Source organism: Triticum dicoccoides, chromosome 5A (genome assembly GCF_002162155.2).
Source record: "Triticum dicoccoides isolate Atlit2015 ecotype Zavitan chromosome 5A, WEW_v2.0, whole genome shotgun sequence".
Classification (NCBI taxonomy): Eukaryota; Viridiplantae; Streptophyta; class Magnoliopsida; order Poales; family Poaceae; genus Triticum; species Triticum dicoccoides.
This window is the reverse complement of record NC_041388.1, coordinates 148679131-148751219: the sequence shown is the minus strand read 5'-3', so window position 1 is coordinate 148751219 and position 72089 is coordinate 148679131. Positions and strand designations below refer to the sequence as shown.

General features: G+C 44.8%; 1 long non-coding RNA gene across 1 annotated transcript; it reads left to right on the top strand.

The window, feature by feature from the left end:
* The first annotated feature begins 44332 nt into the window (after positions 1–44332).
* LOC119300567 lies at positions 44333–44852 on the top strand. Its single transcript, XR_005146459.1, has 2 exons — positions 44333–44382; positions 44609–44852. It is a non-coding gene; the product is annotated as an uncharacterized LOC119300567 (long non-coding RNA).
* The last annotated feature ends 27237 nt before the right edge of the window (positions 44853–72089 follow it).

Here is a 72089-nt window from a genome sequence, read left to right as displayed (position 1 = left end):
TTTTCTTGCTCAAGTGTAACTTGGCTAAGAGAATCATTAGTGGAATCAAGAGAACTACTAGAAGCAACAATATTGGATTTAGCATGATCATTGTTACTGCTAGAGGAAGAATCTTTCTTGTTCTTGTTACTAGACTTGACTTGAGGCATGTAAGTGGATAAGAGTAAACGCTTGGCAATGTAAGAAGAGCTTTTCTTGCGGAGATCATCATTGATTGCTTTTAAGAACTCATGCTCTTGCTCAAGATTGAGCTTTTCAAAGCGTAATTTCTCATGAGCTCTTAAAAGTTCTCGATGATCTTCGAAGATAGTCTCATGAGCTAACTTAAGAGTGTTTAGTTCTTTAGTTAGAGCCTCAATCTTCTCCTTATCATTGTCATTCGTTTTATCTTGATTAGCATGTTTAATTGACGTTTCATCATAGTATTCATCACTAGAGTTGTCAACAAGCAAATAATCACCTAACAAGTCATCTTCATCACTATTGAAATCAACATACTCGGGGTGTGTTACCTTAGGACCTTTGGCCATGAAGCATCTTCCAATTCCTTCATTTGGTGAGTCAAATATGTCGTAGGAGTTGGTTGACACAAGTGCTAGACCGGCAACACCTTCATCTTGAGTATCTTCGGAGTCGGAGTGATAACTTCTCTCGGAGTGGCTGTCGGAGTCGGAGCCGGATACCCATTCACCAACATGAGCTTGATGTCTTCGTCTTGTGTAGCTCCTTGATGATTTTTCCTTCCATTCCGAATCCTTGCTTCTCCGTGAGTATCTTCGTTCATAACGATCATCTCTACTCCTCCTCTCTCTTGGTGGTGATTCTTTGCTTCTTCTTTTTGGAGAATCTTCTCTTCTCTTGTAGGGAGCCGTACACTCATTGGAATAGTATCCGGGTCTTCCACAACTGTAGCAGTTTCGCTCTCGACTAGAAGATCTTTTGTCATTGTAGGACCTTGACTTGAAGCTTCTATCTTTGCTTCTACTCTTGTAGAACTTGTTGAAGTTCTTCACCATTAAGCTCAATTCTTCATTGAAGTCTTGTTTCTCACTTGATGATGTAGGGGATTCACATGAGGCTTTATAGGCACCACTTGATTTGTTGTGAAGTTCCTCTTTATGCTTAAGTGACATCTCATGAGCAACAATTCTTCCAATCACCTCTGTTGGCTTGAGATCTTTGTAATTGGGCATCATTTGGATCAATGTGCACACGGTATCATATTTTCCATCCAAGGCTCTTAGAATCTTCTTGATGATGAATCTGTCGGTCATCTCTTCACTTCCTAAGCCGGCAATCTCATTTGTGATGAGAGCAAGCCTAGAGTACATTTCAGCGACACCTTCACCATCCTTCATCTTGAACTTGTCAAGTTGGCTTTGAAGCACATCCAACTTGGATTCCTTGACGGAGTTGGTACCTTCGTGCATATAAATCAAAGTGTCCCAAATTTCCTTCGCATTCTCAAGACGGCTGATTTTGTTGAATTCTTGGGGGCACAATCCGTTGAAGAGAATATCACAAGCTTGAGCATTGTATTGCAACATCTTCAACTCATCCGCGGTAGCTTCACGGTTTGGTTCTCTCCCATCAAAGAAGTCACCTTGCAAACCAACACACACAATAGCCCAAACGGCGGGGTTATGTCCAAGAATATGCATTTTCATTTTATGCTTCCAACTAGCAAAATTAGTACCATCAAAGTAAGGACCTCTACGGTGATAATTTCCCTCGCTAGACGCCATACTCTCCTAGGTTGTGAAACCAAGGCTATGACCACCAAAGCTATGGATCAAAGCAAATGGAGACCAAAGCTCTGATACCACTTGTAGAATCGAAAGTATGTCTAGAGGGGGTGATTAGACTACTTGACCAAATAAAAACTTAACCTTTTCCCAATTTTAGTTCTTGGCAGATTTTAGCTATTTTAAGACAAGTCAAGCAATCATCAGACAATTCAAGCAAGTATGCAAAGAGTATATTGGCAGCGGAAAGTAAAGCATGCAACTTGCAAGAATGTAAAGGGAAGGGTTTGGAGAATTCAAACGCAATTGGAGATACGGATGTTTTTCCCGTGGTTCGGATAGGTGGTGCTATCCTACATCCACGTTGATGGAGACTTCAACCCACAAAGGGTAACGGTTGCGAGAGTCCACACAGGGCTCCACCCACAAAGGGTAATGGTTGCGCGAGTCCACACTGGGATCCACCCACGAAGGGTCCACGAAGAAGCAACCACCCACAAAGGGTCCACGAAGAAGCAACCTTGTCTATCCCACCATGGCCATCGCCCACATAGGACTTGCCTCACTAGCGGTAGATCTTCACGAAGTAGGCGATCTCCTTGCCCTTACAAACTCCTTGGTTCAACTCCACAATCTTGTCGGAGGCTCCCAAGTGACACCTAGCCAATCTAGGAGACACCACTCTCCAAGAAGTAACAAATGGCGTGTAGGTAATGAACTCCTTGCTCTTGTGCTTCAAATGATAGTCTCCCCAACACTCAACTCTCTCTCATAGGATTTGGATTTGGTGGAAAGAAGATTTGAGTGGAAAGCAACTTGGGAAGGCTAGAGATCAAGATTCATATGGTAGGAATGGAATATCTTGGTCTCAACACATGAGTAGGTGGTTCTCTCTCAGAACATACGAGTTGGAATGGTGTATGTGTTCTGATGGATCTCTCCTCGAATGAAGAGGAGGTGGAGGGGTATATATAGCCTCCACACAAAATCGAACCGTTACATAGTTTTCCAATCTCGATGGGACCGAATCAACAAACTCGGTCGGACCGAAAATGTAAACCTAGTGACCGTTAGAGATTTTCGGTGGGACTGACATGCAACTCAGTAGGACCGATATGGTTAGGGTTTGGGCGTAATGTAATCTCGGTGAGACCGATTACACAAACTCGGTGAGACCGAATTTGGTAATTAGCTAACCAGAGAGTTGGTCAGGCAAACTCGGTGGGACCGATTTGCTCTTTTGGTGAGACCGAAAAGTTACAAAGGGGAAATACTGAATTTACATTGCAATCTCGGTGGGACCGATTCGCTCTTTCGGTGAGACCGAAAAGTTACGAAAGGGAAACAGAGAGTTTGCAGTCCCATATCGGTGAGACCGAGATCCCTATCGGTAGAACCGAATTTGCTAGGGTTTGGCAGTGGCTAATGACAAGTGAAACTCGGTGGCGCCGGATAGGAAGAATCGGTAGGACCGAGTTTGGTTTAGGGTTTAGGTCATATGTGGATATGGGAAAGTAGTTGAGGGTTTTTGGAGCATATCACTAAGCACATGAAGCAAGAGGCTCATTAAGCAACACCTCATCCCTCCTTGATAGTATTGGCTTTTCCTAAAGACTCAATGTGATCTTGGATCACTAAAATATAAAATGAAGAGTCTTGAGCTTTTGAGCTTGAGCCAATCCTTTTTCCTTAGCATTTTGAGGGTTCCACTTCACATCCATGCCATGCCAATCATTGAGCTTTCCTGAAATAATCATCTTGGAATAGCATTAGCTCAATGAGCTATATGTTGTTATGAATTACCAAAACCACCTAGGGATAGTTGCACTTTTACTAATGTTGATGATCATGTAACTTCAGATCAAGTTACTACCGAACCTCGTAGGTCAACCAGAGTGAGATCCGCATGAGAGTGGTACGGTAATCCTGTTCTAGAGGTCATGTTAATTGACCATGACGAACCTATGAACTATGAGGAAGCGATGATGAGCTCAGATTCCGCGAAATGGCTTGAGGCCATGAAATCTGAGATTGGATCCATGTATGAGAACAGAGTATGGACTTTGATTGACTTGCCCGATGATCGGTGAGTCATTAAGAATAAATGGATCTTCAAGAGGAAGACGAACACTGATGGTAGTGTTACTATCTACAAAGCTCGAATTGTCGCAAAGTGTTTTTGACAAGTTCAAGGTGTTGACTACGATGAGATTTTCTCACTTGTATCGATGCTTAAAAGTCTGTCTGAATCATGTTAGCAGTTGCCGCATTTTATAAAATCTGGCAAATGGATGTCAAAACTGTATTCCTTCATGGATTTCTTAAAAAGAAGAGTTGTATATGATGCAACCAGAAGGTTTTGTCGACCCTAAAGGTGCTAACAAAGTGAGCAAGCTCCAGCGATCCATCTATGGACTCGTGCACCTCTCGGAGTTGGAATATATGCTTTGATAAAGTGATCAAAGTATATGGTTTTATACAGACTTGCGGTGAAGCCTGTATTTACAAGAAAGTGAGTGGGAGCACTACAACATTTCTGATAAGTATATGTGAATGACATATTGTTAATCGGAAAGAATGTAGAATTTTATGGAAAGCATAAAGGGGTTTTTGAAAGGAGTTTTTCAAAGAAAGACCTCGATGAAGCTGCTTACATATTGAGCATCAAGATTTATAGAGATAGATCAAGATGCTTGATAAGTTATTTCAATGAGTACATACCTTGACAAGATTTTGAAGTAGTTCAAAATGGAATAGTTAAAGAAGGAGTTCTTGCCTGTGTTGCAAGGTGTGAAGTTGAGTAAAGACTCAAAACCCGACCACAGCAGAAAATAAAAAGAGAATGATAAGTCATTCCCTATGCCCCAGTCATAGGTTCTAGAAAGTATGCTATGCTATTTACCAGTCCTATTGTATACCTTAGCATATTTCTGGCAAGGGAGTACAATAGTGATCTAGGAGTAGATCACTGGACAACGGTCAAAATTATCCTTAGAGGACTAAGGAAATATTTCTCGGTTATGGAGGTGATAAAAGAGTTCATCGTAAATAGTTACGTTAATGCAAGCTTTTTACATCGATCTAGATGACTCTAAGTCTCAATCTGGATACATATTGAAAGTGGGAGCAATTAGCTAGAGTAGCTCCGTGTAGAGCATTGTAGGCATAGAAATTTGCGAAATACATACGGATCTGAATGTTGCAGACCTGCAGACTAAACTTCTCTCACAAGCAAAACATGATCACTCTTTGGGTGTTAATCACATAGCGATGTGAACTAGATTATAGACTCTAGTAAACCCTTTTGGGTATTAGTCACATGGAGATGTGAACTAGATTATTGACTCTAGTGCAAGTGGGAGACTGAAGGAAATATGCCCTAGAGGCAATAATAAAGTTATTATTTATTTCCTTATATCATGATAATTGTTTTATTATTCATGCTAGAATTGTATTAACCGGAAACATGATACATGTGTGAATACATAGACAAACAGAGTGTCACTAGTATGCCTCTACTTGACTAGCTCGTTGATCAAAGATGGTTATGTTTCCTAGCCATAGACAAAGAGTTGTCATTTGATTAATGGGATCACATCATTAGGAGAATGATGTGATTGACTTGACCCATTCCGTCCGCTTACCACTTGATCGTTTAGTTTGTTGCTATTGCTTTCTTCATGATGTATACATGTTCCTATGACTATGAGATTATGCAACTCCCGTTTACCGGAGGAACACTTTGTGTGCTACCAAACATCACAATGTAACTGGGTGATTATAAAGGTGCTCTATAGGTGTCTCCGAAGGTATTTGTTGGGCTGGCGTATTTCGAGATTAGGATTTGTCACTCCGATTGTCGGAGAGGTATCTCTGGGCCCACTCGGTAATCCACATCACTTAAGCCTTGCTAGCATTGCAACTAATGAGCTAGTTGCGGGATGATGTATTATGGAATGAATAAAGAGACTTTCCGGTAACGAGATTGAACTAGGTATTGGATACCGACGATCGAATCTCGGGCAAGTAACATACCGATGACAAAGAGAACAACGTATAGTGTTGTGCGGTTTGGCCGATAAAGATCTTCGTAGAATATGTAGGAACCAATATGAGCATCCAGGTTCCGCTATTGGTTATTGACCGGAAACGTGTCTCGGTCATGTCTACATAGTTCTCGAACCCGTAGGGTCCTTACGCTTAAAGTTCTGTGACGATCGGTTTTATGAGTTTATATGTTTTGATGTACCGAAGGTAGTTCGGAGTCCCGTATATGATCATGGACATGAATAGGAGTCTTGAAATGGTCGAGACATAAAGATTTATATATTGGAAGCCTATATTTGGATATCGGAAGTGTTCCGGGTGAAATCGGGATTTTACTGGAGTACCGGGGGTTACCGGAACCCCCCCCCCCCCGGGGGGGGGGGGTTAATGGGACATGATGGGCCTTAGTGGAAGAGAGGAGGGGCTGCCAGGGTAGGCTGTGCGCCCCCTCTCCATCTAGTCCGAATTGGACAAGGAGGGAGGCGGCGCCCCCCTTTCCTTCCACTCTCCCTCCTCCTTCCCCCTTCTCCTATTCCAACTAGGAAAGAAGGGAGTCCTACTCCCGGTGGGAGTAGGACTCCTCGTGGCGCGCCTCCTCCTGGTCGGCCGCCTCTCCCCCCTTGCTCCTTTATATACGGGGGCAGGGGGCACATCTAGACACACAAGTTGATCATTGAGATCTCTCCAGCCATGTGCAGTTCCCCCCTCCACCATAATCCACCTCGGTCATACTGTAGCGGTGTTTAGGCGAAGCCCTGCTGTGGTAGCTTCATCAACATCGTCACCACGCCATCGTGCTGACGAAGCTCTTCCCCAAGCTCTACTGGATCGTGAGTTCGCGGGACATCACCGAGCTGAACGTGTGCTGAATGCGGAGGTGCCGTATGTTCGGTGCTAAGGATCGGTCGATTGTGAAGACGTACGACTACATCAACCGCGTTGTTATAATGCTTCTGCTCAACGTTCTACAAGGGTACGTGGACGGCACTCTCACATCTCGTTGCTATGCATCACCGTGATCTTGCGTGTGCGTAGGAAAATTTTGAAATTACTACATTCCCCAACATCTTCTTCTCAACATATACATCCAAGTGATCTTCATGCTCTGCAGGGGCATTGATCAGCTGAGCCCATTCATCAACAGAAGATTGGTACCTGGTACCCTCAGACATCCAAACGATCTTCTCATCTAGATAGAAATGGGTAGTGGAGTAGAACTGCATGATCTACTCATCATTCCACATGGTGAGCTTCTCGGCCACAAAGGTATCAACTCCACATGCCCTGAAGCTGTCATCGACACCTGGATAGTGATCCTCATTCTCCTTGATGTACTCCCAGTCAACCCATCTCATGTCACACACAATGGGCTTCTTGTCAAGCAGGATTGTCTCATAAAAGTCTTGTTGTCCCTTGGTGTGAAACTTGTAGTCCACAGCAGTCCTCCTCCTGACAGCATATGGATCAGACTGTCTCCATAACCTCAGTCCTGCATCCTTCCTGATGTGCATGTCCTCAGCGACTGGATGACCATCATTATAATCAAGAATTTTGGGCTTCAATTTCTGCAAAACATGGGATTCATCATCCTCTTCTTCAGCATCTTCAGGCACTGGGGCCTTGTTTTTCTCCTCAGCGGGAATGTTTCTAGTGCTTCTCTTGGGTTTAGGCTTCTGAGCTGGAGCAGTAGCCTTGGGAGCAGGTTTGGGCTTAGATGGAGCAGCCCCTGATCTGATTGCATCTCCCATGAGCTTTTGTGCTTTGGGTGCTGGTGCAGCATCCTCTTCCTCTTCATCTGAGCCTCTCATTATTGATGATCTGCCAAGCACTCTGGCAGTGGTCTTCTTGACCCTTTCCTTCCTTTCTCCAACTGCCTCTTCAGATGGCTTGGAGGTTTCAGCAGTGGATGCTCTGGCCTTAGACATGGGAACTCTCTTTGCTGGTGCCTTCTTATGCATCCCTGGCTTAAGTGTAGCAGCTGAGCCATACTACTTTTTCAGCACCTTTTTCTTTGAAGTGGCCTCATCCTCAACAGACACATAATCTTCATCCCCTAAATCAGAAGTTTTCTTCTTCCTTGTCCTGGTACCTGCCTTTGGCAAGTTGCTTGGTGTGCTCCTTCTGCCATCATCATAAGAGCTAGAGGGACTAGTGCCCTCGCTCATCTGGACTTGTTCTTCAGATTTGTTCTAGCTGACACTTTGGTCAGACATCATGCAGGCAAACTGTCAGCAGACCCTGTGAATGGATTATAGATTAGGTAGAGAAGATGAGAATCACAAAGTACAGGAGTTTTGCAAAACAATTGAGTCAAAAAGTTTAGTTTTAGTTCTCTACAGAAGTGATCTCGGAGCTACTGAATTGACAAACTCGGTGATACCGAAGCAACACTTGGAACCTAAACTAGTGAACTCGGTAGGGACGAGTCACAGTTCAGTGGCACCGAGATTGCTAGGGTTTCACAGAGTCCTGAACTCGGTCATACCGATTTGCGCGTTTCGGTCAGACCGAAGAGCGCATGTGCAATGGCCAAGGCCGAATCGGTGAGACCGATTTCTACAGTTTGGTCGGTCTGAGATGAGTTCTGCGGAGAGCTAACCCTAAAATTTTCGAATCAATCTAGACCTAAGGAAGTTTTAGCTGGATGGATGAATCTCAATCGTGGCAAGAACCATGGCATTGACCTTGTGCTAGGAATCGTAGTGAAAAAGACAGCACAAGGGATCGAACACTTACCCTAATGCGGCGAGTGTTCGCTACGGCGGCAACGGCGGAGCAGATTGCCATTGACGGCGGCGGAGACCAGCGGCGGGAGGTCGCTGGCGGCGAGAAGACGATCCGGAGACCCGAAGTCGCAGAGTAGGTTATGCGCGGGCGAAGGGGTTTCGGAAAAATTTCCAAAATTTGGCCCGTTAGTATATATAACCTGACCATGTCGGTGTGACCGAGTGGGACAACTCGGTGGCACCGAGATGCAAAACTACAGGCAGTTACCGCAACTCGGTGTGACCGAACGGTTCTAATCGGTTGCACCGAGATTGAAAACGTAGATCAACTAAGTGATCTCGGTAGGACCAAAAAGGATGAGTCGGTCAGACCAAAATGCACAAAGAGGTTTTGGAAGTTTAAGTCTATGAGGAATCGAGAACTCCGAGTGCTCTTCACATAGAGTGGTTCGAATCTGACTTGATCAAAATTTGTGATGTAGCATGAATAGAGTTTGAGACGAGAAAAGCATAGATAGCTGGAGGGAGTTCTTAGGCATTCTTGTCCATCCATTTGGCAAAAGGGAAAAAACAAACAATCAAAGCAACAAATGGATGTCCTGGAATGAGAAAAATATGCATTCAACATGCTCACACAATTAAAATGGCAAATGAAATATGTGACGAAGCATGCACAATCACTCTAGCATCTATCAAGCAATTTTCGATGACTAGGTCATCTATATATGAGTATATTGACTTAGGAGTCAAATGAGAACATTTGATCATAGGTCATACTCATCGTTTAAGCACAAGTGGGGTTACCACTTTTACATAGAGCATTGTTGTACTCACACCATTAGAGTTGCTTTAACCCAATTGATTAGAGTAAAGCTCCCCCTAGATGTGATATTCCTCCCTAAGAGGGATCAACTAACCTTGGGTTTGTCGATGATGACTTCATATAGGTGTTGAAGATGTGGAAGCTCAATGTTGATGTAGATCATTCGGAGCAATCCTTTAGAGTGAGTTGCACTTTCAATACCTACATGGGTTAGTCCCACAAGGAACAAACAAGGATATCCATAGACATAGAGTGATGTGTACACAAGATGATGACCATGGAAGCATTAGGTTTCCTTGTCCCTTGTCTTACCAACAAGAGGGTTTGCGACTCCTTGAACTAGTGCAAGATATGGAAGTTGTTTGCACTTGTCCTCGCCAAAATGATATGAGTGAAGTATGTTGGCGGAGTCACCCTCAAGAACTCTCTAGTTCTTATTCTTAGGGATCCACACAATCTTGATGAAAATCCTTGGAGTTGTAGTCGTACTTGATGAAGTAGAACTTGATGTAGTCTTGGGAACCCACTTGACCAAGGCTTTGGGAGCTTCCTCGAATGCATCAATCTCCTCTTGAAGCTTGTCCTTGCCTTTTTGCTTGTGGTCTTGTGGTGGAAGATCATCTTGAGATTGTGTTCCTTTGGAAGAAGTAGGATCATACTTCTCTTGTTGAGGAACAAACTTCATCTTGGGTATTGATCTTCCTCCCACTCAACTCCATTGGCATTGAACTTTCGTTCAAACCAACACCCTGATTCTTCCGGTGTCTTCCTTGCTTGCGTACAATTTCCTCAAATTTCTTACTTCCCGCAAGGCTCTTGTAAACACCTTTCTCTATAATTCCCTTCAATAAGCTATTTTCTTGATCAAGTGTAACTTGGCTAAGAGAATCATTAGTGGAATCAAGAGAGCTACTAGAAGCAACAACATTGGATTTAGCATGATTGTTGTTACTACTAGATGAAGAATCTTTCTTGTTCTTGTTGCTAGATTTAACTTGTGGTATGTAAGTAGACAAGAGTAAAAGCTTGGCAATGTAAGAAGATCTTTTCTTGCGAAGATCATCATTGATTGCCTTTAAAAACTCATGTTCTCGCTCAAGGTTGAGCTTTTCAAAGCGGAGCTTATCATGAGTCTTTAAAAGTTCTCGATGATCTTCCAAGGTGGTTTCATGAGCTAACTTAAGAGTGTTTAGTTCTTTAGTTAGGCGCTCAATATCCTTCTTATCATCGTCATTCGCTTTATCTTGATTATCACAATTAATAGCAAGCTCATCATAGTTTTCATAACTAGAGTTGTCAACAAGTAAATCATCATCTCCTAGCAAATCATCTTCATCACTATTGTAATAAACATACTCGGGGTATATGTTACCTTTGGACCTTTAGCCATGAAGCATCTCCCAATTCCTTCATTTGGTGAGTCAAATATGTCGAAGGAGTTGGTTGTCACAAGTGCTAGTCCGGCACCACCTTGATCTTGAGTATATTCGGAGACGGAGTGATAACTTCTTTCGGAGTGATTGTTGGAGTCGGAACCGGATACCCATTCACCAACATGAGCTTGATGTCTTCTTTTTGTGTAGCTCCTTGATGACTTATCCTTCCTTTCCGAGTCCTTGCTTCTCCGAGAGGGCCTTCGTTCATAACGATCATCTCTACTCCTTCTCTCTCTTGATGGTGATTCTTCTCTTCTACTCCTTCTTTTGGGAGAATCTTCTCTTCTTTTGTAGGGGGCCATACATTCATTGGAGTAGTGTCCGGGTCTTCCACAATTGTAGCAATTACACTCACGACTAGAAGATCTTTTGTCATTGTAGGACCTTGACTTGGAACTTCTTTCCTTGCTTCTACTCTTGTAGAACTTGTTGAAGTTCTTCACCATTAGACTCAATTCTTCATTGAAGGTTTGATTCTCACTTGATGATGTGGGAGCATCACACGAGGCTTTGTAAGCACCACTTGACTTGTTGTGAAGCTCTTCCTTATCCTTGAGTGACATCTCATGAGCAACAATTCTTTCAATAACTTTCGTTGGCTTGAGATCTTTGTAATTGGGCTTCATTTGGATCAATGTGCACACGGTATCATATTTTCCATCCAAGGCTCTTAGGATCTTCTTGATGATGAATCTATCGGTCATCTCTTCACTTCCTAAGCCGGCAATCTCATTTGTGATGAGAGCAAGCCTAGAGTACATTTCAGCAACGTCTTCACCATCCTTCATTTTGAACTTGTCAAGATGACTTTGAAGCACGTCCAATTTGGATTCCATCACAGATTCGGTACCTTCATGCATATCAATCAAAGTATCCCAAATTTCCTTTGCATTCTCAAGACGGCCGATTTTGTTGAATTCTTCAGGGCATAATCCGTTGAAGAGAATATCACAAGCTTGAGCATTGTATTTTAGCATCTTCAACTCTTCCACGGTAGCTTCATAGCTTGGTTCTCTCCCATCGAAGAATTCACTTTGCAAGCCAATACACACAATAGCCCAAACGGCGGGGTTATGTCCAAGAATATGCATTTTCATCTTATGCTTCCAACTAGCAAAATTTGTACCATCAAAGTAAGGACCTCTACGGTGGTAATTTACCTTTCTAGACTCCATACTCTCCTAGGGTGTGAAACCAAGGCTATGACCATCAAAAGCTATGGAAATCAAAGCACATGGAAACCTGGCTCTGATACCACTTGTAGGATCGAAAGTATGTCTAGAGGGGGTGATTAGACTACTTGACCAAATAAAAATCTAGCCTTTTCCCAATTTTAGTTCTAGGCAGATTTTAGCAACTTAGCACAAGTCAAGCAATCAACCTACACATGCAATTCTAAGAGTATAGCAGCAGAAAGTAAAACAATTACATATGAAGGTAAAGGGAGGAGTTTGGAGTGTATAAACGCAATTAGAGACACGGAGATTTTTGGCGTGGTTCCGATAGGTGGTGCTATCGTACATCCACGTTGATGGAGACTTCAACCCACGAAGGGTAAAGATTGCGCGAGTCCACGGAGGGCTCCACCCATGAAGGGTCCACGAAGAAGCAACCTTGTCTATCCCACCATAGTCGTCGCCCACGAAGGACTTGCCTCACTTGGGTAGATCTTCACAAAGTAGGCGATCTCCTTGCCATTACAAACTCCTTGGTTCAACTCCACAATCTTGACGGAGGCTCCCAAGTGACACCTAACCAATCGAGGCGACACCACTCTCCAAGAGGTAACAAATGGTGTGTTGATGATGAACTCCTTGCTCTTGTGCTTCAAATGATAGTCTCCCCAACACTCAACTCTCTCTCAAAGGATTTGGATTTGGTAGAAAGAAGATTTGAGTGGAAAGCAACTTGGGGAAGGCTAGAGATCAAGATTTATGTGGTTGGAGTGGAATATCTTGACCTCAACACAAGTTAGGTGGTTCTCTCTCAGAGAATGTATGTTGGAAGTGTAGGCATGTTCTGATGGCTCTCTCCATGAATGAAGAGTGGGTGGAGGGGTATAAATAGCCTCCACACAGAATCTAATCGTTACACACAAATCACCAAACTCGGTGGGAACGAATCATGAAACTCGATCAGACCGATTTAGTTCAAAATGTGAACGTTAGGATTTTTGGTGGGACCGACATGTCAACTCGGTGGGACCGATTTTGTTAGGGTTAGGGCAGAACGTAATCTCGGTGAGACCGATTACACAAACTCGGTGAGACCAATTTTGATAATGGACTAACAGAGAGTCGGTCAGGCAAACTCGATGGGACCGATTCGCTCACAGTTGGACCGAAACGTTACGAAAGGGAAATAGAGAGTTTGCATTGTAATCTCAGTGGGACCAATCGCTCATCTCGGTTTGACCAAAATGTTACGAAGGGAAACAGAGATATTACAATCCCATTTCGGTGAGACCGAAAAGACTAGGGTTTCTGGTAGTGGCTATGTCAACTGAACTCAGTGGCGCCGGATAGAAAATTTCAGTGGGGCCGAGTTTGACTTTTGGTTTGGGACATATGTGGATGTGAGAAAGTAGTTGAGGGCTTTTGGAGCATATCACTAAGCATTTTGAGCAAGCAAGCCATTAGGCAACACCTCATCCCCTCGTAATAGTATTGGCTTTTCCTATGGACTCAATGTGATCTTGGATCACTTAAAATGAAAAGATGTAGAGTCCTGAGCTTTGAGCTTGAGACAATTATCCGTCCTTCGAATTTTGAGGGATCCACTTTTCTCATCCATGCCATGCCAATCATTGAGCTTTCCTAAAATGTTTATATTTAAGTAGCATTAGCTCAATGAGTTATATGTTGTTAGGAATTACCAAAACCACCCAGGGATAGTTGCACTTTCAATAGTTGGTATTCCCGGATCTCCAAGTTTTTTAGGCACTCCATCTTTGAAAGTGTAATTAGCAAGCATAGTGGAGATTTCAGCTTCCGGTATTTTTATCTTATTTGTGATGATGTCTTTCATATACTTTGCATAAGGAGGCATTTTCAAGATATCAGTCAAGCGAGTACGCAAAAAGACTGGCCTCAGCATTTCAGCAAAGCATTCAAATTCTTCATCATCATTCTTTTTAGTTGAATTGGGTGGAAAAGGCATTGGTTTTTGAACCCACGGTTCTCTTTCTTTACCGTGTTTTCTAGCAACAAAGTCTCTTTTGCCATACATTTTATTTTTAGCTTCTGGGTTATCAAGATCAACAGGTGGTTCTATCTTAGCATCATTATCTGGCTCTTTATCATTGGTTGGTTGAGAGTCTTCATGAACCTCATCATTATCTTTTTCATTATCATTAGGTGAGTGTTCATTACCAGATTGAGTTTCAGCATCTGATATAGAAACTTCATTTCCATTATCAGGAGGTTTTTCTATTTCAGGTTCACTAGAAGTGTGCAAAGTCCTATCATTTTTCTTTTTCCTTTTCTTTCTAGAAGGACTAGGTGCACTAGTGTTGTTTCTTTGTGAATATTGTTCAATTCTTTTAGGGTGCCCCTCAGGATAAAGTGGTTCCTGAATCATTTTACCTCCTCCTGCAACTCTAACAGCAAAGTCATTCATATTATGATTCAATTCATCAAGCAATTCTCTTTGATATTTAGCAACTTGTTCTAATTGAGTTTGAACCATAGAAGCATGGTTTCTAACACCTCTAACATCATTTGATATTCTAAATAACAAGTCACTCAAGCGAGCAATCAGAATTATATTTCAATTGTTTCATAACATTTGCATTGAAGTGATCTTGTTTTCTAATGTAGTTTTCAAACTCATAAAGGCATTGACTAGGATGCATATTGCGAGGATTATCATTATCATTAAACTTCATAAGAGAATATACCTCTACCACCTTAGGTAGTGGTGGTGTATTAAGCCCATGTATTTCTTCAATAGGAGATAAATTTTTAACATCCTCAGCTTTAATACATTTTTCCTTCATGGATTTCTTTGCCTTGTGCATATCTTCAGGACTAACATATAATATACCCCCCCTCTTCTTCGGAGTGGGTTTAGGCGGTGGTTCAGGAATGGTCCACTCATCATAATTTTTCAATATGTTATTCAATAATTCTTCATCTTGAGCAATAGTTCGTTCCCTAAAACACAACCAACACAATTATTTAGGAAGTCCCAAGAAGCATCGGTTAGTCCATTATAGAAGATATCAAGTATTTCATTTTTCTTAAGAGGATGATCAGGCAAAGCATTAAGTAACTGGCAAAGCCTCCCCCAAGCTTGTGGGAGACTCTCTTCTTTAGTTTGCACAAAGCTAAATATTTCCTGTAAGGCAGCTTGTTTCATAGGAGCAGGAAAATATTTTTCAGAGAAATAATAAGTCATATCCTGGGGACTAGGCACACAACCAGGAGCAAGATTATCGTACCAAGCTTTAGCATCACCCTTTAATGAGAAAGGAAATAATTTGAGAATAAAGTAATAGCGAGTTTTCTCATCATGAGTAAAAAGGGTGGCTATATCATTCAACTTAGTAAGATGTGCCACAATAGTTTCAGTTTCATAACCAAGGAAAGGATCGGATTCAACCAAAGTAATTAACTCTCGGTCGACAAAGAATTCATAATCCTATCATCAATACAGATAGGTGAAGTAGCAAACTTAGGATCACATTTCATTCTAGCATTCAGAGATTTTTTTTTTATACTTGTGTAATAATTTCTCTAGATCATCTCTATCATTACAAGCAATAATATCTCTAGTTGCTTCTTCACTCATAACATAACCTTCCGGTACCTTAGGCAATTCATATCTAGCAAGGCTAGTTCTAGCAGGTGTTTCAGGAGTTTCAGTTTCAAGCTCTTCATCAGATTCAACAACATCATGTTGTATAACTCTAGCAATTTGTTTATCAAGAAATTCACCAAGTGGCACATCATCATTATCAAGCAAGGTACTAGCATCATCATAAGAATCATTCATAGTAGAAGTAGCATCATCAATAACTTGCAACATATCAGAATTGATAGCATGTGGTGGTGTTGCAAGTTTACTCATAACAGAAGGTGAATCTAATGCAGAACTGGATGGCGGTTCCTTACCTCCCCTCGCCTTAGAGGGATAAATCTTAGTCTTTGGATCCTTCAGATTCTTCATAGTGATAACATGATAATAATCCCAAGTGACTCAACAAATATAGCTATGCTCCCCGACAACGGTGCCGGAAAAAGGTCTTGATAACCCACAAGTATAGGGGATCACAACAGTTTTCGATGGTAGAGTATTCAACCCAAATTTATATATTTGACACAACGGGAGCCAAAGAATATTTGAAGGTATTAGCAGCTGAGTTGTCAATTCAACCACACCTAGAGATTAATTTCTGCAGCAATATGATCAGTAGCAAAGTACTTTGATAGTTTTGATAGTAGTGACAGTAGCAATGGTAACAGTAACAGTGATAGCAGTAATTTTGTAGCAAGCGTAACAGTGATGATAGCAGTAGTAACTTAGCAAAAACAATATAAGATAAATTCGTAGGCATTGGATCGGTGACTTGTTGGATGATATTCATCATGTGATAGTTATAACCTAGGGCGATACGGCACTAGCTCCAATTCATCGATATAATGTAGGCATGTATTCCGTAAATAGTCATACGTGCTTTATAAAAGAACTTGAATGACATCTTGTGTCCTACCCTCCCGTGGCAGCGGGGTCCATATTGGAAACTCGGGGATATTAAGGCTTCCTTTTAATAGAGAACCGGAACAAAGCATTAACACATAGTGAATACATGAACTCCTCAAACTACGGTCATCACCGGGAGTGGGCCCGGTTGTTGTCACTCTGGGGTTGCCCGATCATAACCATAGTAGGTGACTATAACTTGCAAAATCAGATCTAAAACATGGATATAATGATGAATTCATAAACGGTTTAGATCTGAAATCATGGCACCCGGGCCCAAAGTGACAAGCATTAAGCACGGTAAAATCATAGCAACATCAATCTAAGAACATAGTGGATACTAGGGATCGGGCCCTAACAAAACTAACTCGATTACATGATGAATATCATCCAACTCCTCACCGACCAGCGAGCCTACGAAGGAATTACTCACTCTCGGTGTGGAGCATCATGGAATTGGCGATGGAGAAGGGTTGGTGATGACGAAGAACAAAGATCCCCCTCTCCGGAGCCCCAAACGGACTCCAGATTTGCCCTCACAAGGAAGAACAGGGCTTGGCGGCGGCTTGATACGTCCATTTTGCATCATGCTTTTATATTGATATTTATTGCATTATGGACTGTTATTTCACTTTATGTCACAATACTTATGGCTATTCTCTCTTATTTTACAAGGTTTACATAAGGAGGGAGAATGCCGGCAGCTGGAATTCTGGGCTGGAAAAGGCGCAAATATTAGAGACCTATTATGTGCAACTCCAAAAGTCCTGAAACTCCACGGAACGTCTTAAAATAAATAAAGAAAAATCCTCGCCAAAGATGAAGGCCAGGGGCCCACACCCTGCTCATGAGGGTGCCCCCCCCAGGGCGCGCCCCCTACCTCGTGGACCCCCTGGTGGCTCTCTGACGTCCATCTTCTCCTATATGAAGTATTTTGATGAGAAAAAATAAGAGGAACTTTTCGGGACGAGACTCCGCCGCCGCGAGGCAGAACCTTGGCGGATCCAATCTAGAGCTCCGGCAAAGCTGTTCTGCCGGGGAAACTTCCCTCCCGGAGGGGGAAATCATCACAATCTTCATCACCAACGCTCCTCTCATCGAGAGAGGGCAATCTCCATCAACATCTTCACCAGCACCATCTCATCTCCAAACCCTAGTTCATCTCTTGTATCCAATTCTTGTCTCAAGGTCCGGGATTGGTGCTAGTAGGTTGCTAGTAGTGTTGATTACTCCTTGTAGTTGATGCTAGTTGGTTTATTTGGTGGAAGATCATATGTTCAGATCCTATATGCATATTATTACCCCTCTGATTATGAACATGAATATGCTTTGTGAGTAATTACGTTTGTTCCTGAGGACAAGGGAGAAGTCTTGCTATTAGTAGTCATGTGAATTTGGTATTCGTTCGATATTTTGATAAGATGTATGTTGTCTAGCCTCTAGTGGTGTTATGTGAACGTCGACTACATAACACTTCACCATTATTTGGGCCTAGAGGAAGGCATTGGGAAGTAATAAGTAGATGATGGGTTGCTAGAGTGACAGAAGCTTAAACCCTAGTTTATGCGTTGCTTCGTAAGGGGCTGATTTGGATCCACATGTTTCATGCTATGGTTAGGTTTACCTTAATACTTTTGTTGTAGTTGCGGATGCTTGCAATAGAGGTTAATCATAAGTGGGATGCTTGTTCAAGTAAGAACAGCACCCAAGCACCGGTCCACCCACATATCAAATTATCAAAGTATCAACGCGAATCATATGAACGTGATGAAAACTAGCTTGACGATATTCCCATGTGTCCTCGAGAGCGCTTTTCCGATTATAAGAGTTTGTTTCGGCTTATCCTTTGCTACAAAAAGGATTGGGCCACCTTGCTGCACTTTATCTACTTTTGTTACTTGTTGCTCGTTACAATTTATCTTATCACAAAACTATCTGTGACCACTTATTTCAGTACTTGCAGAGAATACCTTGCTGAAAACCTCTTATCATTTCCTTCTGCTCCTCGTTGGGTTTGACACTCTTACTTATCGAAAGGACTATGATAGATCCCCTATACTTGTGGGTCATCAAGACTCTTTTCTGGCGCCGTTGCCGGGGAGTGTAGCGCCTTTGGTAGGTGGAATTTGGTAAGGAAAAATTTATATAGTGTGCTGAAATTTACTGTCACTTGTTACTATGGAAAGTAATTCACTGAGGGGCTTGTTTGGGGTATCTTCACCCTATCCAGTAGAGCAAAGAGTTGCTCCTCAACCTACTGAACCTATTGAAAATGAAATTCCTTTTGAATTTCCTTCGGCTATGATGGAAAAACTGCTAGCTAACCCTTTTACAGGAGATGGAACAAAGCATCCTGATGAGCACTTAATATATGTGGATGAAGTTTGTGGATTATTTAAGCTTGTAGGTATACCCGATGATGTTGCTAAGAAGAAGGTCTTCCCTTTATTTTTGAAGGGAGATGCATTGATATGGTATAGGCTATGTGATGATATGAGATCATGGGACTATAAAAGATTGAAGTTGGAATTTCATCAAAAGTATTACCCTATGCATCTTGTTCACCGTGATCGCAATTATATATATAATTTATGGCCTCGCGAAGGAGAAAGCATCGCTCAAGCTTGGGGGAGGCTTAAATCAATGTTATATTCATGCCCCAATCATGAGCTCTCGAGAGAAATAATTATGCAAAATTTATATGCTCGGCTTTCTGAAAACAATCGCACCATGCTCGATACTTCTTGTGCTGGCTCTTTTATGATGAAGACTATTGAATTCAGATGGAATTTATTGGATAGAATTAAACGCAACTCTGAAGATTGGGACCTCGACGAAGGTAAGGAGTTAGGTATGACACCTAAGTTTGATTGTGTTAAATCTTTTATGGACACCGATATTTTCCGTAAGTTTAGCACTAAATATGAACTTGACTCTGAGATAGTAGCTTCTTTCTATGAATCTTTTGCTACTTATGTTGATCTCCCTAAGGAGAAGTGGTTTAAATATCATCCTCCCATAGAAGTAAAAGTAGCTGCACCTATTAAAGTTGAAGAAAAGACTGTCACTTATAATGATCCTATTGTTCCTACTTCTTATGTTGAGAAACCACCTTTCCCTTTTAGAGTAAAGGATCATGCTAAATCTTCAACTGTTGTTTGTAAAAGCAATATTAGAACTTATACACCTCCTGAGCAAGTTAAAGTAGAACCTAATATTGCAATTGTTAAAGATCTCTTGTCTGATAATATTGATGGGCATGTTATTCAGTTCGAAGGTGAAACTGCTAGAATTGCTAAACCTTGTGCTAAAGATAAACATAGACTTGTGGTAGGCGTGCCTGTTATTTCTATTAAAATAGGAGATCATTGTTATCATGGCTTATGTGATATGGGTGCTAGTGCTAGTGTTATACCTCATGACTTATACAAAGAAATTATGCATGATATTGCACCTATTGAGTTAGAAGATATTGATATCACAATTAAACTTGCTAATAGAGATACTATTTCACCAATTGGAATTGTTAGAGATGTTGAAGTCTTGTGTGGGAAAACTAAATATCCTGCTGATTTTCTTGTTCTTACTTCTCCACAAGATAGCTTTTGTCCCATTATATTTGGTAGACCCTTCTTGAACACTGTTAATGCTAGGATAGACTACGAAAAGAATGTTGTTACTATTGGCTTGGATGATATGGTTCATGAGTTTAATTTCTCTAAATTCAGTAAACAACATCGTGAGGAAGAATTACCTAGTAAGGATGAAATTATTGGTCTTGATTCTATTGTTGCACCTCCTAGTGATCCTTTAGAACACTATTTGCTAGACCATGAAAATAATATGTTCATGAATGAAAGAAGGGAAATAGATGAAGTATTCTTTAAACAGGAACCTATTCTGCAACACAATTTGCCTGTTGAAATTTTAGGAGATCCTCCTCCACCCAAGGGTGATCCCGTGTTTGAACTTAAACCTTTGCCTGATAATCTTAAATATGCTTATCTTGATGAAAAGAAGATATATCCTATTATTATTAGTGCTAACCTTTCAGAGCATGAAGAAGAAAGATTATTGAAAGCTCTGAAGAAGCATCGTGCTGCTATTGGATATACTCTTGATGATCTTAAGTGCATTAGTACCACTCTATGTCAACATAAAATAAATTTGGAAGCAGACGCCAAACCAGTTCGTGATCCACAACGCCGTCTGAATCCTAAAGTGAAAGAAGTGGTAAGAAAAGAAATACTTAAGCTTCTGGAGGCAGGTATAATCTATCCCGTTGCTGATAGTGAGTGGGTAAGTCCTGTCCATTGTGTCCCTAAGAAGGGAGGTATTACTATTGTTCCTAATGATAAAGATGAATTGATTCCACAAAGAATTATCACAGGTTATAGGATGGTAATTGATTTCCGCGAATTAAATAAAGCTACTAAGAAAGATCATTACCCCTTACTTTTTATTGATCAAATGCTAGAAAGATTATGCAAGCATACACATTATTGCTTTCTAGATGGTTATTCTGGTTTCTCTCAAATACCTATGTCAGCTAGAGATCAATCAAAGACTACTTTTACATGCCCTTTTGGTACTTTTGCTTATAGACGTATGCCTTTTGGTTTATGTAATGCACATGCTACCTTCCAAAGATGCATGATGGCTATATTCTCTTATTTTTGTGAAAAGATTTGTGAGGTTTTCATGGACGACTTTTCCGTCTATGGTTCCTCCTTTGATGATTGTTTGAGCAATCTTGATCGAGTTTTGCAGAGATATGAAGAAACTAATCTTGTCTTGAATTGAGAAAAGTGCCACTTTATGGTTAATGAAGGTATTGTCTTGGGGCACAAAGTTTCTGAAAGAGGTATTGAAGTTGATAAAGCCAAGGTCGATGCTATTGAATAGATGCCATGTCCCAAGGACATCAAAGGTATAAGAAGTTTCCTTGATCATGCTGGATTTTATAGGAGGTTCATTAAGGACTTCTCAAAAATTTCTCGGCCTCTGACTAATTTATTGCAAAAAGATATACCATTTGTCTTTGATGATGATTGTGTAGAAGCATTTGAAATACTTAAGAAAGCATTAGTCTCTGCACCTGTTGTTCAGCCACCTGATTGGAATTTACCCTTTGAAATTATGTGTGATGCTAGTGATTATGCTGTAGGTGCTATTCTAGGGCAAAGAGTTGATAAGAAATTAAATGTTATTCATTATGCTAGTAAGACTCTAGACAATGCTCAAAGAAATTATGCTACTACTGAAAAAGAGCTTTTAGCAGTTGTATTTGCTTGTGATAAGTTCAGATCTTATATTGTTGATTCTAAAGTAACTATTCAAACTGATGATGATGCTATTAAATACCTTATGGAAAAGAAAGATGCTAAACCTAGACTTATTAGATGGGTTCTCTTGCTACAAGAATTTGATTTGCATATTGTTGATAGAAAGGGAGCTGAGAACCCCGTTGCAGACAACTTGTCTAGGTTAGAATATATTCTTGATGACCCACTACCTATTAATGATAACTTTCCTGATGAACAATTAAATGTTATAAGTACTTCTCGTAGTACTCCATGGTATGCTGATTATGCTAATTATATTGTTGCCAAGTTTATACCACCTAGCTTCACATACCAGCAAAAGAAAAAGTTCTTCTATGATTTGAGACATTACTTTTGGGATGACCCACATCTTTATAAAGAAGGAGTAGATGGTGTTATTAGACGTTGTGTACCTCAGCATGAACAGGAACAAATCCTACGCAAGTGTCATTCCGAGTCTTATGGAGGACACCACGCTGGAGATAGAACTGCACATAAGGTACTGCAATCTGGTTTTTATTGGCCTACTCTCTTCAAGGATACCCGTAAGTTTGTCTTGTCTTGTGATGAATGTCAAAGAATTGGTAATATTAGTAGACGTCAAGAAATGCCTATGAATTATTCTCTTGTTATTGAACCGTTTGATGTTTGGGGCTTTGATTATATGGGACCTTTTCCTGCCTCTAATGGATACACACATATTCTAGTCGTTGTTGATTACGTTACTAAGTGGGTAGAAGCTATTCCAACTAGTAGTGCTGATCATAACACTTCTATTAAAATGCTTAAAGAAGTTATTTTTCCGAGGTTTTGAGTCCCTAGATATTTAATGACTGATGGTGGTTCAAACTTTATTCATGGTGCCTTCTGTAAAATGCTTGCTAAATATGATGTTAATCATAGAATTGCATCTCCTTATCACCCACAGTCTAGTGGTCAAGTAGAGTTGAGCACTAGAGAGCTCAAATTAATTTTGCAAAAGATTGTTAATAGGTCTACAAAGAATTGTTCTAAGAAACTTGATGATGCATTATGGGCTTATAGAACTGCATATAAAAATCCTATGGGTATGTCTCCGTATAAAATTGTTTATGGAAAAGCATGTCACTTACCTCTCGAACTAGAACATAAGGCGTATTGGGCTATTAAAGAGCTCAACTATGATTTTAAACTTGCCGGTGAGAAGAGGTTATTTGATATTAGCTCACTTGATGAATGGAGAATCCAGGCTTATGAAAATGCCAAGTTGTTTAAAGAAAAAGTTAAAAGATGGCATGACAAAAGGATACAAAAGCGTGAGTTTAATGTAGGTGATTATGTATGCTATACAACTCCCGTTTAAGATTTTTTGCAGGGAAACTTCTCTCTAAATGGGAAGGCCCCTATGTTATCGAGGAGGTCTATCATTCCGGTGCCATAAAAATCAACAATTTCGAGGGCACAAATCCGAAGGTGGTAAACGGTCAAAGAATTAAACATTATATCTCAGGTAATCCCATAAATATTGAAACCAATATTATTGAAACCGTAACCCCGGAGGAATACATAAGGGACACTTTCCGGAACGTTCCAGACTCCGAAAAGGAATAGGTATGTGGTACGGTAAGTAAACCGACTCCAAAACAATTTTTAAGGCAATATTTCTCCGTTTTGGAATATTTAGAAAAATAGAAAAATAAGTAGCAGTCCGGGAAGGACACGAGGGCCCCACGAGGGTGGTGGCCATGCCCTACCCCCCTGGGCGCGCCCCCCTACCTCGTGAGCACCTCGTGTGCCTTCTGGACTCCGTTTTCTTGCACGATACGTATTTTGGTCGGTAAAAATTCATTATATATTCTCCCGAAGGTTTTGACTCCTGTATCACGCAAATATCCTCTATTTTCGTTTCGAGCTGTCCCATTGCAGATTAAATCAACATGTCTTCCCAGGATTCGGAAGGAGAAAGCTATGTGGATGCTTACTTAGCAAATCCCAAGGTCTATGGAGATGTGGAACACGATGGATGGACCACGGAGGAAGAAGAGGACTATGAACCCAAGGGAAAGGAGGAGACAAGCTCAGATGAAGATGAAGCACCATTACCTCAACCTAGGGACATGCACGTGGAGTTCAAAAAGTCAAGCCTCCCTAATAGGGTAAAGAAACCCAAGTTCGAGTTTATCCCTTTTCGTCTCTTGCAGGAAAATAAGTAGGACCTATGCAAAAAGATATTAACCCTGGAGTGGGAGATTGATGATCTGAGGGATCAAAATGCCGTCCTCAAGCGCAAATTAAGGGAGAAGCCTAAGCCATCAACTAAGCCAACATCACCACCACCTTCTTCACCAACCAAGGAGATATAATCACATGGGTATGGGCACTCCCCTTGGCAACTGCCAAGCTTGGGGGAGGTGCCCCAGTATCGTATCACAATCACAACTCCTGTCTTTCAAGGGCAAGTGACATTCTTTCGCATTGAGATTTTGTGCATCCAGCCATAAAAGCGCATGACAACCTCTGCTTCCCTCTGCGAAGGGCCTATCCTTTATCATTATCTTCTACCTTATGCAAGAGTCATGGTGATCTTCACCTTTTCTTTTTCATTTTATCCTTTGGCAAGCTCAGCATGTTGGAAAGAACATGATATATATATCTAATTGGATGTAGGGGAGCATGAACCATTATTGTTGACATTACCCTTGAGGTAAAAGGTTGTGGGGCAAAACTATAAGCCCCTATCTTTCTCTGTGTCCGATTAAAACTCCGTAACCACAAGTATTGCGTGAGTGTTAGCAATTATGGAGGACTAAATGATAGTTGAGTATGTGGACTTGCTTTTTAGCTCTGGCATAGACTCTTTCCGATGTTATGATAAATTGCAATTGCTTCAATGACTGAGATTATAGTTTGTCGGAGCCCAATAAGGTTTATGATTTATACTTTTGCATTGTGAATAGATCATCACTTGAACATAAGTAATAATATGACAAAATCTATATATGTTGCTGTTATGAAGAATAATCATGATGCCTTCATGTCCGTATTTTATTTTTATCGACGCCTCTACCTCTAAACATGAGGAAATATTTATTGTTATCGGCTTTTCGCTTGAGGACAAGCGAGCTCTAAGCTTGGGGGAGTTGATACGTCCATTTTGCATCATGCTTTTATATCGATATTTATTGCATTATGGATTGTTATTTCACTTTATGTCACAATACTTATGGCTATTCTCTCTTATTTTACAAGGTTTACATAAGGAGGGAGAATGTCGGCAGCTGGAATTCTAGGCTGGAAAAGGAGCAAATATTAGAGACCTATTCTGCGCAACTCCAAAAGTCCTGAAACTCCACGGAACGTCTTAAAATAAATAAAGAAAAATCCTCGCCAAAGATGAAGGCCAGGGGGGCCACACCCTGCTCACGAGGGTGGGGGCGCCCGCCCCTAGGGCACGCCCCCCTACCTCGTGGGCCCCCTGGTGGCTCTCCGACGTCCATCTTATCCTATATGAAGTCTTTCGATGAGAAAAAAATAAGAGGAACTTTTCGGGACGAGACTCCGCCGCCACGAGGCGGAACCTTGGCGGATCCAATCTAGAGCTCCGGCAAAGCTGTTCTGCTGGGGAAACTTCCCTCCCGGAGGAGGAAATCATCAAATCCTCATCACCAACGCTCCTCTCATCGGGAGAGGGCAATCTCCATCAACATCTTCACCAGCACCATCTCATCTCCAAACCCTAGTTCATCTCTTGTATCCAATTCTTGTCTCAAGGTCCGGGATTGGTGCTAGTAGGTTGCTAGTAGTGTTGATTACTCCTTGTAGTTGATGCTAGTTGGTTTATTTGGTGGAAGATCATATGTTCAGATCCTATATGCATATTATTACCCCTCTGATTATGAACATGAATATGCTTTGTGAGTAATTACGTTTGTTCCTGAGGACAAGGGAGAAGTCTTGCTATTAGTAGTCATGTGAATTTGGTATTCGTTTGATATTTTGATAAGATGTATGTTGTCTAGCCTCTAGTGGTGTTATGTGAACGTCGACTACATAACACTTCACCATTATTTGGGCCTAGAGGAAGGCATTGGGAAGTAATAAGTAGATGATGGGTTGCTAGAGTGACAGAAGCTTAAACCCTAGTTTATGCGTTGCTTCGTAAGGGGCTGATTTGGATCCACATGTTTTAATGCTATGGTTAGGTTTACCTTAATACTTTTGTTGTAGTTGTGGATGCTTGCAATAGAGGTTAATCATAAGTGGGATGCTTGTTCAAGTAAGAACAGCACCCAAGCACCGGTCCACCCACATATAAAATTATCAATGTATCGAACGCGAATCATATGAACGTGATGAAAACTAGCTTGACGATATTCCCATGTGTCCTCGGGAGCGCTTTTCCTATTATAAGAGTTTGTTCCGGGTTATCCTTTGCTACAAAAAGGATTGGGCCACCTTGCTGCACTTTATCTACTTTTGTTACTTGTTGCTCGTTACAATTTATCTTATCACAAAACTATCTATTACCACTTATTTCAGTACTTGCAGAGAATACCTTGCTGAAAACCGCTTATCATTTCCTTCTGCTCCTCGTTGGGTTCGACACTCTTACTTATCGAAAGGATTACGATAGATCCCCTATACTTGTGGGTCATCAGGGCTCCGTCTCATGGATCGTGATAATTCTTTTTCCCTGATTTTTTCTGAAATAATGTGATTTTATAGTATCAGGGAGGTCATCAGCGGAGCCACAGGTGGGTACAACCCACCTAGGCGCGCCAGGAGAGGGGGCGCGCCCTGGTGGGTTGTGCCCACCCACGGGCCCCTCTCTTGCTCCAGAAATTCTTATTATTGGTATAAAAAATCCTCGCAAAGTTTCGTTCCATTCCAAGAACTTTTATTTCTGCACAAAAACAACACCATGGTAGTTCTGCTGAAAACAGCGTCAGTCCAGGGTTAGTTTCATTCAAATCATGCAAATTAGAGTCCAAAACAAGAGGAAAAGCGTGAGAAAAAGTAGATACGTTGGACACGTATCACGCCGTAGGTCACCCGCAGCCGACGGACGGTTGTGAGTGCCCTGGAAGTTGGCGACGAAACCCTCACGCATCTCGCCCCAGGAGGAGATCGATCCTACAGGCAGGTTCAGGAGCCACGAGCGCGCGCTGTCCTTGAGGGCCATGGGAAACCAGTTTGCCATAACCTTCTCAATGCTCAGCTCGTAGAGCCGTAGGAACTCAGCAGGGTCGGGGGTGCCGTCGTAGCGTGGCGGCAGGTCGGGCTTGAACTTCCCCGGCCAGACGATGCTGCGTAGCTCCGGCGTGAAGGTGCGGCAACTTGTTGTGGTCACGGGGGCCCGTCGTGGAGGTGGATCTTGATCTTGGTGCTCGTGCGCCACCGTCACAGGCGGTGCACGGTCTTGACGCGGTGGTGCTGGAAGCGCACGCGCCTATCCTTGCGGTCGCTGGACCACCTGGCAACTTTCTTCTTCATGCGCCGGCACCCTACGCGACGGGTCGCGCCGCAGGACTTCGCGCCTTGGCTTGACGATGGCGTCTTGACGGGGAGGTGGAGGAGGTGCCCCATGGGCCACGTCACCCGCAGTAGGCGACGTGCAAGGTAGCGAGAGATACGGTGCAGGAGAGCTCCCGACGGCGCTGACAAGCTCGGCGATGCAGTCCAGCCAGTCTTCGTAGAGTTCGTCGATGGGGCGGTAGCGTAGGAGCTCGCGCGCCATGAGCAGTGCAGGTTGTGCATCCGCCGAGCTGCGACGAGCATGGGACGATGAACCGGCCGGAGTCAGCGACGGGGTGGCGGTGCGTCCATCACGCCGCACGGACGGGTGCAGCGACGAAGCTTGCTGCTCATGCCCTGCCGGGCCGGTGGCGGCGTTGGTATCAGGCGATGAAGAACGATGAGGAGGCCCGCCTACGGGCTTCGTCTGGGCGACGCGAGCGGCGAGGGTGACCCGACGCTCAGCACGGGATCGACAGGCGTCGGCCATGGAAGCGGTGGAGCGGTGGCGGGTCGATTGGTGGAAGAGAGGCTCCGACGCACGCCAAATGTCGGATTTCGGGTTACGCAGACCCTTGAAAGGTTCGAACTCTGGGGTGCGTGCGAAGAACTCGTCCTCCCCATTCTGCCGGCTCGCTAATCTCACGGCTTAGCTCGATGAACCGAATGGACAAGAGATACGGAAGTTACCCAGGCTCGGGCCACCTTGCGGTGTAAAACTTTACTCCTGCTTTGTGGTGGATTGGCCTCGAGGGGCTGAGGATGAACTAGTACGATGGAGAACAGCCTCAGCAGGAGAGGTGTTCTTGAGCTCGATGAGCTGGTGGGTGTGTGGATGATCCGAATGATCCCTCTTCCTCTATGGTGGTGGATAGGTCCTATTTATAGTGGCCTTGGTCCTCTTCCCAAATAAAAGCGGGAAGGGATCCCACAACGGCTAAATTTAAAGGGAGACAACTAGTACATGCTATCCTGACAAAAATAGTCTTGGCCTGCAAAACCCTCTAGTTGTGACGCTGTGGTGGGCTCGGCGATGACCTCCGTCCTGCCGTCCTGGCGGTCTTGCTCTTGTTGCACCGGAATGGAAACCTATGCTTGATTCCTCGGGACTCCGCGCCTGCGCGTGCCTCCTTAGCACCAAAGAGGAAACTGGTAGACGGCACCCACTGGCGCCCGCCTAGCCTTGGTCATCATGGCTCACGTCATCTGAAACTTGCGAGGTGCACCTTGCATAGATATCTCCGCTCCTCGGGACCAGCCTGAGGAGGCTGCCCCACATGAAGGTCTTGGTGTCGTCCACCTTGCGAGGCATGGCCCCTCGCGAGGGTCTTGAGCTGTCGATGTTGAAGCTGGGTCGTACTAGGTCGTCGACGGAGCCACGCCATGGGCCGCAGGCAGGCAAGTCTGGCTACCCCCGTTCCTAGAACGCCGACAACCACTATAGGAAAGACAACATATATCTCATCAAAATATCGAACGAATACCAAATTCACACGATTACTTATAAAAAGACTTCTCACATGTCGTCAGGAACAAACGTAACTACTCACAAAGCATATTCATGTTCATAATCAGAGGAGTATTAATTATCATTAAGGATCTGAATATGATCTTCCACTAAATAAACCAACTAGCATCAACTACAGGGAGTAATCAACACTAGTAGCAACCCACAGGTACCAATCTGAGGTTTTGAGACAAATATCGGATACAAGAGATGAACTAGGGTTTGAGAGGGGATGGTGCTGGTGAATATGTTGATGGAGATTGACCCCCTCTCGATGAGAGGATCGTTGGTGATGACGATCGCTTCGATCTCCCCCTCACGGAGGGAAGTTCCCATGGTAGAACAGCTCCGCCGGAGCCCTAGATTGGTTCTGCCCAGGTTCTGCCTTGAGAAGGCGGCGCTTCGTCCCGAAAGCTTCCTTCTGATTATTTTCAGGTCAAGGCACACCATATAGCAGAAGATGGGCGTCGGGGGCCTGCCAGGTGGCCCACAAGACCAGAGGGCAACACAGGGGGTAGGGACCCCTCTGTTGCTTTCTTTGCCCAATATTTTTATATATTCCAAAAATATTCTCCGTGAAGTTTCTGGACTTTTGGAGTTGTGCAGAATAGGTCTCTAATATTTGCTCCTTTTCCAGTCCAGAATTCCAGTTGCCAGCATTCTCCCTCTTCATGTAAACCTTATAAAATAAGAGAGAAAGGGCGTAAGTATTGTTATATAATGTGTAATAACAACCCATAATGCAATAAATATCAATATAAAAGCATGATGCAAAATGTACGTATCAACTCCCCCAAGGTTATACCTCGTGTGTCCTCAAGCGAAAGCCGATATCGAAAAATACGTCCACATGTTTAGAGATAGAGGTGTCGATGAAATAAAATACGGACATGACAGCATCATGATCATCTTTAGAACAGCAACACATATTGTCATATAATTTCTTATGCTAAAGTAACAATTCATTCACAAGGTAAAGTATGAATCAGAAACTTTATTGAAAACCAACAAACTATGATCTCAGTCACTGAAGCAATTGCAATTTATCATAACATTGGAAAGAGTCAAAATAAGAGCTTTTTAGCAAGTCCACATACTCAACTATCATTTAGTCTTTCAAAATTGCTACCACTCACGCGATACTTATGGGTTCGAAGCTTCAGTCGGACACAGAGAAAGATAGGGGCTTATAGTTTCGCCTCCCAACCTTTTACCTCAAGGGTAATGTCAACAATAATACTTTATGAAAACCTACATCCGAGTGGATATATCTGGATCTCTCCAACATGTAGTGCTCGCCAAAGGAAAAGGCGTAAAAAGGAAAGGTGAAGATCATCATGACTCTTGTATAAGGGTAAAAGATAAAAGTAAAAGATAGACCCTTCGCAGAGGGAAGCAGAGGTTGTCATGCGCTTTTATGGTTGGATGCACACAATCTTAGTGCAAAAGAACGTCACTTTATATTGCCGCTTGTGATGAAGAACTTTATTATGCAGTCTGTCGCTTTTATTTCTTCCATATCACAAGTTCGCATAAAGCTTATTTTCCTCACACTAATAGATCATACATATTTAGAGAGCAATTTTTATTGCTTGCACCAATTACAACTTACTTGAAGGATCTTACTCAATCCGTAGGTAGGTATGGTGGACTCTCATGGCAGAACTGGTTTAAGGGATGTTTGGAAGCACAAGTAGTATCTCTACTTGCTGCGAAGGATTTGGCTAGCATGAGAGGGAAAGGCAAGCTCAACATGTTGGAGGATCCATGACAATATAACTTCTATTTGGATATAAGAAAACATAACCCATTATGTTGTCTTCCTTCTCCAACATCAACCTTTTATCATGTCATATTTTAATGAGTGCTCACAATTACAAAAGATGTCCAAGATAGTATATTTATATGTGAAGCCTCTCTTTCTTTATTACTTCCTATTAATTGCAAATTACCAAAACTATGTTTGTCAACTCTCAACAAATTTTATTCATCATACTCTGTATATGTGAAGTCATTACTCTCCATAAGGTCAATTTTTATTCCTTCTTTTAATTTAATTCCCTCAAGTTCATAGCAAGAACTCAAAGCCCTCAACTCAAAACTACTCTTTATTATTTATAACTCACAGACTCGATTACATAGATAGAGATAAAAACAAAACTCAAAGATAGATCATACTAAAAACTTTATTCTACTAGATCAAGATATAACCAAAAGGATCGAACTAAGAAAAACAATAAAGATAAAGGTGTGATGGTGATATGATACCGGGGTACCTCCCCCAAGCTTGGCAGCTGCCAAGGGGAGTGCCCATACCCATGTATTTATGTCTCTTTCTTCGGAGGTGGTAATGATGGAGTTGTTGATGTGGTAGCCCTCTTCCTCCGAATCTTGGGACGACATATTGCTTTAAATCTGCTGTAGAAACAACTCAAAACGAAAACAGGGGATTTTTGCCATGGTACGGTGGTAAAAACCTTTGGGAGATTATATAATGATTTTTTACCGACTGAAAGAAGTATTGTGCAAGAAAAGGAGACCGGAGTGCACATGAGGCGGCCACAAGGCAGGGGGTGCGCCTAGGGGGTAGGGCGCGCCCTCCACCCTTATGGCTTCCTCGTGTCTCTTTTGGACTACTTTTAATTTTCCTAACTTTTTAAATATTCCAAAACAGAGAAAAATTGCCATTAGAACAGTTTTGGAGTCGGTTTACTTACTGTACCACATACCTATTCATTTTCGGAGTCTGAAACATTCTGGAAAGTATCCCTTATGTACTCCTTCGATGTTATGGTATTAATTATATTGGTCTCAACCTTCATGGGAGTTCCTGAGATATAATGTTTGATTCTTTGTACGTTTACCACCTTCGGATTTGTTCCTTCGATGTTGTTGATTTTGATGGCACCGGAACGAAAGACCTCCTCGATAATGTAAGGACTTTCCCATTTAGAGAGAAGTGTTCCTACAAAAAATCTTAAACGAGAGTTGTATAGCAAAACATGATCACCTACATTAAACTCACGCTTTTGTATCCTCTTGTCATGCCATCTTTTAACTTTTTCTTTAAACAACTTCGCATTCTCATAGGCTTGGGTTCTCCATTCATCAAGCGAGCTAATGTCAAATAACCTCTTTTCACCGACAAGTTTGAAATCATAGTTGAGCTCTTTAATAGCCCAATAAGCTTTATGTTCTAATCGAGAGGTAATTGACAAGCTTTTTGATAAACCATTTTATACGGAGACATGCCCATAGGATTCTTATAAGCAGTTCTATAAGCCCATAATGCATCATCAAGTTTCTTAGACCAATTCTTTCTAGATCTATTAACAGTCTTTTGCAAAATCAATTTAATCTCTCTATTGCTCAATTCTACTTGACCATTAGACTGAGGATGATATGGAGATGCAATTCTATGGTTAACATCATACTTAGCAAGCATTTTATGGAAAGCACCATGAATAAAATGTGAACCACCAACAGTCATTAAATATCTAGGGACTCCAAACCTCGGAAAAATAACTTCTTTAAGCATCTTAATAGAAGTGTTATGATCAGCACTACTAGTTGTAATAGCTTCTACCCACTTAGTAACGTAATCAATAGCAACTAAAATATGTGTACACCCATTAGAGGAAGGAAAAGGTCACATATAATCAAAGCCCCAAACATCAAATGGTTCAATAACGAGTGAATAATTCATAGGCATTTCCTGACATATACTAATATTACCAATTCTCTGGCATTCATAACAAGATAAGACAAACTTATGAGCATCCTTGAAGAGAGTAGGCCAATAAAAAAACTAGATTGCAATACCTTGTGTGCAGTTCTATCTCCAATGTGGTGTCACTTGCGTAGGATCTATCCCTGTTCATGCTTAGGTACACAACATCTAATAACACCATCAACTCCTTCTTTATAAAGGTGTGGGTCATCCCAAAAGTAATGTCTTAAATCATAGAAAAACTTTTTCTTTTGCTCGTATGTGAAACTAGGTGGTATAAATTTAGCAACAATGTAATTAGCATAATCAGCATACCATGGAGTATTACAAGAAGCATTTACGACAGCTAATTGTTCATCGGGAAAGCTATCATCAATAGGCAATGGGTCATCAAGAAAATTTTCTAACCTAGACAAGTTGTCTGCAACGGGGTTCTCAGCTCCCTTTCTATCAATAACATGCAAATCAAATTCTTGTAACAAGAGAACCCATCTAATAAGTCTAGGTTTAGCATCTTTCTTTTCCATAAGATATTTAATAGCAGCATGATCAGTGTGAACAGTTACTTTGGAATCAACAATATGAGATCTGAACTTATCACAAGCAAATACCACTGCTAAAAATTCTTTTTCAGTAGTAGCATAATTTCTCTGGGCATTGTCTAGAGTTTTACTAGCATAATGAATAACATTCAATTTCTTATCAACTCTTTGTCCTAGAACAGCACCAACAACATAATCACTAGCATCACACATAATTTCAAAGGGTAAATTCCAATCATGTGGCTGAACAATGGGTGCAGAAATCAAGGCTTTCTTACATACTTCAAATGCTTCTACACAATCATCATCAAAAATAAAAGGAACATCTTTTTGCAAGAGATTAGTGAGAGGCCTAGAAATTTTAGAGAAGTCTTTAATAAACCTCCTATAGAAACCAGCATGACCAAGGAACTTCTTATACCTTTGATATCCTTATTAGGACACGACATCTTTTCAATAGCATCTACTTTAGCTTTATCAACTTCAATACCTCTTTCAGAAATTTTATGCCCCAAGACAATACCTTCATTAACCATAAAGTGGCACCTCTCCCAATTCAAAACAAGATTAGTTTCTTCACACCTCTACAAAACTTGATCAAGGTTGCCGAAGCAATCATCAAAGGAAGTTCCGTAAACGGAGAAATCATCCATGAAAACCTCAACAATCTTTTCAGAAAAGTCACAAAATATAGCATTCATACATCTTTGAAAGGTAGAAGGTGCATTGCATAAAACAAAAGGCATACGTCTATAAGCAAGAGTACTGAAAGGGCAAGTAAAAGTGGTCGTTTCTTGGTCCTCTTTTGACACATGTATTTGAGAGAAACCAGAACAACCATCTAGAAAGCAAAAATGTGTATGTTTGGATAATCTTTCTAGCATTTGATCAATATAAGGTAGAGTGTAATGATCTTTTCTAGTAGCTTTGTTCAATTTGCGAAAATCAATTTCCATTCTATAACATGTAACAATTCTTTGTGGAATCAATTCATTCTTATCATTAGGAACAACAGTAATACCTCCCTTCTTAGGGATACAATGAACGGGACTTACCCATCTACTATCAGCAATAGGATAAATTATACCTGCCTCCAGAAGCTTTAGTATTTCGTTTCTTACCACTTCTTTCATCTTAGGATTTAACCATCGTTGGTGATCAACAACTGGTGTAGCATCCTATTGCAAATTAATTTTGTGCTGACATAGAGTGGGCCTAATGCCCTTAAGAACATCAAGAGTATATCCAATAGCGGCATGGTGCTTCTTCAAAGTTTTCAATAATTTCTTTTCTTCATGCTTTGAAAGGTTAGCACTAATAATAACAGGATGTATCTTCTTTTCATCAAGATAAGCATATTTAAAAGTATCAGTTAATTGTTTAAGCTCAAACATGGGATCACCCTTGGGTGGAGGAGGATCACTAAGGATTTCAACGGGCAAATTGTGTTTCAACACAGGCCCTTGATTAAAGAATATTTCATCTATTTCCCTTCTTTCATTCATAAACATATCATTTTCATGATCTAGCAAATATTGTTCTAAAGGATCAGTAGGAGGCATGACAATAGAAGCAAGACCAATAATTTCATCCTTACTAGGCTTCTTTATCATGGGGTTGTCTACGAAATTTAGAGAAATTAAAATCATGAGACGTATCCACTAAGCCGATAGTAACAATATCTTTCTCGCAGTCTATCTTAGCATTAACAGTATTCAAGAAAGGTCTGCCAAATATAATGGGACAAAAATCATCTTGTGGGGAAGCAAGAACAATAAAATCAGTAGGGTACTTTATTTTCCCACACAAGACATCAACATCTCTAACAATCCCAATTGGTGATATAGTATCTCTATTGGCAAGCTTAATCGTAACATCAGTATCTTCTATCTCAGCAGGTGCAATATCATTCATAATTTATTTATATAAAGTAAAAGGAATTGCACTCACACTAGCACCCACATCACATAAACCATGATAACAATGATCTCCTATTTTCACTGAAACAACAGGCATGCCAATAACTGGTCTATGTTTATCTTTAATATTAGGTTTAGCAATGCTAGCAGTTTCATCACAAAAATAAATAACATGCCCATCAATATTATCAACCAAGAGATATTTAACCATAGAAATACTAGGTTCAACTTTAATTTTCTCAGGGGGTGCAGGTGTTCTAGTATAACTCTTACGAACCACAGTTGAAGCTTGAGCATGTTCCTTTATTCTAACAGGAAAAGGTGGTTTCTCAATATAAGCAGTAGGAACAATAGGATCGACGTTATAAGTAATAGTTTCTTCTTCAACTTTAATAGGTTCTACTACTTTCACTTCAATGGGAGGATTATATTTAAACCACTTCTCCTTAGGGAGATCAACATGAGTAGCAAATGATTCACAAAAAGAAGCTACTATCTCAGAGTCAAGTCCATATTTAGTGCTAAAATCTCGAAAAACATCGGTATCCATAAAGATTTAACACAATCAAACTTAAGGTTTATACCTGACTCCTTAACTTCATCGAGTTCCCAATCTTTAGAGTTGCATTTAATTCTTTCCAATAAATCCCAGTTTAACTCAATATCCTTCTTCATAAAAGAACTAGTACAAGAAGTATCGAGCATGGATCGATCATTATGAGAAAGGCGAGCATAAAAGTTTTGAATAATAATTTCTCTTGAGAGCTCATGATTGGGGCATGAATATAACATTGACTTAAGCCCCCCCCTAGCTTGAGCGATACTTTCTCCTTCACGAGTCCAAAAATTATATATATAATTCCGATCACGATGAACCAGATGCATAGGATAAAACTTCTGATGAAATTCCAATTTCAATAGGTTGTAGTTCCATGATCCAATAACATCACATAGCCTGTACCATGTCAACGCCTTTTCCTTCAAAGATAAAGGGAAGACCTTCTTCTTGACAACATACGCGGGTATACCTGCAAGCTTAAATAATCCACAAACTTCATCCACATAGATTAGGTGCATATTGGGATGTAATGTTCCATCTCCTGCATAAGGATTAGCTAGCAGATTCTCTATCATGCCCGAAGCAATTTCATAATAAATATTTTCAGTAGGTGCAGTAGGTTGAGGAGCAACTCTTTGCTCTTCCGGTCGAGGTGAAGATACCCCGAACAAGCCCCTAAAAGGATTATTTTTCATAGTAACAAGTGACAGTAAATTTCAGCACACTATATAAATGTTTCCTTACTAAATTCCACTTACCAAAGATGCTTCACTCCCCGGCAATGGATCCAGAAAAGAGTCTTGATGACCCACAAGTATAGGGGATCTATCATAGTCCTTTCGATAAGTAAGAGTGTCAAACCCAACAAGGAGCAGAAGGAAATGACAAGCGGTTTTCAGCAAGGTATTCTCTGCAAGCACTGAAATTATCGGTAACAGATAGTTGTGTGATAAGATAATTCGTAACGAGTAACAAGTAATAAGTAAGAAAAGTAACTAAGGTTCAGCAAGGTGGCCCAATCCTTTTTGTAGCAAAGGACAAGCCTGGACGAACTCTTATATAAAGAAAAGCACTCCCGAGGACACATGGGAATTACTGTCAAGCTAGTTTTCATCATGCTCATATGATTCGCGTTCGTTACTTTGAAAATTTGATATGTGGGTGGACTGGTGCTTGGGTGCTGCCCTTCCTTGGACAAGCCTCCCACTTATGATTAACCCCTCTCGCAAGCATCCGCAACTACGAAAGAAGAATTAAGATAAATCTAACCATAGCATGAAACATATGGATCCAAACCAGCCCTTTACGAAGCAACACATAAACTAGGGTTTAAGTTTCTGTCACTCTAGCAACCCATCATCTACTTATTACTTCCCAATGCCTTCCCCTAGGCCCAAATCATGGTGAAGTGTCATGCGGTCGACGTTCACATAACACCACTCCAGGAAAGACAACATACATCTCATCAAAATATCGAACGAATACCAAATTCACATGATTACTTATAACAAGACTTCTCCAATGTCCTCAGGAACAAATGTAACTACTCACAAAGCATATTCATGTTCATAATCAGAGGAGTATTAATTATCATTAAGGATCTGAACATATGATCTTCCACCAAATAAACCAACTAGCATCAACTACAAGGAGTAATCAACACTACTAGCAACCCACAGGTACCATCCAAGGTTTTGAGACAAAGATCGGATATAAGAGATGAACTAGGGTTTGAGAGGGGATGGTGCTAGTGAATATGTTGATGGAGATTGACCCCCTCTCGATGAGAGGATCATTGGTGATGACGATGGCTTCGATTTCCCCTTCCCAGAGGGAAGTTCCCATGGTAGAACAGCTCTGTCGGAGCCCTAGATTGGTGCTGCCCAGGTTCTGCCTTGAGACGGCGGCGCTTCGTCCTGAAAGCTTCTTTCTGGTTTTTTTCAAGTAAAAGCACACCATATAGCAGAAGATGGGCGTCGGGGGCCTGCCAGGTGGCCCACAAGACCGGAGGGCAACCCCAGGGGGGTAGGGGCCGCCCTCCAACCTTGTGGATGGCAGGTGGCCCCCTCTGTTGCTTTCTTCGCCCAATATTTTTCATATATTCCAAAAATATTCTCCGTGAAGTTTCAGGACTTTTGGAGTTGTGCAGAGTAGGTCTCTAATATTTGCTCCTTTTCCAGTCCAGAATTCTAGCTGCCGGTATTCTCCCTCTTCATGTAAACCTTATAAAATAATAGAGAAAATGCATAAGTATTGTGATATAATGTGTAATAACAGCCCATAATGCAATAAATATCAATATAAAAGCATGATGTAGAATGGACGTATCAGCAGACCAGCCCACAAGGGGGCTGGTGCGCCCCCTCACTTGTTTTGGGCTAGCCCCTCCCGCCTTTCCCTCTCATGGGAGAAAGGAAGGGGGGCACCCTCCCCTGCCTTTCCCTGCACTCCATATAAGGAAAGGGGGGCGCGGCTTGGGAGGGACCCCACATAGGATTCCTCCTACTTGGGCGCCTCCTTTGGCTGCTCCTCCCTCACTCCCACCTATATATATGTGGGAGGGGGCGCCTAGCAAAAAACAGACAATTTCCTAGCCGTGTGTGGCGCCCCCCTCCATCGTTTACAACTCCGGTCATATTTTCGTAGTGCTTAGGCGAAGCCCTGCGAAGATCACTTCACTATCACCATCACCATCACCACACCATCATGCTGCCGGAACTCATCTACTACCTCGTCGTCTTGCTGGATCAAGAAGGCGGAGGACGTTACCGAGCTGAACGTGTGTAGAACGCGGAGGTGTCGTACGTTCGGTACTTGATCGGTTGGAGCATGAAGAAGTTCGACTACATCAAACGCGTTGTTAAACGCTTCCGCTTACGATCTATAAGGGTACGTAGACATACTCTCCCTCGTTGCTATGCATCTCAATGGATAGATCATTGCGTGTGCGCATATATTTTTTGTTTTCCATGCAACAATTCCCAATAGGACGTGGACGGTCCGTCACTATCCACCTGCCACACGCGCTCCCGAAAGTTGGACGGCGACACGTAGGAGTCGCGACTGGCGGTGTTCTCTTCCTCGACCGCCTGCGTTGCTATGCGGTCGCGTCTGGCTGCGTCGACACTACGTTGAGAGCGGAGCATTGAGCACGCGCGGTCTCGTAGAGCGCCATCTGCTCCGCAACAAAGTTGGGGTTTGTCATGGCCATGGCCTCCTTGTTCGCGCGCTCGTCATAGATTTGGCCCTCCGCCAATCGGTGCTGCTTGAGGAGGAGCAGTTTGTACCTCTGCTCCTCCTGCGCCTGCCGGAACATCGACATAGGAGCCGACGCAGGCTGCTCCACATCAACCATGGAGACATCATAGTGCGCCTCCTCCATGGTCATGCCAGCATGCACCAGTGCCGGCTCCGACGTGGTGTCGGTGTCGACCCCCGTTTCCATTGTGGGGTCGTCTTCGGAGAGCTCAAGGGGTATGGCCGGCAAGCGGGCCTCGATTCGCCCAGCACGGCGGCTCTCCCAGGTAGCAGCACGGGCGGCGATCTCCTTCTTCATCTTTGTACAGGCTCTCCCACAAAGCCTTCCCGCTCGCGGTCATGATGGATCTGGTGCAAGGGATGAGGATGTGGAGCGGATGTGTTATGGTGTGGAGTTTAGCCGGGTGTGGCTGCCTTTAAATAGCGGATTTCGGTGAGGCCAATTGTCCGGGTGTGTTAATGCGCGGCACCGGAGATGGTTCCTCGGCTGGGAAGCCTGCTTAATGACAGCATACGGACGGACGAGCATTGACGGGTGTGGTAGATATTCATCTCGTCCCGTACAACAAATGTTGCTCCGGCATTGCAAAGACGTGGACACCAGGGCATGGCGTGGGCGGTGCTCTTAGCCGGCGCCAGTGAGAGGCCACGTCCACTCTATGCCGACGTCAGTGCAGAGCAGCCGCTCTACAGTGGCATGAATGCGGGCAGCTGGCGCTGGGTGGGAACGCACGCGGGCGCGGGAGGAGGATTTTTGATGGGCTAGGATAGTGAGGAGCGGGCGTGGCAACGGTCCAGACGCCCATGAAGCCCCTCATCTCTGGTTTGCAAAAAAAAATGTGTCCACACCACTAAGAAGACCGATACATCACCACGTTGAAGGGTTTCCCGGATCTGGATTGTTCGGTCCAGAAGTATAAGGGTGGTTTGATGGTCGATGGTGAAGATGCCCATATCTTTACCTCTTTACCTACTAATAAAGCGGTTACTGCTTCTGTTCGTACGTTGTCGTACTTTTTGCAGAAAAGTGCTTGTAGTTTTTGGTAATTGAAGCCGCAGTCCCTGTTTAAGTGAATCTGACAGATAACATTTCATTTTTTCAGAAAACCCCCTGCATTTGTTAGTTTTCCACCCGCGATCCTTACCCAGTTTCCCCTCTGCCCCGACTAAAAAAATCCCCTCTGCGCCGGCCGGAGCCTGACGGCCCGATTCAACGCCTCCTGCCGGAGACCGCCCGCCGCCGACGAGGGGCACGCCGGTGATCTCCCCCAGCCCGCCTGCCCCTCTTTCATCTCCGTTCTACTCCTTCTCTCTTGGCACCCTCGAGCTCGCCTCGATCCATGGCCTCTCCTTAAACCTAAAACCTAGCTCCGGTCACGGCCACGACCGGCTTCGCAGCTCCTGGCCGCCATCGCCTGCGCCTCCCCCCGCGTCTCCCTCACTGCAGCACCGTGGCTGTACGTAGCCAGCGCCATCAGCTACAGCCCCGCTCTAATCCACCTGCAAGCCATGGACAACGGCCATGGAGGACGCACCTCTGGCTGCTCACTCGTCGCTGGCCTACCAGTACCTCCACCAACATCTCATCCATCTAGATCAGGGGCGCTTTAATTTCAGCAGATTTTCTTCTTCTTTGCAACATGGTAATTTGCTGGGATAGAGTCTTGATTTTAATTATTGTAGAATGGCAATCTGCTTTATGTTGGCTTTATCATCTGAGGATAATCCAGATGTTTCCTATGCCTTGAAGAGTTGTTGATGGATGATATACATAGGCTACCAAGTGGTAGCTCCAATGTTGCAATTGAGGTCATCAATGGGTGCTTCTCCTGGGATGGCTCACCTGAGATACCAATGCCGAAGGATCTGAATTTTCAAGCTCAGCAAGGCATGCATGTTGCACTCTGTGGGACGGTCGGCTCTGGAAAATCAAGTTAGCTCACTTGAATTCTTGGTATGGTGCCAAAGCTATTAGGAGAGGCCAAGACTTGCGGAGCAATGACATATGTCAGCCACACGGCATGGATACAGAGCGGCAAAATTCAGGACAACATACTGCTCTGCAAGGAGATGGAGAGTGAGAAGTATGGCAGGATCCTTGAGTGGTATTCGCTAAAGAAATACTTGGAGATCAAAATCATTGGAGAGTGAGGCTGCACTCTTAGGGCATCTCCAGCCGCGCCCCCAACAGGCCCTCCCCAGGCGATTTTGCCGCGCCGGCGGCAAAAAAAGGCCCCAGTCGCGCCCCCAGAAGTCCGTTTTTCGCCGGCTCGGGCCAAAACTGGTGCCGGCGGACCCAGGCCGAACTCGGCGCCCTGGGGGGCGCTTGGGGAGCCGGCACAAGCGAAAAAGGTGCGTGGGCCCGCCCTGGAAGCGACCCGAGGGCCTTTTCCCGCTGTTTCTTGACGCTTTTCCCTCGCATCTCTCCCGCTCGCTCGCCTTCCTCCCGCCATTCTCTCCCTTTCTCCCGCCAAACCCCCTCCCGCTCGCCGCGAAGAAGCACGCCATGCCGCCGAAGAAGTACGCCATGCCGCGCGCGGCGGCAACCGCGACTGGCGCCGTGGCCCAGCCGAAGCAGAGGAAGCCGAGGGCGCCTCCATCGAAGCCACCGGGCCTGTCGAACATCGAGTGGAGGGTGGAAGTTCAGCGGCGCGAAGCAGTCACCGCCGACAGGCGGAACAGGGCCATAGCCAAGAAGGCCCGCGACAACGCGGCGCGCGCGGCGGTGTCTTCCTCATCGGTCGACCAGGTGGGGATGAATCCACCCGTCGTCAGCCACGCCCGGTACGCACCCTGGGGACAGCAAGGCGCCGGATCTCCATGGGGTTCATCGTCGCCCGGCTACACCGACGGCGACGCGCACGGTGGGTTCAACCCAAACGCGACCTTCCCTCGTGGTCACCCCGCTACGCACACGCCCTCGCCCGCCTTCGTCGGCGTGCAGTACCCTCCATACAACTACTCGCCGCCCGCCGCCTACACGTCCACACCGACGCCCCATCTCTACCGCGGACCGCTACCCTTCTCGCACCTCGGCGACGCCGACGACACAGGAGCCGACATGGACGACATCATCGCGACAGGATCGACCGCGGCCGCCGCGTCTCCCGGGTTCGCCACCCAGGACGAGGTAGTGGACCTCAGCGGCGACATGGAGGCCGAGCTCGGCTACGTCTACGGCGACGACACGCGGGAACCTGAGGAGGAGGAGGACGAGGAGGAGGAGGAGGAGGAGGAGCCGGCTCCTGTTCCGACGAAGGGGCGCCAGAAGAAGAAGAAGCGGGCGGCTAGGTCAGGCGAACCGCGCATCAAGTGGGCGTCCAAGGAGGAGGAATGCCTCGCCGAAGCATGGAAAGTCGTCTGCCTCGACCCGACCACCGGCGCGAACCAGAGCTTGGAGACGTACTGGGACCGCATCAAGGCCGATTTCGACGAGCGGAAGCTCGTCGACCGCTACTTCAAAGGCGTCTACATGCAGCACGGCTCCAAGGCGATGGCGAACCATTGGGGGCGTATCCAGTTGGCGTGCAACAAATGACATGGAATCGTCGAGGAGGTCGCGGCTCGCCCGGAGAGCGGCGCCAGCGTTGAGGATCAGGTACGCACGCCGTTCGCCCGCATATCTTCGTCCCCTACGCCCGTCACCCGCCAACTGTTTGTCCCTCCGTGCAGCTGCTGCATATGTTCGCCATGTATCGGGGCGACAACCAAGACGCCGACTTCAAGCACCTCCACGTCTACAAGCGCATTGACAAGTGCGAGAAGTGGGCGGAAGTCCGACGTGCCCTCGACAAGGCCAAAGAGACATACAAGCCGGACGCGGCGACTCCGGGCGCGTCAGAGGGACGGCCGGACGGCCACAAATTGGCAAAGAAGGGGAAAAGCGCCGACGCGGAAACCGCGCGAGTGCAGGAGTCCATCGAGCATTGCCTCGCCGACGCCCAGGCCCGGGCCGTCCTACGCGAAGAGAAGACCGAGGCGCGGTGGTCGTCTCTAATGAAGAACAACGCCATCAAGCTCGACCTGCTCCAGACAAACGTCGCCGCGAAGAAGAGAAACACCGACATGGCTTTTCTGATGGGCGGGGCGGACATGCTCCAGAGCAACGACGAGAAGCTCAAGGCGTGGTACCTGGTGCAGCGTGGCCTCATCCTGAACGAGCTGCCGACGGCAACATCGACGACGCTGACGACGCCCACGACCACACGGATGCCAAGCCCGAACGACGCCTCTACATCACCGCCCAGCAGTGCCGAAGCCGCGCCGACGCAGCCCTGCACCAAAGCAGCTCCGACACCGACGAGCCTGCGCACGCCGACTCTGCCAACGCCTGGAGCCGACCCCGCCGAGTGAATCGCCGTGCACGGCGGTGCTCTGTTTTTTGTAACGCCAGACTATGTCCGATCGCCGGATTTGCGGCGTCTTTTGAGAGAGGGAACGACCAAGTTTGAATTTCCCGCATCCTGGGGCCGGCACGTGGGGGCGTGACTGGGAGCTAGGTCGCCCCCAGGGGCCGAACTAGCGCCAGCACGCTCCCAGGCCGCTCTATTTAGGCGCCCTAGGGGGCCGAACGGCTGGAGATGCCCTTAGTGGCAGGCAGAAACAAAGGATTCAGATAGCTCGAGCATTGTGATGTATGCTGACAACTATTTTGTTCCATGATCCGTTCAACACAATTGATGCTCATATAGGACCCCAATTTTCCAAGGTAAAAATACAACCTCTTTTTGTTACTGAACCTTTTTCCTACAATATCCGTATTTGTTCCGCTTGAAAAAGCTAGCACTGATCTTTTGATAATGTCATGTAGAATCTTTGCTGAACTCCCTTGGTGTTAGTTGTTCTTGAACCGAAGAAACGTGCGGTCTGCAATTGACATCATTCAGTTCCTTGATGAAAACAAAGTTGCATGTCTTTTTAGTCTAAACGTAATATTATGCCTTGGAGCATATGACGGGGGATAAAACGCAGTTATGAATTGCATTGCACATGCATGAAGGCGAATGATTTTTCTGGATGGCATTGCCATCTGGTACGTTGTGTTTATCAGTGAGTAATTGGTACAAAGTTCAGATTATCAGTTTATGTTTGTCTTGGCAGATCGATGGTTTCGCCGCGGTCGTCGGGAGAAATATCATCAATGGTAGGGGAAAAGCAGGTAGGCTGAGGCGGGCACCCACACCAAGTGTCCGACCCAGGAAGGTAGCCCTGCAGCTCCGCCTCGTGCCACTCCCCATCTCTATGTTGGTGTCAGACCCACCGCAAGGTAGAGGCAGAAGAGGAGGTCGGGAAGAGAAGCTGCAAGGTAGGAGGCTTTTGATCTGAAGGCAAGTTGGACGATCTGCTCACAAAGACACACTACTTGAAAAGATTGATCAGGTCACAAATGTACCTTGGCTATGTCTCTCACTGTGTGTTGAACAATGTTTTGCTTATTTTCATCTTGGTTGCTGACATTGGTGGTGTTATCTGTCAGAGAAAGTCGTTGAAGTGGAAGAAGCTGAACCTGTAGAAGAGCTGAAAAAGGACGTGGTAGAAAGAAGGAAGCGAAGCGTAAACAGTATAATGATGTGAGTTCAGATTTCCTATGCTTTCTTCCCTTCTTCATCAATATGATATCATAGCTGTCTTCTAGATTATGCGAATGTCTTTGGTTGTCATATACTGTGGATGCATTGTAGTTTGATGTGTCGTCTGTATTAACTGCTCAACAAACTTTCCTTGAATAATTATACAGAGACTGTTCTATCTCTTATTGTTTCATAAAATTCTAATTAACCGCTCAACTTGTGACAGTACTACCTCGCCAAGCCGCGCATCCAGGACGCGACGCTTGCTGGAAAGCTGGTCAAGTAGGCCCTCGACTGCGAGTTTTAGCTGATTGATCCTGCGCATTAGCCTAATTGTTACAATAAACAGACTTACAACAATGATGCTTTCTATATTGAATTCTTATATCCGACCTCATCATTGCTTAGTTTCCTTTCCTGATGTCAAGACACAAAGAATTTGAGATTCAATTTATCTTTTTTAGTTTTCACACTAGAGTGCTTCATTTATATGTATTACTGTAGACACATGGGAATCCTCAAGGTGTCAGGCTTGTTCTTATTATTGCTCATGCAACCCTAAACTTTAGTTAAATGTACTACTTTTCAGGTTTTAGTGTCTGGATCATCAGTACAAAATAGAGTCGATGGTATATGTCAATTCTGTATTGGTTCTAGGCAAGTAGGTTGACATGTTCATCTGTTATCATGAGTGTCGTGTTTACACTTGCAGTTCAGATATTAAGCTTAAGCTAAAGATCTGACTGTACTGTCTAGAGGTGGAATGGGTAAGCTCTCTTTATGGTCCTTTTTGTTGAATATCTTGCAAATGCCACACTAAAGTGGGTATCAGTCCAGTATGTTCTTGTGTCTATGGATCCGGGAAATGTTGACGCTTTATTGGTTTTGGTCACAAAAATGTTAGCTGTACATGCTTTCATCTTGATTATATGGACTTCTTAAGTAATACTACTTCTCATTTAGTTCATTGAAGTAATGATACAATCAATTGGATGTTTTTCTACGGTTATGGATCTAGCGGAAAAATGTTGTTTTCACATCATTGTTTTAATCCAATGTTCAGCTTTCATGCTATAAGCTTTACTGCTTTAGACATTTTCGTAGGAAATGCTGAACGTTTGTATCAATTGAATTAATGTGGCCTTACATGTAATGTCGGTACTGTTAAATTTGTAGATATCTTATCTTATTCAGCAGTAACTTTATTTTCTTTTCACTTCTTTTTTATAAATGTCATGAAGTCAGTTATAATAGTGATTTCTTTTCCTTCTGAAAGAAATTGTTTGTCTGCTTTTGGTTTCAATTTTAAGGCCAGCTCGGTACAATCTGCAACTACTTATAGACTACTTCATCTGGATGGGTTTGCAACTCTTTGTACAGTTTGCTTCAATACTTCTGTTACCATTCTACTATCTGCTGCTATTTTTCCATTTGTTCAGTTGCTACCTCTACCCACCAAGTTGATTTTCTGCAGATAGAGTTGAAGGTGAGGGTCGTCTATGGGCCATCGTCCGACATGGTGGCCAACAAGTTGAGGTGAACGTAGGCAACGTTGGTCATGCTCAATAGGTAATGTCACAGCAGCTGAATTTCTTCATAACTGGCATAGGCAGTTATCTTCTTATGTGCTGCTATTTCTAGAGGTAACCCCCTAATCAAATAAAATTGTGGCATCTGATTCATCATACAGTATTTGTGCTTGGCGGAATAAACTTCTAAGATGACTTTCTATACTTTGTTAGGTGAATGGTATGTATAGCATGCATGTACCATCATATACATCTAGCCTGCCCGTAAGTGCAGTAAGAAATAATGATACGGTGAGCTAGGGTGAGAATTTTAAAGTGTTGAAGACAGAATCAGGCTTTTATTTCTTAAATTATTTGAAGTGGATCATATATGTAAAACTTCAAATAATTTCTGAAGCCACTAGATGTTGCAGCGTAGAACTACTACTTCAACTTGAAAAGGGTCCATGATTTTTTCATAGCTGCATTGTTAGCTTATCTATTGATTGTGGTTTTCTTCCTGGTAGTTATAACTAAGTTTTCGCTTTACTGTAAACTACACATATGCATTTGTGAAGGGCATGGAGTTTTTTTCTTCAGAAGCAAAGATCGTAAGCTTCTCTTATTCCCAGCAAAGCTCTCTACTTTATTTCGACTGTAGAGTAGAGGGGCAAAGACAATTTATGAGCAGAATGGTAGTGAAGAGAGGAGCTGCACAGTGGCTTCTCGGCGTGACAACTATTTTTTTACCTTTTTTTTACCTTTACTGTTTTGCAATAGTTGACTTGATGTTTTTCTTTGGCTGCTTTGCTGTGAACAATGGTTGGTTGTAGCTGCTGCCTCTAGCATTGTATGGTTGAAGTGTTTTGTCTTTGATGCAATCCAAATTTTGGCAGCAATTGTTTTGGAGACACAGGAGAAGACTTGGGGCGACGTAGCAGTGTGTGGGGCGGGCGGCGCGTTGGGAAAAGCCACAACAACACCTGCGCTTCAATCAATTACAATGGCCTCTGATCGAACCATACTAAGCGAGTGTAAAGGAATTGACAAAGTGCAAAATTGTTCAAAGAAATATGACTTGGGGCGACGTAGCAGTGTGTGGGGCGGGCGGAGCGCCGGGAAAGGCCACAGCAACACCTGCGCTTCAATCGATTACGATGGCCTCTGATCGAACCATACTAAGCCAGTGTAAAGGAATTGACAAAGTGCAAAAGTGTTCAAAGAAATATAGAGGGTGGTCCCACATCTCAAAATAGAGGGAGAACTCAGTTGTGTCATTTTATCCAACTATATATCAAACATGTGCCTTTTTTGTCAAGGACAAAGAAAAGTGTACTATGAAAGGAAATGTGTGCCATTTTTGTCAAATGCCTCCTATCCCACCCCCACCCATGTGTTTCTCCTAAGTCATCTGCCCTTCCCATGCTGCCTTTGCCTCCTTCGTGAATCACCAGATCATCATCGATGTTGGCGGCACCCGCACCATTGCCCCATCCACTTCTTCATCCTCCTCTCCTACCTGCAAGTGCCGCAAGCTATGGCCAACGATTTTTACTATGTTGTTGACAGTGTAAAAGTATCACGTTCTGGAACCTACACACTTAAATGTCTGTTAGAGATGTTTATCACATCATAAACTATGTGTTCTACACATGCCAACTGCACAGAGGGAAGGAAAATAAGCGGCGATATGGATGAGATGTCGCGTTGAAATAGAGGACCAGGATCTGCTCCAGGGAGAGGGTCTTAACTAAGGACCTGAGCTATTTTTCTATCTCCCGTTGCAACGCACGGGCATTTTTGCTAGTTCTATTTATGCGGCGGTCAGCGTGTTTACCTGTGCACGTTCCATGACAAATCTCAAGAGTAGCACTTTGTGGTCCGAAGCTAAACGGATTATTTTCTCCGGACAATGTCCTGAATCTCGATTGCAAAGACAGCCACAGCAAATAAACTCCATGTAACGCACGGACCACAGGTACAGGAGGGTCTTGTTGGAGTAGAATCCGACCGAGGCAATACTACGCCGAGCTGGACCCGCCGCGCCGGATGACAAGCGGAGGAGGCAGTTGGATCAGAACTCGGAAGTGCGTACTATCCCACGGCCTCGCGGGCCCGATATGATAGCCTCCATCTCAAGTCTCTGCGTTCGCCCGGAAAAGCGTTTCTCGCCACCAAGTGCGCTGACACGTATGCACGTCCCCCGGATGTTTTTAAACAGGTTTCAAGCCAGCCGACAAGGTCAGTGGGCCCCGGTAAATCGGCTTTCGCGGGGCGGGCGGGCAGCGGACCAACCCACGCGCACGAACGGTATTTCTGATTGGTCCTCATCGGCACCCACCGGCTGCACCTGCTTGCGTTGCGATACTAATAATCAAGCCGTTGGTGTCATCAAGCTCTTTGCAGGACACCGTTCGATTGCACATCGTGCATGCATCGTCCATTCACCAGTCGTCTACGAAGTAGTTTGTTGCGTTGCATCGTCTGAGCTGGCGTCTTGGGCTCTTGGCGTCGCCGATCTTAGGCCAACCGGACCTATCTAGTCACCTGGTGTCCATTTTGGTCACACAGTCATATCTGTAAAATTTGTCCGTTTTGCATCTGGTCCGTTTCATTTTCACAGCCGCGTGGGGCTGGCCACTTAACTCCCACCCCTCAAATTAATTGCGCACATGCGGGCAGACCCACCTGTTAGCCTACCAGCCGCGCAAGGCCTCGTCCTTTTACCGTGGAAGCCGTGGACCAGCCAGTCCAAACTTCCACTCTCGGCGACGCCTGCCTCCTTAAAACCCGGCAGGCCAAACCCTAGCCACCGGCCGCCGAAGCTCCACCCCCTTTCCTCCACCCCGTCCTCACCGTCGGCCATGGGGTGGCACTGGATCGACGGCCACAAGGGGCAGCATGACCATGAGGCTGGGTCCTCCTCTGATCGCCGCAGCTGCTCCACCCCTCCACCCCCTCCTCCTCATGCGCCGTTCTTCATCGCCCCGCCAACGGCCAACCCTCGCAATCGGATGTACGTGAAGGCCGATATCTGCAAGCGCTACTCGGAAACGGGAAAGCCGCTGCCACGGAGCGACGTCCACCGCCCCAACAACTGGAACTTGTCGGCAGATCGTGTGCCCATCCCACCGGTCCCCGTCGACAATCGAGCCTGTCGCGAGGAGATCCAGCATGATCGCGCCCTTCTACACACCCCCCGACCCCTCGTCAATGACGCCAGGTACGCCGTCAACTCCCCGATGTGGGACACGTGGTTCCAATACGAGCACGACATGCAGCGGCAGACGAATTTCGCCGGTCGTGGTCCGAGCATGCCATGGGCGCGACCGTGCGTGGATCCGCGGGCTCACCCCGACGCCGTCCCCGTTCCCGCCACCACCACCTCCCATGACTACCGAGGAGGAGGAGGAGGAGCTCATGCAGCGGGTTCTGGAGGAGTCCATCCACGACCACGACGAGGCCCAGTGGTACAGGCTCAAGGTGATGATGTGTACCGACCAAACCTCAAACAGTCTGATCTCTATGCTCTAGTGTCATCCCTGGATCAGTAATGCTGACACCACATAGTACTCGGAGGATTTATAACAGAGTAGCAATCACACACTTATTACATCGAGTGTCTCAAGAGAGAACTTATTACAATAAATATGGCTTAAGGCCATCTAATAACGATAACAACGGAAGGCTTGGAGGATAAGTGAGTCCATCAACTCCAACGGCATCACTGAGTATAGAACCACGGCCTAAAAACTCCTAAATCATCGTCTGAAAAGTCTGCAACATTAACGTTGCAGCCCGAAACGGGTCAGCACATGGAATATGCTGGCAATGTAACACATAGAGAGTAATGGAATGAAACAGCTATACTATATGCATATTTGGCTGGTGGAAAGCTCTATGGTTACAGTTTTGCGTAAAGCCAATTTTTCCCTACTACAAAGGAATAAATTTATTTAACTATCATGGTAGTTGTTAAACATTGAGAATGGTTGACAGCATTCTCAATCCCAATTAAGCATCATTATTAACAAAACCCAACAAAATTAATTTTTAGAGTCACATATTGAGATTCACATGATAATCTAGGTACTAGATACTCAAGATGTCCATAACTAGGGACACGGCTAATCATGATTAGTTTATTACACTCTGTAGAGATTTGCGCACTTTTCCCCACAAGACTCGATCGCCTCCGTTTGGTTTCTCGCACTACATGGTGTTTGAGAAGACGGATGACCGAGACACAGTTTTTCAGAAGCACTAGCACCTTACGATGGATAGACCGTTACACCTACTTTCCCTTACATCTGCTAGTCTACCCTGTAAGAGTTCGCACGACTTAATCAACTATGCCAGAGCCCATAATGGCTTGTGGCTGCACACGGAAGTTTCTAGTATGAATAATCTCATGATCCCTTTGAGCCTGGGTGGCGGTCCATAAAGAAAAACAAGCAATCCTGGAATACCCAGTTACCTCAATCCACCCAAATGTGTGTTTAAGTTGCCACCTTAGATAAACCATTAATTAACAAACTCACATCTGTCATGGATATCACTCATCCAATCCACGTCTACTAGCATAGCATGGCATAATGGCAAACGTAGAAGTAACTCCCAAAGGTTTGATAGTATAACAGGTAATAGGTACTACCTCAACTACTTCCCAAACCCACAATTTAATTAGATCCTAATCATGCAAAGTGTGAGGATTGATCTAATGTAATAAAACTGGGTAGTAGGAGGTATGATCAAAGTGTTACTTGCCTTGCTGATGATCCGCGAAACCTAGAGATTCGAAGTAACAGGCGGCGCACTCCGGGTATTCTATCACAGACAAACAAACAAGCATACAATAAGTACTCATCTAATGCACAGGTAAAACTCAAATAAGAGAAACTAACCAGAAGGTTTAACTTAAGAACTCTGGTTGGCAAAAAGAATCAAATCAAACGAAGCAACGAAAGTCAAACGGCGAAAGAAAACAACTTCGTTCTACTAATCTGAATCTAAGGCAATTTTTATAGTAGCAAAAACTTGTTTAAGTTGGTTAAACGGATAGAGGGTTTCGAGACGAAACTCCAGGCGCTTGAATCGCCTGATTCCGATAAACGAGCGAAAAGTTATACTAAAACGAAAATCGGATCAGAAATTGCGATCAGAAAAATCGCGGATTTAATCCGAGAAAAAGAAAAATGACGAACATTCGCTAGAACGAACGAACGGACGAAACGCTCGCTAAATAAATAAATCGGAAAAACCGATCTATTAAAAAAACCAAAACTAAAAAAACCGACGAAAAACCGACGGAAAAACCAAACGATTTTTTTAAAAAAGAAAAAAAAACGGCGGCGCGGACTTCGAGGCGACCTCGGCGGCGAGTCGGCGAGGCGGCGGCGCGGCGGCTCCGGCGATGGCAGGCGGCGGCGCGGCAGCGGCGGCGGCTAGGGTTTCGGGGGCGCGGGCGGGCTGGCTTCGGCTGGGCTCCCCCGGCTTATAAAGCCTAGCGGGCCGGAGTCCCGGTCGGACACGGCCCGTAGGTCGGTGCGACTTTTTTTTTAAATAATTACGCACAGAAGAAAAAGAAAAAGAAATACTAAACCAACTCCAAAAATCCTGAAATAAATTTTCCCGGGCTTCTAAAATCAAGCTGCACAAGGTGAACATTTATTTGGGGCCTAAATGCAATTTTGAAAAACGCACATTTTTCCTAAATTCAAATAAAATAACGAAAAACTCCGAAACAAAATCTTATTTGATTTTATTATTAAATCCTCAATATTTCTTTATTTTGGAAAAGTCATTTTATTCCCTCTCTCATATTTTTGTAATAGAAATAATTGATGATAAAACAATTAAAATCAAATGATCCTATTCTCGAAATTTGAGAAAACTCCAATATGAAAATAGCGAAATCCCCAACTCTCTTCGTGGGTCCTTGAGTTGCTTAGGATTTCTAGGATCAAAACCAAAAGCAGATAAAATATGATATGCAATGATGATCTAATGTATAACATTCCAAATTGAAAATTTGGGATGTTACAAACCTTCCCCCCTTAAGATGAATCTCGCCCTCGAGATTCGGATTGGCTAGAAAATAGGTGAGGGTGGTCCTTGAGCAAAATTTCCTCTCGTTCCCAGGTGGCTTCATCCTCCGTGTGGTGGCTCCACTGAACTTTGCAAAACTTGATAACCTTGCTGCGAGTGACTCGACTGGCAAGCTCGAGAATCTTAACTGGTTTCTCCTCATAGGTCAAATCATTGTCCAACTGGATTGTTTCCAATGGCACCGTGTCTCTCAACGGTATGTCATCCATCTCCGCGTGGCACTTCTTCAACTGAGAAACGTGGAGCACATCATGAACTCCTGACAATCATTCGGGCAATTCCAACTTGTAGGCCACTTCTCCCATACGTTCCAATACTCGATATGGTCCTACAAATCGTGGCGCTAACTTTCCCTTAACACCAAAACGCTTTGTTCCTCGAAGTGGGGATACTCGAAGATAAACTCGGTCTTCGACTTCGTGAACTGTCTCCTTGCGTTTAGAATCTGCGTAGCTCTTCTGTCTGGACTGAGCTACCTTGAGCCTATCACGAATCAACTTCACCTTCTGTTCAGACTCTTCAATCAAATAAGGCCCAAACAACTGGCGGTCTCCAACTTCGTCCCATGACAACGGTGTCCTGCACCTTCTTCCGTACAAAGCTTCGAAAGGGGCCATCTTTAAACTGGTTTGGTAACTATTGTTCTAAGAGAACTCTGCATATGGCAAATTGTCGTCCCAACTAGATCCATAATCTAGCGCACAAACTGTCAGCATATCCTCCAAAATCAGATTGACTCTCTCGGTCTGTCCATCTGTCTGTGGATGAAAAGCTGTACTGAATTCTAGCCTGGTACCCAAAGTTTCATGCAACTGCTTCCAGAACTTTGAGGTAAACTGGGTTCCTCTATCTGATATGATACTCCTCGGAAATCTATGCAGACATACGATCCTGGTCATGTATATCTTTGCCAACTTAGCACTGGTGTACGTGGTCTTTACCGGGATGAAATGAGCTACCTTCGTCAACCGATCGACTACAACCCAAATCGAGTCATAGCCTGAATGAGTCCTGGGTAATCCCGTGATAAAATCCATGCCTAACTTATCCCACTTCCATTAGGGTATCGGCAATGGTTGTAACAATCCTGCTGGCTTCTGATGCTCTGCCTTTACTCTCTGACACACATCACAAACTGCTACATACTTCGCAATATCCTTCTTCATTCCGGTCCACAAGAAAATATCCTTCAAATCCAAATACATCTTGGTATTTCCTGGGTGAATCGAATATGGTGAATCGTGTGCCTCTTGCAGAATCAACTTCCTGATCTTCAGGTCGTTGGGCACATAAACACGGTCTTCAAACCATAGGGTGTCGTGCTCATCCTCATGAAATCCTTTAGCCTTTCCTTCGCTTATTTTCTCCTTTATAGTGGCAATCTCCTTGTTAGTCTTCTGAGCTTCTCTGATTCTATCCATCAAAGTTGACTGAATCTCCAATGCTGCTACATAGCCTCTCGGGACTATTTCTAAACATAACTCTTGAAGATTTTCGGCTAACTCCCTTGGTATTTCTCCCGTCATTAGTGTATTGACATGGCTCTTACGGCTCAATGCGTCAGCTACTACATTAGCCTTTTCGGGATGGTAATGCAATCTCATATCATAATCCTTAATGAGCTCCAACCATCTCCTTTGTCTGAGGTTCAACTCCTTCTGTGTGAAGATGTATTTCAAACTCTTATGATCCGTGTACACCTCACAATGATTTCCAATGAGGAAATGTCTCCATGTTTTCAATGCATGCACTATGGCTGCTAACTCCAAATCATGTGTAGCATAATTCAACTCATGAGGCTTAAGCTGTCTTGAGGCATATGAAACAACTCTCCCTTCCTGCATAAGCACTGCTCCAAGTCCTCGACGTGAAGCATCGCAATACACCTCATAGTCCTTGGTCTGATCTGGCAAAATCAACACTGGTGAAGTAACCAAGCGTTTCTTCAACTCCTGGAAACTAGCCTCACATTCCTCGGTCCATTTGAACTTGGTATCCTTCTTTAATAACTCCGTCATAGGCTTCGCAATCTTTGAGAAATTCTCAATAAATCTCCGGTAGTATCCTGCGAGTCCAAGAAAACTCCGTATCTCTCCAACCGTGGTTGGTGCTTCCCAATTTGTCACAGTGTCAACCTTAGTGGGATCTACTGCTATACCTTCTCTGGATATAATGTGTCCGAGGAATCCTACTTCCTTCAACCAAAACTCACATTTGCTGAACTTGCCATACAACTGATGTTCTCTGAGCTTCTCAAGTACCAAACGCAAATGTTCCTTATGCTCCTCTTCATTCTTCGAGTAAACCAGGATATCATCAATGAACACCACGACGAACTTATCCAAGAACTCCATAAACACTTTGTTCGTCATGTTCATAAAATAAGCAGGTGCGTTAGTCAGACCAAATGACATAATGGTATACTCGTACAGCTCATATCTGGTGGTAAAAGCTGTCTTAGGAATATCCTATTCTCGAATCTTCAACTAGTGGTATCCTGATCGCAGATCGATCTTGGAAAATACCTTAGCTCCTTGCAATCGATCAAACAGATCATTGATCATTGGTAGTGGGTACTTGTTCTTGATGGTTACTTCATTCAATCCTCGATAATCAACAACCATCCTTAACGATCCATCCTTCTTCTCCACTAGAAGTACTGGCGATCCCCAAGGCAAAGAACTTGGGCGAATATATCCCCTATCCAGTAACTCCTTAATCTGCTTCTTAATTTCCACCAAATCCTTTGCAGGCACCCTGTATGGTCTCTTTGATATTGGCCCTGTGCCTGGCATTAGCTCAATCAAAAACTCAATATCTCTATCCGGTGGCATGCCTGGTAACTCTTCTGGAAATACTTCAGGGAAATCCCTTACCACTGGTACTTCCTCCTATACAACTCATGTTAAACAATTTACTTGAGTCCCTTTTGGCACATGCCGGGATACATACTTGATCCTTCTCCCTTCTGGGGTGGTAAGCAAAATTGACTTACTGGCGCAATGAATATTTCTTCCATACATCTACAGCCAATCCATACCTAGAATTACATCCAATCGTTGTGATTCCAAAATGATCAAATCCGAGGGAAACACATGCTACCTATACTCAATGGCACTTGAACACATCCTTGACTGGCCATATACTCCGCTCCTGGTGAGCTTACTAGCATAGGTGTTCTAAGAAACTTAGAGGGAAGGTTATACTTATCCACAAATCCCCTTGATATGTATGAATGTGATGCACCAGTATCAAAAAGAACGAGTGCAGTAAATGACTTAACCAAAAACTTACCGATTACGGCATCCGGCTGCTCTTCAACCTCCTCCACGTTAACGTGGTTCACCTGTCCCCTGGTGAAAGGGTTCGGCTTCTTCTCAGAACTTCCATTGCCATTCTGGCCTTCAGGACATTCATTGGCATAATGTCCGGTCTTCTGACACTTAAAGCAAGTGACTTGGCTCAGGTCCTTCTTGGCTGGGGTTGATGGGTTGGTGCGATTCTGGCCATTGCTTCCTCCATTGCCATTACCATTCTTGGTGCCATTGTGATTGTGCGGGCTACCTTCTCCATGGGTATGATGAAAATGTCCTCCCAATCTAGGGGTAAAACGTGGCTTCTGCTGAGCTCCTGAATTGTACTTTCCTTGTCCATACTTCCTCTTGCGGTTCTCAATCTGCTGCTTCTTGCCTTCAATCATAAGAGCATGGTCTACCAACTCCTGGTAGTTGTTGAAGGTTGCTACCATCAACTGCATGCTCAATTCATCATTCAGTCCTTCCAGAAACTTCTCCTGCTTGGCTGCATCCGTAGCAACGTCATCTGGGGCATAACGTGCTAATTTACTAAAGTCCTCCACATACTGGCCAACCGTCCGTCCTCCTTGGCGCAAGTTGCGAAACTCACACTTCTTCATGGCCATAGCTCCTGCTGAAACATGGGCAGTATGAAAGGCCTGCTGAAACTGGTCCCATGTGACAGTGTCGACAGGGAAAGTGGCTGTGAAATTCTCCCACCATGATGCTGCGGGTCCTTCAAGCTGATGTGCGGCAAACTTCACCTTCTCCGCATCTGTGCACCCTGCTGTGGTCAACTCTCTAGCTGTCTTGCGGAGCCAATTGTCTGCTACTATCGGCTCGGTGCTACTGGAAAACACCGGCGGATTCAGCCTAAGAAAACGGGCTAAGTGATCAACATGTGGTGGTGGTGGTGGTGGGTTGTTGTTGTTGTTCCCCTGATTCTAATTCTGGACTAGAAACTGCATCAATGTGTTCTGTTGCTGAATCAACTGGGTGAGCTCCGGTGGAAAGGTAAATCCGGGGTCACGTCTCGGAGGCATCTGAGGGTTTAGAAAAGATGAGTGTTAAGAATAGAGGGGGTCTAAGGAGAAAACACTACCCATATGCACATGAGGCAAAAGCAAACAATTCACTTCATTCAATCAAACAAGGGCATACAATCAATCTAACTATCGCAAAAGTGCTCGGACTACTGTATTTACATGGTGGACTACTACTACTACTGATGAGGTGGTCTACTAGAAATATTCTTCGGTTGCAGACTCCATGATATCTGCTCCGGCTTCATCAACATAGTCATCATCGCTATCATCTGGATCTGAGTCGGTGTCGTCGATGATGATGTAGTCTTCCGGGCTAATCTCCTTGGGTTCTTCGTCTTTATCTACTGGTGTAGGGCCTCCCATAAATATCCTGATCTTCTTGATCAGATCATCATTCTTCTCCACCAATACTTCAATTTCCTCTTCATAATCTTCATGTGTAGCTTTGAGTTCTTCCTCTAGTTCCTTGATTCTTGTCATTGCCTTCTTCAGGTCTATCATGTCGGCGCACATCTGGTTCTCCTATCGTCGAATGTGCTGGTTTAACTCCTGTATAAAAGCTGCAATTGATCTATCCTTTCTGGTGTTGATCATCTCCCAGTGCTCATCTCTACGCCCACAAATCTGGTAGATAGTATCCTTGAGATCATTGCGATAGACTTCTCCAATGCGTCCCATGGCGATGTGTGCTGCCATGCTCTTTCCTAGACTCCAAGTTTGTGCAACAAATGAAAACTCTATGGGCTCAGTGACTGGCATGAACATCCTTCCTGGAACTTGAACTTGAATTATCCAGCGCTCTTCTTCAGGTAAAGTGGCATTGTAGATTCCGATGAAGCTTGGTGCTCCTATGTTCAGGTATCTCGTGACTTCCTTCAAGTGACATCCAAAGGGTGTATCTTCATCCGGTTGCGTGAACTTGTTCCTTGCATCTGCCATCCTAAAGAGTAGAGAAGATGACAGGTCAGAAGAGAAGAGAGTGAATAGTGATCTAGGTCTTTAGCTTAGTGGTCGTGTCCTACAGTCAGCGTGTGCTCTGATACCATCTCTGTAGCGACCAGACCTCAAATAGTCTGATCTCTGCGCTCCGGTGTCATCCCTGGATCAGTAATGCTGACACCACACAGTACTTGGAGGATTTATAACAGAATAGCAATCACACACTTATTACATCGCGTGTCTCAAGAGAGAACTTATTACAATAAATATGGCTTAAGGCCATCTAATAACGATAACAGCGGAAGGCTTGGAAGATAAGTGAGTCCATCAACTCCAACTGCATCACTGAGTATAGAACCACGGCCTAAAAACTCCTTAATTGTCGTCTGAAAAGTCTGCAACATTAACGTTGCAGCCCGAAATGGGTCAGCACATGGAATATGCTGGCAATGTAACACATAGAGAGTAATGGAATGAAACAGCTATACTATATGCATATTTGGCTGGTGGAAAGCTCTATGGTTACAGTTTTGTGTAAAGCCAAATTTTCCCTACTACAAAGGAATAAATATATTTAACTATCATGGTAGTTGTTAAACATTGAGAATGGTTGACAGCATTCTTAATCCCAATTAAGCATCATCATTAACAAAACGCAACAAAATTAATTTTTAGAGTAACATGTTGAGATTCACATGATAATCCAGGTACTAGATACTCAAGATGTCCATAACTGGGGACACGGCTAATCATGATTAGTTTATTACACTTTGCAGAGGTTTGCGCACTTTTCCCCACAAGACTCGATCGCCTCCGTTTGGTTTCTCGCACTACATGGTGTTTGAGAAGACGGATGACCGAGACACAGTCTTTCAGAAGCACTAGCACCTTACGATGGATAGACCGTTACACCTACTTTCCCCTACATCTGCTAGTCTACCCTGTAAGAGTTCGCACGACTTAATCAACTATGCCAGAGCCCATAATGGCTTGTGGATGCACACGGAAGTTTCTAGTATGAATAATCTCATGATCCCTTTGAGCCTGGGTGGCGGTCCATAAAGAAAAACAGGCAATCCTGGAATACCCAGGTACCTCAATCCATCCAGATGTGTATTTAAGTTGCCACCTTAGATAAACCATTAATTAACAAACTCATATCTGTCATGGATATCACTCACCCAATCCATGTCTACTAGCATAGCATGTCATAATGGAAAACGTAGAAGTAACTCCCAAAGGTTTGATAGTATAACAGGTAATGGGTACTACCTCAACTACTTCCCAAACCCACAATTTAATTAGATCCTAATCATGCAAAGTGTGAGGATTGATTTAATGCAATAAAACTAGGTAGTAGGAGGTATGATCAAAGTGTTACTTGTCTTGCTGATGATCCGTGAAACCTAGAGATTCGAAGTAACAGGCGGCGCACTCCGGGTATTCTATCACAGACAAAACGGGTAAACTTACCGTTGCTGAACGCAAGAAGTTGCTTCCATCTATTAGAAGACTCAACGGTTTACTGGGGAACGGTTTAACCGGAGTCGATCTAACCCGCTGCTGGATCTCATGGCGGATTATCCCATTAAGCCGTCGTTCAAAATTGATGTATGAATATGGCGGAGAACCGAATGATTCACTCTGTCATTCCCCGGTTGATCTAACTTAAGAGGATATTGTCGCAATGTCAAACCTTTTGGTAAATGCACAATATGGAGACTTCAGTGTTGTTGGGTTAAGTCCCTTTTGTAAGCTTAACCCGGTACCAGAAGTAAGGATACGCTGATCCTTTTTCCTTTGTATTTTGTCTAGTCGTATTTGTTTATTTATTGATCATTCCTCTTGTCTTTGTAGGCCAATTATGACTTTTGGAAAGTGAAATATGATCACGAAGCTGCCAAGAAGGCGAAACTCGCCGCCATGAACGCCAAGAAAACATCCCGGAAATCAAAGAAGAAGAAGAAAACCACTGCTGAAGATTTAATGAAGCTTGATGACACGTCTGACTCGGAGGTAGCCCTTGACTCTCTTGGCCAATTTTTTAACAATCTTATTGACACTGATCCTTACCAGGACGACACTGGCGCCAGTCAGGCCGAGGAAGTAGAGGTAACTATCATTTCCTCCGACTCAGAGCCCTTACCAAGACACAAAGTTCGACGAGTGATCCGTAAAGTAAGGTTTTCTAACCCTTTAGCTCACTTGGATCCCCACTTTCATTTGAAAAAGCAGCAACATGAAAGCCACCGTGAAGTTTGAATTGAGGATGAACCGGCTGTTGTCCTTCAACAGACCCCTCGGAAATGCCCGAACGAGGTTTAATTATTAATGTATTTAACCTGTTTTAATGAATCCCGCTCCTTACAATTCTTTTAACTCTTTCCTTTATCCTTTCAGGAGGTGTCTCGTTCTTCAGATGACTCATCTCAAACACAAATGCCAGCTTTCAAGACTGCTCCTGGGTAATCAGAACTCCTTCCTTCTTCCAGGTTGCTCAATTGTATCTTTACGCTGACAATTCTGCCATATTATTCTTTAGTGGCCAGGCTAAATCCAAGAAATCGAAGGTGACTAACCCGGCGGAAGACCCGCCAGTACCAGCATCTGAGCCGGCTAGGCCGCCTTCTCCATTAACAGCCACCCCAGAAGACCCGCCTATTATCAATGAGGCAAATCCTTCGGAGCCGTCCCTTGACAACACCACTATGAATCCTTCCATAGTTGGACCGTCAAGCTCAACTGACCCGCCTTCTCCACGTGTTCAAGATGTTCAAGTTACCGGGAGTCGCTTTGTTGAGCCTAGGAACCCAACGGTGTTGGCTCGATGCACAACTAAGCAGGAAGCATTGGAAAGGCAAAAGGTTCGCTTTGATGTTGCCAACTACGACCGTCTTAATGCCAGTGATATCTTATCCGGCTATCTCAGTCATGTACACTCCAGCCGTGAGTCTGAGATCGAGATGGTCAAGCAACTTCAGTTGAAGTATGAGGTATGTTATTTCCGGTTTACCAATATTCCTCCAGCCCCCAAGTCTTTAGATTTATGAGAGAAACGAAATAACCTGTAGACTTAAAATATAGGCCGAGGCTGTTACCTCTGAATCATTGCCTGATAGAAACAAAACTTCACCCATAGTCCCCAAGGACCGGTTTATTTTGAACATTAATGAATTGGTACTTTTAGAATTTAAAACCACCTTCAAAATACCTAACACTCCGGTTTAACCTTGAAAAACTTGCTGAACTGCGTGCATTAGCCCCCAAGTGCCAAGTGCTATTACTTTGTAAAGGACTTGGGACTTCAAATATGTTGGTAGAGTCATAAAAATTTGATTTGGCATACATTAGCCCCCAAGTGTCAAGTGGTTTATTCATAAAGTACTTGAGACTTGAATCTTGAAATTGGATACTGGATTTTGAAACCAAGTCTTGACTTATCTGAATGTTTCCACAGAATGCATTGTCTGAACTGAACTCTCAATTGACTGACGCAAAGACCCGGCTAGCGAACCAGGAATTAGAAATCAAGTCTTCCACCTCCCAACTGCACATAAGCCTTTCTGAAATGGAGAAGTTGAAGACCAACTTTGCTGCCAAAGAGAAAACTTGGGCAGATGAGAAAATACTTCTGACCGGGTGAGCTGAGACAACCGAAATAGCTCTGAAGGAAATATCAACCGAACTGAACAGTTTAAAGGGCCGGGTGTCTCAGATGGTCGCTGCTATCTTTGGTAAGCTTCCTGGTTTGATTTTTCATATATTTCTCTTGTCAAACCGGAATATGATCTGCCAACTGACTCTATGAAAAATATATGCAGGTCCGCGAAGTAAGAATCTGAACCAAGACCCGTTGATTAAGATGAAGGCAGTATATACTTTAACTGCATAATTGTATATCGGCGCACAATGAGCTCTGGCTGCCATCTCTCCTACTAATCAAGGGTCTAACCGGATAAGTGACGTCCTGAAGAAGCTGTCCATTCTCCCTGCCAGATTCCAAGAAGTGAAACGCTCCTGCGCGCGAGCCGGAGCTTTGACTGCCCTAAGCCGCTCCAAGGCTTGGGTGCCAAATTTAGACCCGGCAGACATGGCAAGGGGCTATCCTACTGTGAAGGATGACGGGTCTCCTTTTGATCAGGATGACTTTGTAGCCTGCGTCCGTGAAGTCCAGCCTCAGGCGACTAGCCTTGGAGATGATACCAATGTGGACAAGTATCAGCCAGGTTTTGACAGTGAGAATAAGAAGATGGCCCCTCCTTCCTATAAAGTAACATACTTGATCCCACTGGTGAGAGAAGACACATTTGCCCCGGAGGTTGACCCGGTCGGCCTGATTGACGATGAAGATGAATTTGTCGCCATGAACGGTTATGACTGGTCAAAACCCAACTTCCAGCAGATTCCAGATGTTGAGCCGGCGAGGGAGGGACAATGATCATCTTCACAGGCTTTATAAAGCCTTGTAATAACTTATCTGCTAAAACACTGCCTGTTTGCTTGTGCCATCGTGCACAAAATACTTATATGTGAATCTGTGTTTCAGATGTCAATGTATGCATTATTTAATGTTTGTTTCTGGAATGGTTGAACTCTGTTCCTGTGAATACAAGGAAAAGACTGGCAAGGCGGTTTAGAAACGACTAGGCTTAAACCCCTAATGTACAACCCATAAAGTTACTTCAACAAGAAAAAACAGGGAAAATGTAAATAAAGGATAAGGTTTAATACTAACTCTTGAGTTAACGCAGCAGGTAAGCACGTATAAGCAAAAAACATACCTTTTCCTTGTTGATCCTGAGATTGCCGGTTTAAATAACCCGGGTGATGAATTGATAATTCAATATGCATGAAGAGTTAATACTCCTTGACTACTCAATGATCATCATAACTTAATAGCTCGTACCTTTGAATCCTTGAACCACCGGCTTGAATAACCACGGCGGCTGTGTTGTCCAATAATTGAGCCGGCGAAGAAAACTAGGCTATCTTATTTGAAACGACAAGAACTCAAAGGCAAGCAACGGATAATAATATAATTTTAACTCTTTTTTCAAAAGGTTGGGGGTTTCTGGTTCGAATACAATCAGTAAACTGGACCAAAGAGGTTAAGCTAAGGTTCGAATACGACCATATAGCCCCCCAGTGGCTTTGGCGTTGCGCCGATCAAGAGGGTACCGACAGTTATGTTCTCTTTGGTTCGAATACGACCTATGTTTGAATAGGAAGCCCCCAAATGACCTTGAGAGGTTTTTAACGACCCTGATTCGAATACGATCCAAGTCGGACTCAAAAGGGGTTGAGCTATGATTCGGATATGATCAAGAAGCCCCCAAGTGAGTTTGGCCTTGAGCCGATCAAGAGGGTTACGACAGCTATGTTCTCTTTGGTTCGAATACGACCTATGTTTGAACAGGAAGCCCCCAAGTGACCATGAGATTTGCAGCTAGATTCGGATACGATCCTGAGCTGGACCAAAAAGGTTAAACTTGATTCAAATATGATCAGCTCCTTAATAGTCATTTGTAAGAAATAATAATAATAAAGATGCATAGTCTTTGAAAAGAAAAGAGACTGATGGTCTTACTTTATTGCTTATCATAGTATATACAAGGTGAACGTATGTACATGATGAGAGCCGGTGGCTCAGGTGTAGTATGGCCGGAGTTGAGCAATGTTCCATGGCCGGCGGGTCTCTTCCTCCGACTTACGTGAGTCTTGGTGCTCTCGAACGTCAATGAGGTAATGTGACCTGTTGTTTAAATTCTTACTGACCACAAAAGGTCCTTCCCAAGGCGGGGATAGCTTGTGCGCATCTGACAGATCCTGGATGAGCCGAAGCACCAAGTCGCCTTCCTGAAAGGTCCTGGACTTAACCCGGCAGCTGTGATAACGACGCAGGTCCTGTTGATAAATTGCTGACCGCGCTGCTGCTAAGTCTCTTTCTTCATCCAACAAGTCAAGCGCATCTTGTCTGGATTTTTCATTGTTAGCTTCAACATAAGCCGCCACATGGGGCGAGTCATGACGGATGTCACTGGGCAATACTGCTTCTGCTCCATAAACCATGAAGAAGGGTGTGTAACCCGTAGACTGTTGGGTGTAGTATTGATGCTCCATAACACTCAAGGTAACTCCTCGACCCAACAACCCGGCGTTCGCTATAAAGGAACCATAAGCCGGGGTTTTAGCCCTTTCAAGATTTCCTGATTGGCTCTCTCTACTTGACCATTGGATTGAGGATGAGCTACCAAAGAAACATCAAGCCGGATGTGCTCTCGCTCACAAAATTCTTCCATAGCTCCTTTAGACAGATTGGTGCCATTATCTGTGATGATACTGTGTGGAAAACCAAAATGGAAGATATCTTTTTTCATGAACTGAACCGCCGTGGCTACGTCATACTTACTCATAGGCTCCGCCTCAACCCACTTAGTGAAGTTATCAACCGCTACTAGGAGATGCGTCTTTTTATCCTTAGACCTTTTGAAAGGTCCTACCATGTCAAGCCCCCAGACTGCAAACGACCAAGTGATTGGAATCATCCGGAGTTCCTGAGCCGGCACATGCACTCGTCGTGCAAACTTTTGACATCCATCACATCTACTGACCAGATCTTCTACATCAGCATGAGCCGTCAACCAGTAAAAACCGTGACGAAACGCCTTGGCCACTAAAGATTTTGACCCAGCATGATGACCACAATCGCCTTCATGGATTTCATGAAGAATTTATTGACCTTCTTCGGGGGAAACACATCGTTGGAACGCTCCGGAAACACTACGATGAAACAACTCTCCATCCGAAATTGTCATGGACTTAGATCGCCGGGTTATCTGCCGAGCCAGAGTCTCATCTACTGGCAACTCTCCCCGGGTCATGTAAGCCAGGAATGACACTGTCCAATCTGGGATGACATGAAGAGCCGCCACTAACTGCGCCTCCGGATCATGAACAACCAAATTTTCTTCTGTGGGCAACTTGACAGAGGGGTTATGCAAAACATCTAAAGAGGTGTTGGGTGGTACCGGCTTACGCTGCGACCCCAGCCGGCTTAATGCATCAGCTGCTTTGTTCTTTCGGTGGTCAATATGTTCCACCTGATAACCTTTAAAATATCCTGCAACAGCATCGACCTCTCGGCGATAAGCCGCCATGAGAGGGTCTTTGGAATCCCACTTGCCAGATACTTGCTGAGCCACTAGATCTAAGTCACCAAGACATCTAACCCAGCTCAAGCTCATCTCCTTTGCCACTCTAAGACCATGGAGCAATGCTTCATACTCTGCTGTGTTGTTAGTGCATGAAAACATCAACCGCAACACATAACAAAATTTATCACCTCGTGGGGAAGTTAATACAACTCCAGCCCCCGAGCCTTCCAATTGCCTGGATCCATTAAAATGAATAGTCCAATATGTGATGTCCGGCTTCTCTTCTGGCATCTGCATCTCTGTCCAGTCATTGATGAAGTCAACCAAAGCTTGAGACTTAATCGCAGTACGTGGAACATACTTCAGCCCATGAGACCCAAGCTCAATTGCCCACTTGGCGACTCTCCCTGTGGCTTCTCTGTTTTGAATGATGTCTCCCAAAGGAGCAGAGCTAACCATAGTGATTGGATGTCCTTGAAAGTAATGCTTAAGCTTCCGGCTTTCCATGAACACCCCATAAACCAGCTTCTGCCAATGTGGATATCGTTGCTTAGATTCAATTAGCACTTCACTGACATAATAAACCGGCCGCTGAACCGGATGCTCTTTGCCAGCCTCCTTGTGCTCTACCACCGTAGCCACACTGACAGCCCATGACATGGCAGCCACGTATAACAATAGAGGTTCTTTCTCAACTGGAGCAGCCAGAACCGGCGGCTCAGCCAGCTGTGCCTTCAGATCTTCAAAGGCAGCGTTCGCAGCATCGCTCCAAACAAAAACATCTGTTTTCTTCATCAACTGATACAGAGGCATAGCCTTTTCCCCTAACCGGCTTATGAACCGGCTCAAAGCAGCCACACGACCCGCCAGTCGCTGAACATCATTGATGCAGGTTGGTTTGGCTAGGGATGTAATTGCCTTGATTTTCTCCGGGTTAACTTCAATACCTCGGTTAGACACCAAAAAACCCAGGAGCTTGCCGGCCGGCACTCCAAAAACACATTTGGCCGGGTTAAGAATCATTTTGTAAACCCGGAGATTATCAAAAGTCTCCTTCAGGTCTGTGACCAAGGTTTCTTCTTCCCTGGATTTCACCACTATATCATCCACATAGGCATGAACATTGCGCCCAATTTGATTGTGAAGACAATTCTGTACACACCGCTAGTAAGTCGCCTGGGCACTCTTAAGTCCAAAGGGCATAGACACACAACAAAAAGCCCCAAAAGGAGTTATAAACGCCGTCTTCTATTGATCCTTGACTGCCATCTTAATCTAATGATAACCAAAGTAAGCATCTAAAAAACTCAACCGTGCGCAACCTGCCGTAGCATCAATGATCTGATCAAAACGGGGAAGAGCAAAAGGATCAGCCGGACATGCTTTGTTCAGGTCTGTGTAATCCACACACATACGCCAGGTGCCATTCTTTTTGAGTACCAGCACCGGGTTAGCTAACCATTCTGGGTGAAAGACCTCCACAATGAACCCGGCTGCCAAGAGCCAGGCCACCTCTTCTTCGATGGCCTTGCGCCTTTCTTCATTGAACCGCCGGAGAAACTGTCTAACAGGTTTAAACTTTGGATCGATATTAATAGTGTTCTCAGCGAGTTCCCTCGGGACACCCGGCATGTCTGAAGGTTTCCATGCAAAGATGTCCCGGTTCTCACGGATGAACTCGATGAGCGCGCTTTCCTATTTTGGATCCAAGTTTGCGCTAATGATGAACTGTTTGGACGAATCGCCAGGCACAAAATCAACCATCTTAGTATCATCAGCTGATTTGAACTTTAACTCCGGCTCATGCTCTATCGTCGGTTTCTTTAATGACGTCATGTCCGCCGGGTCAACATGATCCTTGTAGAATTTCAACTCCTCTGTTGCAAAAACAGATTCAGCATAGGCAGCATCCCCTTCCTCACATTCCAAGGCTATCTTCCGGCTCCCATGAACTGTAATGATGCCCTTGTGACCCGGCATCTTGAGCTGCAAATATACATAACACGGCCGAGCCATAAATTTGGCAGAAGCCGGCCGCCCAAACAGAGCATGATATGGGCTTTTGATTTTAACCACTTCAAAGGTTAATTTTTCTGCTTTGGAGTCATACTCATCCCCAAAGGCTACTTCCAGCTCGATCTTACCAACTGGGTATGCTGACTTATCGGGTACCACACCATGAAAAACAGTGTTGGATTGTTTAAGATTCTTGTCCGCTAATCCCATCCGGCGGAACGTCTCATAGTAAAGGATGTTGATGCTGCTGCCTCCATCCATGAGTACCTTAGTAAACTTATACCCACCAACCTGAGGTGCCACTACCAAGGCCAAGTGACCCGAATTATCACCCCGGGGTGGGTGATCCTCTCTGCTCCACACAATGGGCTGCTCTGACCAACGTAGATAACGTGGAATTGCCGGCTCCACGGCATTGACGGCCCTCTTGTGAAGCTTCTGGTCCCTCTTGCATAAACTAGTAGTAAATACATGATACTGCCCACTACTCAACTGCTTCGGGTTGCTCTGATAACCGGATTGTTGCTGATGATTCCCTTGGCCGGGTTGCTGATTATATCCGCCTTGGTGACCAGGATGACCTTGACCATGAAAACCTCCTCCACTTGAACCGGCGCCCGGGCCATGAAAGCCGCCGCCACCTGAACCGCCACCTGGGCCATGACCCCCCATCAAATGCGTTTGAATTTTTAAATGCCTTCATGATCGTGCAGTCCTTCCACATGTGGGTGGCCGGCTTCTCACGGGTACCGTGTTTCAGACAAGGTTCATTCAACAATTGTTCAAGGGTAGGGCCTGACCCGCCCGACCGAGGGGGTTGTCTGCCTTTGCGCCGCTGATTACCCTGTGCGTTAGTTTAGCAACAAACTCATCAGCCTTATGTTTATTACCTCCTTGATTCACCGGGTTATGCTAGTGACCCTTGCCATTGCCATTCTTCTTTCCCTTCGTTGCCTTTTCTTCATCAGACACTGGGTCTTTGGTGGTATCAGAGTCAGCATACTTGACAAGAGCCGCCATCAATGTCCCCATGTCATTACAGTCACGTTTAAGCCGTCCCAACTTCTGCTTTAGAGGTTCAAAACGACAATTTTTCTCCAACATCAAAACTGTTGAGCCGACATCCATCTTATCAGATGAATGTATTATCTCCTTGACTAGGCGCACCCAATGGGTTGTAGATTCTCCATCCTCTTGCTTGCAATTGGTCAGGTCCACAATCGACATTGGCTGCTTACATGTATCCTTAAAGTTCTGGATGAACCGCGCTTTCAACTCTGCCCATGAGCCGATGGAATTGGGTGGCAATCCCTTCAACCATGTCCGATCTGTTCCATCTAACATCATGGTAAAGTACTTGGCCATTGCAGCGTCACTCACCTCCAATAGCTCCATAGCCATCTCATAACTCTCAATCCAAGCCCCCGGCTGTAGGCCGGCCGTGTAGTTAGGCACCTTACGAGGCCCCTTGAAATCCTTCGGCAACCGCACATTGCGTATGGCTGGTACCAAGCAAGGTACACCTCCGGTTCTCGTGTCCACTCCTGCCTCAACCGAGGTTGCTGGATAAGCCGGAAAGGTTTGGTGAGCCGCCTGCTCTGCCGCTATCTGAGCCGCCCGTTCCGCCTCTTGACGAATCCTCTCTTGATCCGCCCGCACCGGCTCATGCCTATACGGCCGGTTGTGGCGCTGAGCGTTACTTGACATTTCTGTGGATTCCATGTGCCTACTGTAGCTTGGGCTCCGGCTTGGGTGAGGGGTTGAATGAATCCTGTCTCGACTATAAGAGTATGCATCCTGCTGAGCCAAAGCTGTCTGAAGTAGTTCTCTTACCCTCCAGGTTTCAATGGCTGCTGGTGAGTCGCCTTCCATTGGGAGAGCTGCCAAACGGGCCGACGCTACGACGAGGTTCTCCATGGGGTTGGAGAAGTGACCCGGAGGTGTCGCTATATAACAAGGAGGAGCTGTATTTACACGAGGCGGCTCCATGGTCCGTGGTTGGATCAGCGCACCGGGTGTTGCGACCCGGTTTGCCTCTGGCGGGTTGCTCCCCCCCAGCTCCGGGTGTATGGAACAGGTTCCTCGGATCCAGCGTTAGAGGTAGACGCGACTGAGTTTTCTGATGCCTCCTCCTCATGACCTCGTTCGATGCATTAAGATCCACCGAGAGCCGGAAAGTTTCTGCTTGAAGCTGTTGGGCACGAGCATCCAGAGCCGCTCGTTTTGCTGCCATCCGGGTTTCTTCCGCGGCTAGATTTTCCTTTGCTTGCACCATCTCCTCCCATACGCGTGCCACTTCCGCATCATGCTGGGCTTTATCCGCCGGTTCTACCACAGCGGTTAATAGAGCCGTCAGTTTATCCATGAGGTCCATTAGAACCTGAGCCGGGGGCGTGCGGGGTCCCATGACCCGGCCGCTGCCGACCCGGTGGCTGCCGCTATTGTTTCGGTGGAGTTCTGCCCGGGCTGCGTTCCTGCCATGAAGACTCCAGCCCAATTCGTCAGCTCAAGAGGGTCCGGAATACTGCTGCCATCGGAACAGCCCCCGAGCATGCCGTCTTGCAGTTGGTACAACGAGTCCGTTTCACCTGTTGATGATGCAGTATCAGAGCAGATGGCCGTCTCCCCGCCTTCCATCGATCCTTCGGAGTATTCACCGCCATGGACACAGCCTACAAAAGCATGCTTCACAACAGATTGAACACGGGCAGACCTGGCGCGCTGAGCTGTTTCGACAAGATCGGTGTGGACGTCCGGCTCAGGGCCTGTCTCGCCGATCCGGCCGATGAAGACGTGAATTCCACCGAAGGGGACCCGGTACCTGTACTCGATCGAGACGGCCTCGGGGCCCCAGCCTTCGTCGTCGATGTAGAGTTTTCCGCGACGACTCTTGGTCATCCGGCCCACATCGTATCCCTTGAGCCCTTTGAAGTTGCCCTTTAAGAACTCAAATCCACCGTGCGCTGGCCCCACGGTGGGCGCCAACTGTCATGGAGTTGTCACGACAGATGTCCTAGAGCAAGGACTTAGTCGTAGGGCCATCGCACTAGGAAGCTTAAAGGGGTTAATCGGGACAAAGGACACGAGAGGGTTTTTATACTAGTTCGGCCCCTTACGATGAAGGTAAAAGCCTACGTCTAGTTGGGATTGGTATTGCTGAGGCTTCGATCTCGAAGAGGCTTAACTCGCCGGCTTGGCTATCGACTTGGTTGTTTTCTTGCCCTAAACCGCCACCGGGTCGTCCCCTTATATACACGGGTTGACGCCCAGTGGCCTACAGAGTCCCAGCCGGCTCATAACCGTGTCCGGCTTGGTGACTTCTTTTACATGCCTTTCTTTAAAAGTCTTGCTGCCCATATGGTGGTTTATAATAACGGGCCTTATGCTGGCCCGAGGCCTTTGGGCTTTCTATATGTTTAATAATCTATCATCTTGACTGTATATTGGGCTTCTTATGTAACCCGCCATTAGGGCTGACCCGGCCCCTCCTGGGCGGGTCATACTGGTAGTAATATCCCCAACACATGGTGTACAAGGTTGCTCCTAGAGTTGTATCAGAGGAAGAAGAAGAGCGCTCTAGGATCTGCTCTGCTCTCTCCCTTGTGTGTGTGTGTGTGAATGAGTGGACAACCCACCATCCCCACGAAAGCTTCTTGGGTCACCTTATAAGCATGGTGCCTAGGGGACAAGAGAGTGAGGGAGAGAGTAAAAAGGGGGTGTCATGGGACCCAGTTGGCTGCTCCGTCTTGTCCTCTGAAGTCACGTAGTGGGTCGCACTATGTGGTCAATAGTGCCCGTCTGTAGCGCTATGGTGGTCTCTACGGTCTATCAGCCACAATGTCTTCTGCTCGTGTCCAATGGGATGCCTGATGTTGACTTTCCATAGCCAGTGCAAATAGAGAGGAGGCAGCCAGCCACCATGGCAAAGGGAAGTCGGCCACCATGGCTAGCCTGGGGGCAACCGACCACCATGGCTGCCCAAGAGCAGCCGATCGTGGCATGCCATGGCAGCCCCTAGCAGCCAGCCATGAGAACTACGAAGTGGCAGCCAGCTAGGGCTGAAGAGAGTAGCCGGCCATGGCCAGGCCTAGCTTGGCAGCTGACCAAGATGGCCAGGGCTGCAGCCGGCCATGGAGGTCTCTAGCAGCCGATCTTCTTGCTGATTTCTTCTTTGGTGGTTTTGTTGATTCATGGGGTTTGGCATACTGGGGGTTACTCCCTCGACATTAGCCCCGAGCATCCGGATGACTTGAAAAGCCGGGCGGAGGGTCCTTGTTGTTTTGTCTTTGAAGTTGTCGATGGTAGCCGCCTGCGGGCCTTAGCCAGGGCAACTTTTTCCAGTGGGGACGTGCCAGAACACCCACTGGGTGTAGCCCCCAAGGTTTGGGTCGGCTGCGCTGCAGCTGGGTCGAACCTTCCCAAGCTTCTGATTTGTCATGGATGGTGATGTCATTTTCTCAGCATGTCTTCATGCTTGTTCTATGGTTTGAGTCTTGCCAACTACGAACATGGAATCCGATGGCTCATGGGAGAGGGTCCCCACTAGGCGTGGACGAGGAGTCCACCGGCTGATGGGCGCGGAGGCGGAGTCTGCCGATGGATGGGCACGGAGCGCTGCCGGGCACGGACGCGGAGTCAGTCAGCTTATGGGCGCGGAGCGCTGCCGTGCGTGGATGCGTAGTCTGCCGGCTGACGGGAGTGGTGTGCTGCCAGGAACGGACACGGAGTACACCGGCTGGTGGGCGTGGAGTGTTGCCGGTCGCGGACGCGAAGTCTGCCAGCCGATGAGCGTGGAGCGCTGCCGTGCATGGACTTGGAGTCTGCCGGCTGATAGGGATGGAGCGCTGCCAGGCACGGACGCAAAGTTTGCCAGCTGATGAGCATGGAGAGCTGTCGTGCACAGACGCGAAGTCCGCTAGCTAATGGGAGCGAAGCACTGCTAGGCGCAGACACGGAGTCTGCCGGCTAGTGGGCGCAGACACGAAGTCCGCTGGCTAATGGATGCGGAGCGCTGTCATGTGCAGACACGAAGTCCGCTGGCTGACGGGCGCGAAGCGCTGCTACCTCTTGAGCACTACCTCTTGAGCACTACCTCACGTAGCGTAAGTATTTCCCTCAGCTTTTGAGAACCAAGGTATCAATCCAGTAGGAGCCTACGCGCGAGTCCCTCGTACCTGCACAAAACAAATAAATCCTCGCAAGCAACGCGAATAGGGGTTGTCAATCCCTACACGACCACTTACGAGAGTGAGACCTGATAGATATTATAAGATAATATTTATGGTATTTTTGTGATAAAGATGCAAAGTAAAATGAAGGCAAAGTAAAGAGCAAAGGAAATAACTAAGTAGTAGGAGATTAATATGATAAAGATAGACCCGGGGGTCATAGGTTTCACTAGTGGCTTCTCTCAAGAGCATAAGTATTCTACGATGGGTGAACAAATTACTGTTGAGCAATTGACAGAATTGAGCATAATTATGAGAATATCTAGGCATGATCATGTATATAGGCATCACGTCCGAGATAAGTAGACCGACTCCAGCCTGCATCTACTACTATTACTCCACTCATCGACCGCTATCCGGCATGCATCTAGAGTATTAAGTTAAAAGCAGAGTAACGCCTTAAGCAAGATGA